A 65,889-nucleotide genomic window follows, 5' to 3' on the forward strand; every position below is an offset into this window, starting at 1 on the left:
GAAACTCATGAAAGAAAAATAGCACAAAACCTTTTTTTGAATTATATTGTTTTAAATGAAAAGTTCACCAGTTTTTGTATTCAATTTTCTTTTTACAGTAATAAGCAAAAATGATGAGCCATAAAACAGAGTAAGAACAGAAAGAAACATGTTACAACCAAAGCTAAACTTGCAGTTGTATCAGAAACATGTCTCTGTGTGTTGGACTGGCGAGCAGACGAACATGAGACAGGTCAGCGCTTGTCCTGTGAAGTGTGTGTGGCCTGCCGTCTGTTGGCCATGCCTCTGTAACCAGGATAATTAGAGACCAACCCCCCGTTAGGAGCCATAAACAGCCCAAAACAACATTACCAACCATATGATATTCACACACACACACACACGTTTTTACTAAGCCATCTAAAACACATTTGGGGAAAATTTGATATGCGTCATACTTAATTTCCAAATATAGCCATTGTTTTGATCCTTTGTGGATCATCACACCATGATGATTCTCATAGACTGTACAGTTTATGGCTATTCTAAATTGACTATGTGGATATTCTGAGCCAGATCTAATGGACCAAAGAGAGGGATGTCAAGCAGGCATGTGAATTTAATTTTTTAGTAGATTAAACACCACAAAGTAGGTGAAAGTCAGACATTGTTTTCACTGGATTGATATAAATACGCTGTCTATTTGTTATATCTATTTATATCTCAATTAAGAAAAACTATTGTGTGATTAATGCAGTTGCAGTGAAACCAAATTGGGTATTTCATCTGGTCTATGACTGAAACACACACACTCCTCTCACAAAAAGGTAAATGCAAGAGGACCACTTATTTCTTACTCATATGTCAAATAGAAATGGCCTAAAACTGTATTATAGTCATAATGAGTCAAAGTCAAAATCCTTTTGTCCACTTGGCCACATCACAAGTGACCACACTGACCAAAGCAAATGGAGGCTTGTGAGCTTGTGGTTGTAACTAGCCCTGTTGTCTGACCAACACTGGGCACACTTCTAAGCACACTCACTCCTCTGTGTGAAGCTCCATCCATCACGAGGCCAAGACAGGACAGAAGACCATGGGAAATGAAGCATGGCTAATTCTATTAGCGTGGGGACACAAACAATCTGTGGGGAATCAAAGAAGAAGGAAACATAATCCCAGTGGACCCACTTCCTGCTGCATGGAGCAGTTCCCCATGATAAGGCAAAAACGGTAAATTCCTGCACACTAGATTTCCAAACACACATCATCTAAGACTATAGATGGTTTCATATATCGAGGTTCAAGTTGTCCATATTTACCATCTATCACATTGGTATCTATCTCTCTCCCTCAGTCATTCTTTTCTTTCTTTCTTTCTTTCTTTCTTTCTTTCTTTCTTTCTTTCTTTCTGTCTTTCTTTCTGTCTGCTTTTCAGCTGTGCTGTGCCCCGGTCTATGGGGAAAGGCCGTGCACAAAGCTCTCTCGCTGAGGGACCCTTATGGGACAAAGCTGGCTTTCTGGGCTTTCTGCATATATGCATGCCATGCAGACAATGAGGCCTTTATTAGAGTAGCCAGCATCTCCGCACTGGAGCGGCAGGGATGAGGGATGAAGTCCGGGAAAGCTGTGACTGACACCGGGTGCTGGTGTGTGTGCGTGTACTTCCCACCTCATGTCCGTGCATGCATGTGTGTCACAGAGGTGTGAAGTGGATGCTCTTACGCTCACTTCTTCAGTCAACTAATCAATCTCTGCCCATCCGAAGCTTTTCCTCAGGGACAGTTTCCTTATACCATATGGTGTCACACAGTAGATACGTGGAAAACATATGAGCTAGTCAGAAACTTCAGCCTCCTGTCGTCATACATCTGCATATAAAACAGGCAAAACAACATGCTGTGGCCTGTAGCTGCAATCAAAAAACTGCTTTAAGCAAGCCCTCAGACAGTGCATCTCTATGCACTTGACTAACTTTACAATACAGAAATCAGGCCTCTAGATTGAGCGCCTGTGTGTGTGTGTGTGTGTGTGTGTGTGTGTGTGTGTGTGTGTGTGTGTGCGTGCGTGCGTGTGTTTGTGCAAGCAAGTGTATGTAGTGTGCATTTGTGTGTGCGTGTGTGTGTGTGTGTTTGTGTTGAGTAGAGAGAGAGGACTCTGTGACTCAATCATGCGTGAAGAGGATTTTCTGTTCAATAGGAGCTGCACACTTGCATACTTGCATTCTAATGACTCCATGTGCATAATCATACAAACAAGTACCGATGCAGCGACGTGTATGTACACACACACACACACACACACACACACACCACTAAGTGCCATTGCACTCATGATGGAAAATAGGGGGAAAGGGGGAGAGAGACACCTAACTTGTAGAAAAATAGAGTGTGTTGTTGTCATATATATTGTGCATCACGTTAGTGTGATGTATGATAAAGGCTTCAGATAGAGTCACAGCTCTAGGGGTGTTTGGATGTGCTATGTTTCTACCGCTGAACCGTGCAACCAGTGCCAGGTTTTTCAAATATGCCTGAAGATGAAGCATGGACAGCATGTTTAGTGCTGCTCTCACAGTTTTTCTTTGCCACTGACATCACAGAGTGTAATACTGTGTTAAAACATTGATGGAGCTTGCATGAAATAAAAAGAAAAAAAGGGATATGAAACGCTGTCTACTTCACTATGTGTTTTGAGTCAGGTTGCAAGGAGAGATGGATGTAGATGAATTCTGCCTTCGTCAATGTAAAACATTCATCTGGGATCATCTCTCTCCCTCTCTCTCTTCTTTCCTTCTTTCTCACTCTCTCTCTCTTCACTCAGTAAAGGCTGGAGTTGTTGTTCTGAGTGGTAAACATGTGCTAAGGGGGGGTGAATGGCTAAGTTTTCTTTTTATCCAATAAAAATGTCTCCTTGCCAGATCGATTGTTGTTGCTAGGAGACTGAAGCATCCTTTGGCAAGGGGCTACAGCTCTCCACGTCTGTTGTTTCCCTCCCCATCTCTCTCTCTCTCTCTCTCTCTCTCTCTCTCTCTCTCTCACTCGCTCACTCTCTCCCACACATGCACGCGCTCACACACACACACACACACACACACACAAACGCACACACGCATACACACGGAGCTGGCGCGCAGAGCAGTGGCGCCCATCCTCTCTCTCAGTGCGACTCCTCCGAGGGATCAGGAGTAAGTCAAACTTCCAACAGCTTAAGATTTGTGCGCAACCTTTGAGGGATCCAAGTCGTCAAGGTAGGTCAAATATAACATATTCCTTTCAGGTGGGTAAATGTGTTGCAGTCTTAGATTCCGGGTTAGGCGACAGAGTGCAGAGAAAAATTGGCAGTCCGGGACCGTTCGAGCGCACGTCAGCCAATCCTACGGTGGGGAACAATTTGCTTTGAACTTTGCGCAGGATTTAAACACCCAGTTGCACTGCATACATGTGGTTCCTATGTATTTTAATCAGATGCGCCAACTGATCGCCGGTTGTGATAAAGAAAAGAAGCCCTGGTAGCTGATCTCTGCAGCAGATGCATGACAAAGATACAGGAGGTGAAACAAAAGAGTATCTGCAGTTGCGTATTTTGCTTGGAGAAGTTATTTGGGTTCAGACAGACCGCACCAAGGCATGTCCCGCGGCTTTAAGCTTCCTGGGGGTGGGGAGGGGGGGGGGGGGGGGTTGAATGGGCGGGTTGTGCGTCCCTGAAAACAGGCATACAGGTGGATCTGAATCTGGTCAGTGTTTATTAGTGACTCTCCGTTCGCGTCTCTACAGCCACTCCACACCTTGCGCCAGAGCAGAGGCGCGTGGAGCAAAATGTCCACATCAGATGTTACGTACAGAGACTTCAGACTCTTACTGATGCAGCAGCAGTTTCATATTTTTCACTGACAGTCGAACTGGAACTTGGACCGAACACATAAGCCACACGTTGTTCCTCCCCAAAATGGTTTTATCTTTATCTCCGACTCCGAATAACGCATTTTAATTCTGAAGACCAGCGAAAAATGAAGGCAGGTGTGTCTTTAACTCAACAGTGAGCTTAGAGTGACCTCAGCTTTTGTACATACTGTAGTGTTCATTTCCTATTATTATAAAAAAAAAAATCAATACATTTAGTCATGCTTATATGTTTAGTATCATGGTACAAATCTCCCCCTGATCACACTGGCATGGATTTCATGCACACTTCAGACGGTGTTAAGACACCATATTTCCTACCAAACACCGCCCATGATGAAGTCTACATTGATGTGCTGAGCAGCCAGTGAATAACTTTGGCTTGGTGTTAATGCACACTGTTTCTGTTTTCCTAAATCAAAAGGTAAAACTTTACTGAAATATCATGCAGCAAGATAAGGTTAACATCACGTTCCCGTTTTATCTGAGTCAAATATTTGCATTGAAAACTATCACTAGGATTATATGTTACCAGATTTTACAAAATCATGGTAATATTTTCCTCTGTGATAATTACTCATTATGTCTATAACTGTAATTGCAGTATCAACATCAGAAGATGGGCTTACTTCAATAAGAGTAGTGAGTGTTTTAAATGAACTCTTATTCTTTATGTGCTCTTTTAGAGAGGAGTGAAAGAACAAACATCTATGGGGGGGGTGAAAGAATTGAGTGACTGCAGAATTTATACATATTCTTTTTCTCTAGGGGTGGGGTCAACATACGTGTTTATGTCTGTGTGCGTGTACAAGCATATGTGCACCTGTGTGCTTAAAATTACTTTCTTTTCATGAAATAATAACTATGTTTAATGTGTTTTACAATGTTGAAATCTCTGTATATTCAGTTGGTTGGTTGACTTTTTGTGTTACTGATAAATGCAGATTTCATGTGATTGTGGCCAAGTGTGAGTGTGTGTGTGTGTGTGTGTGTGTGTGTGTGTGTGTGTGTGACTTGTTGCGCAATTAAGTGTAATTGCATACATGTGTTCATTCACACTTGTACAATATGTACAGTTTGTACATCAGTGAGTGTCTGTCGCAAGTGTAGGTGGGCATTTGGTGGCCTTGTTAAATCTTAAAGACATGTATAGATGTGTGTGTGTGTGTGTGTGTGCATGTGTGTTAGGAGAATGTGCATCCATGTGTGTGTCAGGGGACAATTGCCTGTCAGTGAATGGATTTGGCCTTGAGTTTCAGCATTATTGTGCTGGTAAATGTGCTTACATGAGCTTGTGTTTGTGTATCCTTGTGTGTGTGTGTGTGTGTATATGTGTGTACAAATGGCCTTCCACACAGCACCACTCACTGGTCTGCATGCAGTACAGAACCTCATCGTTAGTGGTGTACTAGCACAGTGCATAGAAAAAGGAAGCTCCTGCAACAGTGATGTCCTCTAGTTTTATTGGATATGTGAATTGGCAGAGGAGTTATGTGTGGATGTAAGTGCGTGATGTGACATGGATTTTGGAGGCGTAAGCACTGCTGATTGTAGAATATCATGGGTTGGTGGTTTTCCGGTTAGGTTCCTGTGATTTTATCTGTTTAGGAACGTGTTTGATAAATCAGACAACTTTAAATGTGAAGCTTTGTCCAAACAGAACCAGGAAATCTGTTTCAGCATCACACAGCAACATCACCCAGTTAGACAAGTTCAGTGATGCCTTATTGACTACGCACAGCCCAAATCTAAATCCTGGGCATAGAGTTAAAGTTAAGGAAGGAAAAAATCAGTCAGTTCTGGTCTATGTCTATGTAATGGCCACATGTTTCTGTGCAATGCAGCTTTCCGGACACAGCAATTAACGTACTAAAATCTCTCTTTTGAGGAGCCCCAGTACCAATACTCAGCCCCTCCTGAGACTGAAAAGTACCTGTAGAAAGTTTGCTGTTTCATCATTCATGGAGCAGAGTGGCAGCTATGGTCAGCTTGAATTTATGTCAGTTGCAGTCAAATCCAATAGTCACCTGTTTTCACATTTGAAAAAACGTATCCGAATATCTGTAGACATTTCTGACAACGCACCTGCAGTGTAATCCACTTCTCTGCTCTCCGTCCACATGCTCTCTGTAAAGCACTCTAACATACTGTATGTAAACACACCGGCTGAGATGGGTGTGTGTTTATTGTTGAAAGTACTGAGCATAGACAGCAAAGAATAAAAGTGGATTATGCTGCAAGAGTGCTTTCTGAAGTTCAAACACCCTTTGACCACAACCACCATGCTCAATGAAGGACAAAACCTTTTACAGAAACCTTTCAAGCTTACAGGGGGTGATTGGTATTTTAAAAAAAGCATTTGCATTTCTCGGATGTGGCCACTGGTAGTGCTTCAGTTTATGCATCTTTATCGCAGAGTTCTGGATCAGCTGGAGTTTCGGGTGATGGTATTTTACCCGAGTCTCTCAGAGCGTACCGTGCCTCTTGTACAGAAGATCTGGCGAGAAGGTGACGTGTTCGCTGTCGGACTGAAGTACAATATCATCCAGATAAAACTATTTAATGGATCAATGGAGATCTGTAAGGACTAACTTAATGCCCCATATCAACTATAATGATGCCAAAGCTGTCTTCTACTGCTGATGGCACAATCACCCATGTGGAAGGATGTGCAAGTTTTTTACATACTGAAAGCATATTTTTAGCATGTGAGGTGTGTGTTCAACAATTTCACTGTATATGTTCAATATATGGTATGTATGTGCTTTCATGTACAAGGATGTACTGTTTTATTTTGGCAGTTCTTAATAAATATGCTGTCGGTGTAGTTTAAAGTGCTTTTATTAAAAGTAGATTAAAATATTTAGCTGCTGTACTTTGGTATACTTATTGAAAGCACGCTACTTTAGAGAATATGTGTATATATAATATATAATATATAATATGTGTTTGAGTCTACGTAGAACTTTCTAATAGTTAATTTCTACCTAGTGTATTCTAATTAATTATCAGTATTATAATGAAATTATGAAATTGTTTGTATTTCACTCAACCTTTGGTACACAATGTCTTGTTGTTTTTGAGGATATTTCAACAATGTTTTAGTATGGTTTTAAGAGTTGCTTTTGCAATTTCACTTATTGTAGTATTATACTGTAGCATATTGAAAAGTCCTAAAAAGTATACTGAAACTTGGACTTACCTGAAAGCCACTAACTGCATCTTTTAAATTGTTCTAATGGCATGAAGTTGAAAATGACACAATCCCAAAAACTGGTGCAGCCTGTGCGTTGCCACCAGTCCAGTCATCACAGTAGTCTGTTTCACATTCTATACATAGTTGCCTCTGTACTTGTGTGTGTCTAAATACGCTGGGCAATATATGAATATTCATAACCCCTTAGTAAACAATGACTTCATGATTAATTAATAATGAATAATATATTTATCTTTTACAATTACTTAATAATTCATTCTTTGTCAGACAATGTATTAAAAAGCTGCTCAGCATTTAAAATCTTTTGCAAGAACATTTTTTAAATATTTACAAATGATTAGTAAAACATTTGTCGCCACAACCGCGACAGAAAAAAGGAAAAAATACAAAAGCAGTTCATTTTTTGTTTACTGTGGACAATGACACTGAATTACCAGTGATAGATCTGTGCATGTCGCATTAACAGTTGTATTCTAAGAGTGTTTCTATGAACACTGTTGAAGCTCTACAGGTGTTTCCAAGAACAGCATGTAAGAGCTTCCTAATGCTGCTGTCCATGGTGCTGAATATATTCTAAAGTAACATGACTGATTTAACTCTTTGAACTCTTTGTTTTTACATTAAAATACAAATAATACATGTAATCAACATGATAAACATTGCATTGTCCTCTTTCAGTCTATTCTTTCTCTTTCTGGTTTCATGTGTTTATCTACGCTGAAGACCAGGGGATGGAAACATGGGATCTAATCTCAGTAGAGTCAAGAGGAGTCTAATACACTAATAAAACAGGTAGGTAACTTCAAATCAATGTCTGTTTTCATGCAAACAACAAATGAACCAAGTATAAGCAAATAAATCAAAGTATGTAATACTAATGTCTTGCACATCCTTTCTTTGATACTATAAGCTTTGCTTTTACATGTGTAAAGGGCTCACTTGCCACCATATGATACAATATTTTGCACAGCATAGTTCTCCAAAATGTAGCATTTTCAGAAATGTATGTTCAAATGTTTCCCGAGCGTACGTAATCAGATGCAAGACAGTAACTGGGAAATTATATAGCGGGACATATTCTTTGTAACGGTGACCTAAGTTGCTTGCTTGTTGTTGCGGAATTGAAGAAAGAGGAGGAAAAGAAGAGTTCAGGTAGAAAACGTCTTGTTGCTGTTGCTGTGCTAACGTGACACGTGTGTGTGTGTGTGTGTGTGTGTGTGTGTGTGTGAGTTGAGAAGAAAGCAACATAAAATTCCATACAAGCTTATTTTCCCGTCCAATGTTGTTCTGTACAATGTCAAATAGGATTGAACTAAGACCTGAGGAACATTGTCATTACCTGAAAGTAATTCCACAAAATAGTTTGTGGTTACAATATTTTTTACCAAAGCACTATTATAAACTATTGATATTGTTACATTCCCGTGAAATTGCCAGCAGGGTCTCTACATTTTCAGCTATAGCAACAGGTCTGTATATGTGGTCTGTTGTAGCCAACCTCCAACAGTTAATGAAGTTAATCACAATTCTGAAATATAACTAATGTTTTCGTTACAAGAGACAGGGTCCTTCATTCTGTTCTTGAAGGCGCCCTGAAGTTCTTGGCTTTTCAAGTTTTTTTATCGCTACTGTTGCTCCGCTCCACATGTTTCTTACACTGTTATGCTCTAGTGAGGAAACAGGGAAGTGTCTGGAAATCACTGCTGTTTCCCACAGCTCACCCCTCATCAACAACAACAGTCACAACACAAACTGAGCTGCACACACACTCACACGCTTACCAATGCACACACGTACACACACGGCATTAGCACTGTCTGTTCGCTGACATCCATCCTTCCCTACATGCACAGACATTCACACACACACACACACACACACACACACACATACATACACTCAGGGGATAAGGCAGTGAAAGGGCAGTGAGATGTACAGCTGTGATGGTGTGTCTCAGAGAGAGATCAGACTCTTTAATAAATGATGAGCTTGAGGAGGGAAGCAATGTGTGTGTGTGTGTGTGTGTGTGTGTGTGTGTGTGTGTGTGTGTGTGTGCGTGTGTGTGTGTGTGTGTGTGTGTGTGCATGTGAGAGAGACAGAGAGAGAGATGGATAGTGAAAGGTGGCTTACTGGTCATGCAGTGGCTACTAGCAATACAAAGTGAAATCCTGAAAGTTGCATAGTGCAGGTAACTCAGCAGCGACATGCCCAGAACCTTTTGATGTCTGTTAAAATGATAAAGTTTTATATAGCCATTTTATATCTGATGACAGCTGCTTGAACTGACTTGGCTCAACAGGTGAGATATCTAATGTTTCAAAATTTTGGGATAAGCTATCAAAAAATAACAATACAAACCAATATGTTTATGAGTGCAAGTGTTATATATCATGTTTGGTAGTGATGGAGCTTTTTACACTTATGTGAATGTATGTGTGATATTACACCAAACAAATGGAGGGTTAGTGTGTTCAATCACAGCCCCCATTTGGTACATTTTTGATCCATTGCTTCAGGCACATCATTAAAACAGTGAATAGTGCACATACCAATAGTGTGGTGGTCTACACTCTTATCCCAAAAATGTTAAAGGTCAGCAATGTCACATATCAAATTGTTTTATCCATTTCAGTTTAAATACTAAATAATTGTTGCATGAATTAATGAAGTAATTTGTTTATTTTTGCGTGATAACCGAAATGGTCCACCACACAAGGGATTACATGACTCAATAATATCCAATACAAATAAAGCCTTCCGGTTCACGTTCTAAAGAAAAACAAATCGTTGCTGCATACCACATGTGTTCTTAATCAAAAGAAGACAAACGTGTGTTACACATAAAAAATAAATATTTACAACAAAATGATGGTTTCGTTCCCACGCATTTCCCATGTAAGCTGACAATGCAAAGCTTTCTGTCACACAGGGTCTTGCAACAATTTAAATAACCTCTCTCTCTGGTTATGAATACATTACAGGCACAATAACCTTGTCAATCTTTCTCCCCTATTGCATCAGGTGTAGTAACTACTCTGGAAATTCACTCCTAATTTGCAGGTCGAACCCTGTCAATCCAACCACACAGCTTTTCCTTGCTCACTGCTGTGTGGGCATCTGCCACACGCCTGGGAACTACATGTCAGCTGTTAATGTCACTGCGAAATAATCAATAAATTGTAATGTATTCAGCATTCTGCAAAAAAAAAAATATTTCTAGTTTGGACTTATTATCTCTCACAGTCAGAGTATCTTGGGCTTTAGCATGGAAAACAATTATCAATCCAATTATCACATGATACTTTTAAATGTATAAAAATGACAAGCATTATTAAAATGTTTGCATTAGTCAATCTTGCTCATTTCCTGAAAAGTTTAGGTTTCTGCAAAGCATAAACACAGAAATAAAGCTGAAGAAGAATATATATATACGAGATATACGTATTGAGTTATGTAAAGCAGATGCATAAAGCTCTTCACTACAACTTGTATGTGTAAACATATGTCCTAAAAACAATGTCCAGACATTAAAGCTGCGTTCGAGTTGAAAATCTATTTTTTTGTGTGTGTTCTTATAACCAACAAAGTGATATGGAGACATATATTAATTAATTTTGTTTTTGAGATACAACGCAAGACAATAGAGAACAAATGACAACTTCTATTCAATTTTATAGAAATTATACCCATATGTCCTTTTTGAAAATGCCTAATAACACAATGAACTTCTAGGGAGCGTGTTTCAGTTCACTAGGTTGAGCCTGTTGCGCTGCGCTGCAGTGGGAACAATTAAAGTCTCCAAATTATGATGATGACAAACCCAGAGCTAATGTGGGAGAACAAATCAAAAAGTTAGTACATCACTTAAACCCTGATAATTACTGAGGAATGACTGCAGTAATTGGTTTTTACACATCACCACCAAACCTGAATCAACCAAAGTAACCAACGTTATTTCTAAGAGTCTCTGTCCAAGCCAATTATATTGAGTCTCCTAACTCTCTGAGGTCTACTGTGGTCAATACTCTCCATTACTCTCTACCTGTCCACTGTAACGCTCCGTACACCTCATGTATCGACCGCGGTGACGACAGACTGGTGGGGTGTGAACGTGAATTAAGTAGGATGCATGGCACCCGTGCCATGAAGAGGTTGAGTGATGCTCCATGATGACTCCCAGGGTCATTACATGACAGTTAAGTTGATAGATGCCATCCACAGAGAGGTAATTCTCCTCCTGACGGGCCTGCCGTCCTCTACAGTGATGAAATGCGGATCTGATGAATGCCGCCATACATTTCCCAACCCTGGTCTGTTTTTAGGCTGAACAGCCATTTTTAATCACGCCATGTCAGACGAGCTGTGGACCACCAAAACACAACGTGAAGACAGAAACAACGGACTGAAACTCAATTGCAATTATTTTTATAATACTGTATATTAATCTTTCAATTATTTTTAAATTGTAGTCTATAAAATGCCAAGGAAACATTAAAAAAATATCCATCACAATTTGCCCTAAGGTGACATTTCGAAATGCTTGTTTTGTGTGACCAACAGTCCAAAATCCAAATACATTCAATTTACAACGATAAAAACAGAAAATCCTCATATTTGAGATGCTGGAACCAGTAGTTGTTTGCCATTTATGCATGATATATAACTTATATGAATGATGAAATTGAAATTGAATCAAAATTATTTATTCATTTTTTGTCACCGTCACGGTTAATTAGCAGTCCTGATGTTCCAAACCTTTGGAAAGATTTGGAGGTCTCACTGTAGTAAAACAGTCCACTATGCTGAGCACTCCCACTGTAGATTTTGTGTGGTGCTCAAAGGTTAAAAGCTCTTTTAGAGAATGGAGAATCCCTTTGGAGTACCCACTGCACATGAGAGCACAGTTTAGTGCAGCGTGTCCCTGAAGTGCATCACTTCTTGTATGGGTTAAATCTAAATTTCATTATAAATGTACTTCTTTATCTATTACTGCGTGCGAATTGCACGCTACCAAGCGTGGAACTGCAGCTTTTTTGTTAAGCAAAGATCAATTTCAGCTGTCTGTGAGGTCCAGGAAATCCATTTCCAACATGATACGGCCTTTAACCTTTGAACCTAATGCAGGTCATGAAATGTACTGATTAATCAATACAGCAAAGGCTGGTTTCTATCTAACTGTGTGAACGGAACATCGATAGTCATCTGAGATCGGAGCACCTGATTATTGGAGTTGTGATTATTGATTTTGATTGGTAATTGGTGATCAAGGCGGTTTAACTCAAGTTGGTCATCGTCACCCTACACAGATACACATGCATTCAGATTTTTTAAAGGCTGTTTTCAGTGAATGGACAGAATCTACACTAGTGCTTTTTTTTTACTCCATGTGGATCGGTGTGCTTTCCTTAAAAGGATCGAGGGATGTGCTGTTCTGACTGTTGTGTTTTGTGATATCTTTCTGTCCTATTTATGGATCATCAGTCTTTCCTGCCTAAAACGCACTTTGTAAATAATTAATGGTCACAGCCCATTGCACCCGTTAGACTGTCAGAAGTCTGGGACACCATGTCTACACACACACAACACAACACAAGTAATTGTTATGTGAGGGTCAAAATTAAAGTAGTACACTTTTCACACGTTTTCAAGAGGACTACACACGTGCTGTCTCCCACAATTCATGTTCCTTCAGTTCACATTCCCTCAGTACTAATGAGCAGCACTGCACTTATTTTGCCTTAATCTCCCAAATAGAGAGGGAAAGATGGAAGGAGAGCGAAACATACAAAGTGACTGGATAAATTAACTGATAAACCTCTGATATCTGATAGTGTTCAGGTCTAATAAGGGGTCTGTTGTTCTGTAATAACAAAGCTTGTGATCCCCCACCTCACACACATGCACATACTGTGCCTCCCCATACTGGGAGATGCGTGTCATTGGTGCAGCTGTGGGTTCTGTGAGGTGCCCTATAGACAGATAAACAAGCACACACATGCACATGTGAACACACACACACACACACACACATACAGAGGAAAGAAAACACAGAAAACACAGAGAGAGGGCTGGGTTGTGGGGCTATCTCTCCTCTCAGTGTACTGCGGTCCATCGACCCTGCATGACTGCTCTCAGCTGGATACGTGTCATCCACAGCAGCCTTGCCTGTTAGGGGGAGAGCGAGGGCTGTGGAGGGTGTAAGGGAGGTGGAAATAAATGGGGAGAGTGGAGCACCAGCAAGGAGGAGAGGAGGAGAGGATGCAGGGGTGATGCCAGGGAGGAAACAGGGGGTGAAAAACGAGAAGCTAAAGAGTGTGGTGATGCGTATGCAGCCTACTCACTGACTTCAGATTTGAACAGGGTCAGAGGTGAAATAAGGTTGTCTGTCAGATGTTACTCTGCATCATAGCTCCCAGGGTCAGAAGGGACAGTAGTCAGCCTCCTCCTTTATCTGATCCTCTCTCCTCTTCTTCGTCAGGCTGTTGTTTACTCACCTCATATATGTCCCCCATCTCTTTTTAATAGGTGTCTGTGGTGATGTTGCCATGTGCCAGCTGCCATCTGCTCTTATCCTTCTTTATTCAGGTAAGACATTTGATGCTGTATGTATATGTAATAAGTGAATATATATGTAAGTGTGTTCTTCACTTCTGAATTTATGGGTAGAGTCTGAAAGTGCACAACTCTTTAAATGAATAGTTTGACTTTTTGCCAAGAGTTAGAGAAGATAAATACCACTCTCATATCTGTCCGTTAAATGTGAGGCTACAGCCAGCATCTGGTTAGCTTAGCTTAGCTTAAAGACTGCAAACAGGGGGGAACAGCTAGCCTGGCTCTGTCTAAAGATAACAAAAGCTGCTTATGGACAGACATGAGAGTGGTATCAATCTACTCATCTAACAATCTGCAAGAAAGCGAAGAATCCTATTTCCCAAAATGTTGAACGATCCCTTTAAAGGAACATAGTGTGTTTGCATGATTTACAAATATGCAATGTGGGTATTTCAGGGGATAGTCTGCCATAGCTGTCAACAGTTGGTTTTAGTTTACATATGAGGCAGATAATACAGCAAATATTTTGTGGTATGAATGAAATTGCTGAAGAACACTGAATATCAAGCAAACACTGGCCACACTGCAACAGGCCAAGAGTATCGTGATAAAAGGTGCCCTCAGATGCAGTACATACAAGCTGTTGACCGCAGGAAGCTCTCACACTTTAGGTTTAAGAGTAAATGAGAGGCTATTCCAATTTCACATCATCCTTTGACACCTAATGGTTGTCGTCTAGGTTTGATTTCCTAACTGCATAGGTTGTGAATGTGATGGTGTTTGTCAATCACAAAAAATACAAGTTTCATACAAGTTTCAAGTCATAAGAGCTGACATGATGTTAACAGTAGTTTACTTGCTTTCTAATAAAGGGGCTCAAACATGCAAAACTCCAATGCCCCTTGAAATATATGTGATATATTCAAAAGTCAAGGGCCTGTCCTGTACTTTATCCTGCTTGGCAATATTGTCTGTAATAAAGAAAGAAGGGACAAAAAGTGAAATATGTTCTGTTTCACAGTGTGTGCTTTGCTTGCACAGTTGCTCTTGAGACAGGAAGCTGGGCTTGGGCACTTTCCAAGAGGTTATAATGAAGCAAACATTCAATTTCAGTGTACGCCATGAGAGCAGTGTAAAAATGCTGGGAGATATTATTTGGCACATTTCTGAGAAATTGACTTCAAGAGCTGCCAATTACATTAAAGCATACCGTCAAAGTAAGGCGTGAAACTGTTGTTCAAGTCGCAGCTCCATAAATATACAATTTTATATGGCACAACACACACACATCCATGTGTATGCACCGCGTACGCAAATGCACACACACTCAAAACAAACACACAGCCACTATCTGCAGCCTTGTTGCAGTGTTGTCCTCAAAACTGAGCTCATTACAAAGTTCCCCTTTGTGTTTCAAAGTGGCCTCTAATAATGATGTAAGTTTGTTTAAAGAGTTTATTTCCAGGAACTCCAGCTATTTCAGTGGAATACTGGAAATCATTCCAAGAGGTTGTACACTTTTTTCCCCAATGCACAAGCATAAACACACACACATAGACACGCACATCTAGCATGTGTGACAGCTTAGAGAATGGATATGAATCTTTCATAGACACCATCAAGGTCCTTCCCCCAAAAAACAGGCATTAAGTTCAATTATATATCCTTCAAATACATGTCAGGTAGTCTCCTGTGGGACCTCTTAAAGTACAGTCATCGGGTACAAGAGTGACTTTAAAAGACCATATCCAGGTGCATCCTACAAATTTGACTTGTGGTTCAAATGGGGTATTAGCACTCCTATCCCTTCTGTAACAATCATTTATCATGTATCCTGATTCTGCGTGTCTCCTGCATGTTTCCTGAACACACTAATTCAGATGTTTGTTGGTTGAGAGAGGAGGAAGCTAAGACATAGAAATAGTCTGCTTTTAGGTCAACCCCTCAGAGAAGCAAAGGTGTGTGTTTGTGCATGTGTGTGAGTGTGTATGTCTGAGTGTGCGTGTGTGGGTGGGTGTTTGTCTGGGTGTGTGTGTGTGTGTTTGTCTGTACGTGTGTGTCATATTACAGAGCAGAGTGGTAAAGGTATGGCAGCCGCCTGCAGAAAAATCTGAGCTGACTGCATCTAAGAGAAGCTTTCATCCTCCTACCTGCCCACCAAAGAGGGGAGACATACTCTCTCTCTCTCTCTCTCTCTCTCTCTCTCTCTCTCTCTCTCTCTCTCTCTCTCTGCTTCACACACACACATAAAGCAGGGTTTAGGCCAGAGATGCCTAAAATCAACAGAAATTTCACTACAAGCTTGCTCCTTGGTCTAGATTGATTTTCATAGTCAAAACGTCAACCTCCAGCTTCTGTCTTATCTCTCTGAGGACTGGAGAGACTGCAAGGGAGACATGAGAGAATTTAAATACCAGTTTAAACTAATTTAAAAGAACAAAGCTATTTCCTACTCAGGGCTTTTCTGACTTTGCATTAGTTAAATAGTTTAAAAGATATAAACACAGAGAGAAAGAGAGAGAGGGACTAGCGTAAGAGCAGGTTATTTATCATACCTTACAGCTGAATCTTGGAATCCTTGGACATCCAGTAATACATTTACATAAAGTTGTGGAACTTGCAAGAAAAGAAAGGTCAGAATCAATGCAGCAGGGCCTGTGATATGCTGACTTTAATACCCCATTTGCACATGCAATATATCTTGATATCTTATGTGAATAAGGAAAAATGCATGTTACTGCAAGGTGTATAAGGCAAGATGCATTGCAATCAGAATGCTATCAGATCAGCCGGACCACATCTGGAGGTGGTATAGCTCGCATTGCAACTTACATTGCATCTTACACATATAAATGCAATCTGTATTTAGTCTCTTCTCTTCTCTTCGACTAAGAATCTACAGCTATGGTGTGAGGCTCCCAAAGACCATGCTAACATGCTGATGTTTAGCAGGTATAATTTTGCTGTCCAAAGTCATTGGAATTTATCCACTAAGGGGTCTTGATTGCCTGTAGAAAACTACATGGAAATCTATTCAACAGTTGTCAAGATATTTAAGTCTGGATGAAAGTGGTGAACCGAAAAACCAACATTGCCATCCCTAGAGTTGAAAGGTCATCTAACTCTATTCCTGCTATCCTCTGCAAGTGAAAAATACATACAGCAGAATCGCTTCCCTTCACCTGGGACACGGCATGGTTTTTGAAAAGTTCACAAGCTCCACCTTCCTCATTTTGACATTGATCACAATAGTGGTATAATCAAGATAGTGAGAAAGCTTATTAACATCAGCTGTAAATGGTCAGTGATCCAGTGTCGTTATCCAGATGTCCAGACACAGATTGCATGTTAATACCATGTGTAAATGGGGTATTGGTCAAGTTCCAATTACCCTGGATCATACACTTCCCTTAATGACCGTCAATGGTATCTTTTGTTAGAACTTCCTTTCTTGGTAAATTCCCACATCTTTCAAAATCTACACCCCCTTTTTTGTAATGTGTGGTTTCTGCTAGAAAGGTGTAGTCTCCGAACCCAAGCTGAGATAACCCTGATGACATCTGTAGGGGACAAAGTTCCCCCCAGAGCTACAGAAGACATGACACAAATGTTAATACAAAGTGCCTTCGTCCATGACTAGTTAATTGACAGATCTGTGAGACATTCATTCAAAAATAAGATAAAATATTATACATTGTCTATTAAAATAGTTCAGGCTTTATCTTAGGAAAGTGGACGTGGAGAATTTTGTTGAACAAGACAGTCAAAACACAGACAGTGATAGCTTTAATTGAGTTGTAAACTATGATAAGTAGCATCAGCTGTTGTTGGCCTCATTGTTGTCAGTTAGCTTGTTTCATGGTAAAATGCATTCAGTCCTCACACTATAATTATGCAAGGGAGAGGGGGAGCAATAAATCTGATAATACACACACACACACACACAAAACACACACATATACTTAGGGGTATAAACTCATGGACGAGCGGAGAATTGTTGGAACAGAGATCAGATTAAAGGAGCTTTTCTGATCTGTGACATGAGAAGGCTGGGCTCATGTATCAACCCATCTAAGCTGGCTTATCCTGATACAACCAGGGGCAAACACACGCGCACACACTTACAAGAAGAAAGTTTACTGGGTGATGTAAGGGAGGGGAGGGGTTGGAGAACAGTGGGGGTACAATATCCAAACAATTCCATATCCCTTTTAGTCATGGCCTGGCTGTGAAGCGGAAACAACTTTGAGCCCTTGTTAACACTGTCCCCAAACTCCACTAAAGGTCTACTTTGCTGTCTTTATACTTTATAGTAACACAACATCGTGCAGCTCCTGACAGCTTTCTGATTTGTCCTATGGTACGTGGATTGACTTGAGTTATATCTCTTCTCCTCTCCTCTGCTCTTCCTCTTCTTCTCTAAGCAGGACTGATGTCCAGATGGTGTGCCCCTCCATGTGTGGTCCAATTCAGCTCTCCCTGACCGTTTCATGGGCCACAAACCGACCCAAGCACCTACGACCACTGCTTGACTCGACCCCACCGCGCACTGTACACCTCACCCTCAACCCCTCACCCCTAACCTTCACCTTCAGCCCCCCACCTCCCTCTGCATCACTCTCTGTCAAGCCTCTCCTCACATTTTGACAATCCTAGCCCCCCCCCTCAGCCCAACATGGTCCGCATTCCTGCTCTAGTCTTGGTCATGATGTGTCGGGGTGTCTTGCTCTCTGTCGGAGACCCGCCCACAACCCGCCGGGAGATCCGCATCGAGGGAGATCTGGTGCTTGGCGGCCTGTTCCCGGTGCACGAGAAAGGTGCTGGGATGGAGGAGTGTGGGCGTGTGAACGAGGACAGAGGGATCCAGAGGCTGGAGGCCATGCTGTTTGCCATAGACAGAATCAATATGGACAACACTTTGCTGCCTGGGGTCTCCCTTGGGGTCCACATCCTGGACACCTGCTCCAGAGACACCTATGCACTAGAGCAGGTGGGTGAGCACGGTCACAGTACATAAACTATGCATGTTTCTCAATGGGAGATGGTTCCAGACAGTATTTAAATACAGTTTTTTGCACAAGATGCTGTTTCTTTGACACTAAAATATGGCTTTTGCAAACATACGTGCCCAAGACATATCATTGGTAAGTTACCAAATTACAAGAAACCACTTTGATAGTTAGTTTTGTGTTCTTTGAACAGTATTTTTAGCTGTTCTTGTATTTGTTTGACTACTTGCAATAAAATAATTATTAACTATTATGTGCTACATTTCTGTCTATGTATATGACAGTGATGAAAGTGATCAAATTCTCAACAAAAGTAAGACTAGAAGTACATCACTGTAATAATACCCAAGTTAGAGCATTTGCTCTCCAAGACAGTCTGTGGAGTGTTCAGTTATATCTGCATTGAACTGTGAATGCTGATACAACTTTTCAGATACAGCACAGTTCAGTTCAGTTTGTTTAATTAGCTGTTTGTTCTCTTGTGCTGCCGGGCGACTTGAACTTTTGCTACATTTCATGTTTAAAAAGTTGCTCTCAAAGTAAGTGGTGTCAGAAGTAAAAGATAAAAGTGCGGTGTTTCCATTTTAAATCAAGTAAAACTATATTTCCTCATTAAAAGGTAATATTCAGGTAAAGTAAATGTACCTCGAAATTCTATTTTATCCACCACGGCTAAGGGATCTTGCCTCAAATGATAACAGCAAATGCTTGATGAAAAATAGAGATTGAAGCTATTTGAGATGAGGGAAATGAGCCGGATATATAAAAAAAAAAGACAGCACTTTCCCTCAGGGATTGTTATCTTCAAAAAATATATTGTATTTTATTGCTGAGCTATTTAGGGATGATGCATCTAGTGATCTTATACAATAGGCTCTTTGACTGATTGTATAAACCCTGGATTCTTGACGTTTGGTTTCCCTAAATGGGTTGCAGGTTCATTGGCTGTTTGTCCAATAGAACAGCAATATGTTATAATGTGCTTCGGTCTCAGAGGAGTTCATTTGTAATTTGTACCCTGTACAGAAAGCATTTAAGAGCCCCTAGTTTAAACCAATGGATTTTTATAGTCCCTTCAAAAAGATTTTGCATTATAAGAAACTGTCAATCAGTCTTTATTTATGTTGCATAATTCTTATACCACAATTGAAAGTGTTTCAAAGGCTGATTAAGAATAAATAGATAATATATACCATATGGTACCCACTATGTTGCGCAGCATTTGATACAAAACATCTATGTGGGCGTGTTACCTAGGCTCTGGAGTTCGTAAGAGCCTCCCTCACCAAGGTGGACGACACAGAGTTCATCTGTCCAGACGGATCTTACGCTCTGCAGGACGACAGCCCACTCGCAATCGCCGGAGTCATAGGTGGATCCTTCAGCAGCGTCTCCATACAGGTAACACACCGCACGCAGGTGTAGGAGTATTTATACTAACACATTTCTTCATCATCAGCTAACTTTAACGTCCTTGGTGGCTTCTTCTCATCATCTGTCGCTCGTCCTTGCACAAGTACCATGACCAAATGTGCAAAAAGCTGACTTCCAGTGACATGCCAGTGCAAGTGTGTCCATGTCTGTGCCACTGCATGTGTGTGTGTGTGTGTACTTTTTTCTTAGAATCAAGTCTTCCATTGGTGTGTTCTTGTGTGTCTCCCCAGCTCTTGTAGCTCTTGTCACAGAGCTGGGTAATTTGCATAGTTTAGCATAAAACCTCCTTCTCCTTTACTCCTCTGTGACTGCACAAAAGCATCCTCCTATCAGTCCTTAAATCCCTAATCTCTGCAACTGTCTCTCTGTCTTCTCTTTCTCACCCTCTCTTTTTCTCTCTCTCTCTCTCCCATTTTATGTATTTCTCTTTTTTTTCTGTCCCTTAAATCTCTCTTCCCTCTCATCACTGCCTACTTCTCTTTTTTTTCTCTTCTTCTTTATATGCATTCAGAGGCACCCCTCGCGGCTATTTGGGGAGAGCTCTGTGTATGCTGACCTCAGCCCCCTTCTTCTCCTCCTCCTCCTCCTCCTTCCTGGGGCAGCCATTGTTAACACATCTGCTCTGTCTCTTGTCCTTCATCACACATAATTACCCCTTGTTTTCTTGCAGCTCATTCTTGTTGCCCTTTGTTGCCGTTGCTGTTGTTTTTACCTGTCTTTTCCGAGGGCAGCACTGTTTACGAGACCCGAAACTGTGCTCAGCTTTCTGATCTCGTGCCAGTGAAGCTAATCCCGCTATTTCTTCATGCCTCTCTACTTGGCCAGTCTGTCTGTTGCTTCCAAAAGTAATAGGGAATTATTTAATGTTTAACCATGCACAACTAAACTCCAATGTTTTGAAGGCATTTACATAGCAGGCATCATTCCTCCCCACCGTCCGCACATGTGTGTGTATGTGACTCTGTGTGTCTGTGTGCGTGTGTGTGACTTGCATTCCAAGCAGAAAACACACAGCAGCCCTCCACTGCACCAATTTTTTCCTCCTTCCCTTTCATTTTTTTTTCTACTCGTCTCTCATATTCAACCCATTCCTACAGTACATCTCCCTTCCCCTCTCTCTCACAGGAAGGCAGCAGCTTTCACTAACAGAGTAAACTCTCCGTGTCCCTACAGACAGGCCTCTTAGCTGGCTGTAGTCATTGTTCAGTGGCAGGTAATGGAGCAATGCGGTTACATTTTGCAGCGTGACCTTCCCTGACATTTAAGTCAACTGCCATCTTAAAACCATAAAACCTGCCTGAAGTACTACAAGCAGCAATCCATGCGTGTGTGTGTGTGTGTGTGTGCACGCGCGTGTGCGTCAGGTGTTTGTGTATGTGTCGATATGTCCTTGCGCACACATCAGTATATGTATATATGTGTGTGTTTTCTAATCTTCTACATTATTAGTCTAATGAGATTCTGACATGTTGTCAAAACAGCTCATCAACTGAGCTATGAATGAAATATAGAAAAGCCCAGAGTGATGCGCTCTAAAAGGATTAAACTGAGGCGCCAACAGAATGGCTGTGTAGTTTGTGTTTATTTGCATGTGTGTGCATGTTTGATTGTATATGTTTACATGTCTTAGTGCGCACGAGAATGTGTAGCAATTATATTTCCACTGTGTTGGCATCTGTGACTAAAATTGTAATGAAGAGAACATGACCGAACCCCAATCAACAGTAAAAGGGAATATTATATGGACATCAGTAGACCCCAGATGATGTCCATCACTAATGCATGAGTCAGTGATTTATTGAACCTCTGTGTGTGTGTGTGTGTGTGTGTGTGTGTGTGTGTGTGTGTGTGTGTGTGTGCTATTTTGTGTCTCTCCCTGTGTATATATGCCTGCACTTGCTGCATTGTCTTTTATCTTCAAATAATCACGTTATGCATGAAGCAATTCCTATCAGTAGCAACCCTCTAAATATGTTCTAATTTTTCCTTTGATGAAAAAATACATTTAGGATCATTCCAATTATTTTTTGTGGGTCTTATTTCCAAGTTTTTGTCAACGTGCCAATCATTTTTGATCAAACCTTCAATACTTGAAGAGGTTGACACACATGGAGATCTGCTCTCCAATACAGACCATTTTAAGAAACCCTCTTACACAACAACACTTCCTCTGCATGTCTTGAAATAGCTGTGGTTTATTGCAGTTAATAATATTGTATTTGATATGTTTTGGCAATAACTACACACATGATTTTCTCTGCTGGCTGACAGTCCTTAGGCAGACATCTTTACTTGCCAGATACCAAGAATCATCTTTTAAAAAGACACTGATGTTTTTTTTCCAGTGAGTGTTGCATATTGTTTTAAGTTTGACTTTTTTAGTCTCCCTTTGCCCCTTTGGACCATATTAGAGGCAGGTGGCTTCTACAAACTAAACCACTATTTAATTCACTTTCTAATGTGTGGAATACCCAGTATACCCAGCAGATATGAACTGAATCTGTCAGAAACCAAAATCCAAGGGGTGGACACATCATTGATAGCGGATACCAGAGAAAGGGTTAATTCTAGCTAACACCCTGTAGCTCACCTGGTAGAGAGGGTGTCCCATATACGAAAGGCATTTACTGCATGTCATCCCCCTTCTCTCCCACCTTTCCTGTCACTATCGGTTGAAGTCAAAAAGCCCAAGAAATGCTCGTAATTCCAGTGTGGCTCTTAGTGAAATCCACATTTTTCACTGAGAGGTTTTTCATCCAGTGTAATACACACAAAAATTGTCTGTTTTTGTTTTTGAGACACTTCACCACTTCTTCGGCGTATCCTCCAGTTTCCCACTCTCTCTCTGTGCACTTGTATGCTTCTTTCAAGTGTCCTATTAAATTAATTGTACAGTAATTGGCACTGTTGCTGCCACCACTCAAAACATTTGCATTGTAAACACTACAAGTAGCTTGATGCTTGACTGCATTCAGTCTTGAGTTTAATGTAGTTCCACACCGCAGGCCTAACTGATGCCATGTGCTTTCAAACTGCGTACCCTCGCTGCTGTAACTTTTGGCTGGAACTCCTACTTTATATAAAATACTTTTTATATATGTTTACGTAAATAAATCAGAGGTTAATGGGACAGAATACAATAAGACTCAGTAAAATCAAACACAAGCAACATGAAATCAAAAGGACTCTTTCAGAATAAAATTATTATCCTTTAAGGTCATGTACAGAGAATGTTGTTAGTCTCTCTACCTAAAATGTATGTGTCTCTCTATAAATCTAAATTACAGTGATTATTCTGAAACAAAACCTTTAGCAAAATATTACCTTATCATTTCATATCTCCATGTGCTGGATAATCCTGAAAAAAATGTTAACAATCAATGTTAAGTTCCTGCAATTCATTAAAAAGTTGTCATAGTTTAATTTTACAAGAGTAGGTTTGGAATTATTTCACCTGATTTATGTCTCATTTTACTGTCTCTCTCTCCTCAGGTTGCCAATCTTCTCAGACTCTTCCAGATTCCTCAGATAAGCTATGCTTCGACTAGTGCCAAGCTCAGTGATAAGACCCGCTATGATTACTTCGCCCGCACAGTGCCCCCTGACTTTTACCAGGCCAAAGCCATGGCCGAGATCCTCCGGTTCTTCAACTGGACGTACGTGTCCACTGTGGCATCGGAGGGTGATTACGGTGAAACCGGTATAGAGGCCTTTGAACAAGAGGCGCGCATGAGGAACATCTGTATCGCCACTTCAGAGAAGGTAAGGCATGGAATAGAAAACAATAGAATATGAGTTAATTTCTGGATATAAGCAGCCATTGCTCAAAGCCAGATACCAAAAAACCCAAACTTTAATCAGCAGTGTCACACTGATGTATGGCCTGAAGCTGCACCAGTAACAATGAGTGGGGCACTACATTTGTGAGCTTATAAAAGTTTGTTTCCATGTCTTATCTTGTCTTACACACAAATGGGGTTTATATTACACTGGTGTTATCAGTTGTGAGCCAGAAAATGAAAGCTTATCTCCAAGAACTCATCCTGGGTACTTTCACAGTCACATTTTTCATCTCATTTGCTACGGGGATGCATGATGGTGCGAGATGGAAGTATAGAAGCTGTTTTTTTTGCTTTTATTCCTATGAATGATGGTGATAAATAATCACAAATATGGGCCGCAAAGCTATTTGGGAGTAGAAGGAGCATTTACAGTACATTTGTCATTACATTCATGACCCTTTTCTGTCCAGGTGGGGCGTTCTAATGCTAAGAAGTCCTATGAAGCTGTGATCCGTCAGCTCCTCCAAAAGCCCAATGCCCGCGTGGCCGTCCTCTTCCTGCGGAGCGACGATGCCAGAGAGCTGCTGGCAGCTGCCGCCAGGCTTAACACCTCCTTCATATGGGTGGCCAGCGATGGCTGGGGTGCACAGGAAAGCATTGTCAAGGGAAATGAGGTCACAGCTGAAGGAGCCATTACACTTGAGCTGGCAGCCAATCCCGTGCCAGAATTCAACCGCTACTTCCTCAGCCTGAACCCGGTCAAAAACCACCGTAATCCCTGGTACAGGGAATTCTGGGAGCAGCGATTCCAGTGCTCCTTGGCTGGCGGAGGAACAGGAGGAGGTGTTGGATTGGGAGAGACGCCTCTCCCACCGTGTGACAAGGACTTGTCAATGGACAAGAATAACTTTGAACCAGAGTCCAAGATCATGTTCGTGGTGAACGCAGTGTACGCCATGGCTTATGCCCTCCATAATATGCAACGGAGCCTGTGCTTCAACACCACCAAACTGTGCGATAGCATGAAGGCATTGGATGGGCGCAGACTCTACAGGGATTACATCCTTAATGTCAGCTTCACAGGTAAGAAAGCTGGAGCAAGAGTCCCAGATAAGGTGTTCAAGGTGGAAGAAGAGTGACGAGAAGTGAATGTTTGAGAGGAAGTTGGGGAGGAAAGGAGAATGAAAGCAAGGAACAGACAAGAATGTGAGTGGTGTGTCTCGTTAACAGTCCTCTCATGAACAACACAGGGATGTTGTCCTTCTCCTCAGCCAAAGCAGCCAAACCACAGAACATAAAAAGTACTGAGACAAATCTGCTTAATTGCTATGTATTGTCAGAGCCAGCCTGCCATTGACACCTATTACCCATGCGTAATTGATACGACACTACAAAGTTGCTTTGAGGAATGAGGGCTGCAGTTAATCCGTCAGCCATATTCTTCTCTCTTGCACTAATGAGATTGTGTGTGTTATAATAGCTCCTATAGCGGGCTGCCGGTCTGTCTGTCAGTCTCCGTAGAGTTGGGAGAGAAGAGACAGAGGATCGGCTTGACTGACAGATGGCGTACAAAGGAAGCGTTATAAATAAACTGCTGTGTCTCGGGGACTGACACAGGTTTAGAGGTGCTTATTCCTCCACCAACCGTGACCAGGAGCAGACATCAAAACAGCCAAACAAACAGCACTAACACGGCAGCTTTGCCACGGGACGCTGGGGAGAGAGCAGGAGGGATGGATGGAGGACGAAAGAACGGCATCACATATGGAGGGAGGGGGACGGAAGCTTACAGATAAGACTGACAAGCAGACTAAAATGAGCAAAGAGAGTTTGGGGTAAGGTAAAAAGGGAGTAAGAGAGGAAAATAGATAGGGAGGGATGGAGGGAAGGAACAAGGGAGCAATGAGGCAATGCCGGAGTGGGACAGCGTGCGTCAGCAGAAGAAGAGGATTCTCTTTGAAATTCCCCATCTTCATTTCTGCTACAAATCAAAGGACTTGGAGCATTTCTGCCTGAGAGGAGGGAGACAGAAAGAAGGGAAGAGAGAGGAAGAGTATGAGTAAGATAGAGAGGGAAGGAGAGAGAGAGAGGAAATAGTCAAGGCGATTGCAGTCGCAGCCTCCGGTTGGCAGGGATGATAACCACTCCCTTATAGGATGCATACAGTGAGGGATGGAAAAGATATGCAGATTCACACATAGAAAGTTTAAAAACGCTGTGGAGTAAGTTGGAGAGGAGAGGAGGTGTTAATCCCACTGTGACTTCCCTACATGTCTATGTCTGATCATCTTTCTCTCTTACATTCTCCTCTCCCACTCCCCCCCCCACCCTGCCACAGTTCTTTCCACTACTGATGTATGTCCATGAGGCACAGGTCTTTACTCTGCAGCAGGGAAAGAGTAACAGCATGTACAAGGATCTTGCGTTCTTTACAGCTCAGTGTCAGTGACAGTGGTGACAGCATGACAAACAACTGTATCGGTAAAAGAAATGCATTCAAAGAATCTGTGAAGACGTTGAGGGTGTTGAAGGTGGCGGCACAGTTAAACTGGGAACTGTGGCAGTGTTTGTTTTTGAGTTGTTGGTTTAACCCCCGGATGACGCACTCACACTGCTGTACATATACATCTCTTTCCATCTACAGTATATAAGGAAGGAGCTGAGGTGAGTTGAGGTTGAATGTGGGGTATAAATACTGCAGCATCACCATCCGCAGTGCTCTCAGTCTGAACTGTAGCAGACGGAAAACCAACACTGTTCAGCACTCTCTATCTTTCTCCCCCATCTCTTTCTCTTACACACACACATGCATGTTCATTATTCACCCTTTACATTGCATCAAAGTTTGATCTCACGTATATCTTCATACTTTCGAACACACTGAATTACTATCACCTGTCCTTAACTTTACCTTCACAACACAGCGGGCTGTGTCTTTAACTGTGGCTGATTTTGTTGTGTGTTACTGACAGCGTATGTGCAGCACTGAGGCAGTATGTTGTGTGGTTAGGAGTGTGTTTTCATATGCCGCTCTCTTCATCTAGTCTCATCGCGCTAGTTGCTATGGTAATGAAGCCGACACTATTGCCAATTGTTGAAGTGATCTGGTAGATCATGGGAACTGCTCCCTACCATCTAGTAATAGACACAGGGGCACATTTGTGCATTTTTATGAGGCCTCGCTACATACTTCGAACACAAAAGGCACACGTACGTTTGCACAAGAGACACATACACAAACACGTGCAAAACAGTCAGCTTTTTTACAAAGAGGCAGCTTGAAATGCTTGTTTTTTTTTTACAGCATGAAATTGCAGACACCCCCAACCCACACACTTCTCAAAGCCATCATTCAACTCCCACCCACCCACCTCCCCGATCTGCAGCAAACATATCAGTATATACACACATGCACGCAGTCTTCTGTTCAAATAGTGGTGATAGATGTGATATTCCCCCTTCTCTGCGCTTTTGTGTGTGTGTGTGTGCGTGTGCGTGTGTGTGTGTGTGTGTGTGTGTGTGCGTGTGTGTGTGTGTGTGCGTGAATGTGTGTGTGTGTGTGATATGTCTGTGTTAGCAGAGGCGGTGTGCCTTCAGGGCCATATTGAGCAGAGAGCTTACTGCAACGTTTAGATGCTAGAGAACAACCTTCACTCCTTCTCTCCCTCATTTTCTCTTCGCACAGTTCCTCTGTCTTTCTGTCTCTGTCTCTCTCTGTGTCTCTCTGTGTCTCTCTGTCTTTTTTCGTCTGTCTTTCTCTCACTCTTCGTCACTCCATCTCTCTCTGTCTCCATTCTCTTTCTCACCCAGAAAGTGTCCTACTCTCTCTCTACATTCAAAAACAGCACATCCCACTCAGACTTCACAAGGTTGCTCTCCTGCCTCCACCGCCTCTCTGTGCCGGTCTGTTCCTCCACTCCTTCACTTTGCTCATCCCTCCATCCATCCTTCACCTTTTCTCTATTGATTTCTCCGTCTAAAGGCTTTCCTTCATCCACCTATATCTCTGCGGCCGTCACATCAGTTTCTTGCTTTTCTCTTTTGCTATCTCCTCTCTTTTTTTCTCGTATTCTTCTCCCTCTTCTCCCTTGTCACTTCCCTCCTTTCTTTGCCCTTATCTTGTCTCTTGGCTCATCCTCCCTCCCAGCACCTCCTGCTTTCGGCCTGCCGTTTCTCTCTTTTGTCTCCTCTATCTCACCACCTTTCTTTCAGTCAAGCCTCAGCTCTCTGCTGCTGCACCTTTACTCTTATACATTTCTCTCCCTTGTTCTAGACTTCCTTCTCTCCACCCTATCTGTCCACTGTTCCCCTGTGGCCTGTTGGTCCGTAGCCCAGGCAGCGCCTCTGTCCCCGGGGACCGAATCCGCAGGGAGAACAAATATAGCTAATGTGATCTGTCTGTGTGTGCGTTTGTGACATGTGAGTGCATATCTGTATATGCTCAGGGATGTGTGTGCATGTGTGTGTGTGTGTGTGTGTGTGTGTGTGTCTGTATGAGTGTGTGTGTGAGTCTCTGTGGGGCACAGATGTGTAAGGTCATCAACCCTCTGAAGGAAGGAAAAGAGGGACAAGAGAGCTTGGCCACACCATTAGCATGCACAGCCGTTGCATCTTTATATTTTACCTGGAACAGATGTGCATTTGTGCATGGACCTATATGCAGGGTTTTCTTTTCTCAAGCTTAAATCCGGGATTCAGGTGAATTGATGCTTGGAAATACAATTCTCAATTCCCTAGCCAGCAACTAATCAACAGCCAGCTTTTGAATTTTGCGTCACACGCTCACACAAAGAAAATATTCACCCTCTCTTGTCTTTATACCTCTCTCTCTCTCCACTTTCAGATTACTTATTCCTACTTATTCCTCCCAAGCCCCTTTGACTCTTCTCTCTCTCCCTGCCTTTAATACCCACAATCCCCCTTGGGCTTCGCTTTAGCCCGACATGGCCGAGAACATAATTAATTTCACAGCTTCTGAATGAAAAGCCTGTTTTCACCATGCTTCTAATTAAGCTAGAATAATAAGGTGTTTCTCGAGTTAGCGGGAATGCTAAAGTATCTCACAAAAATTAAGGATCTGGTTAGGCTGCTTTACAACGGGAGTCTCACCTAACTTTATTAGCTTTTTTCTACTGTTATTTGTTTTCTTAATGTGTTATGTTATATATATTATATTCTTTGGCCCTAGCTGGTTGAAGATGAACGAAGATGAAGAGCAGATTTTGGTTGACAGTGCAATGAAGTATATTCACAGTTGCTCTTTGTTTTGAGGAGTCTAAACATGTAAATTTATCAATTGGGGAGAATGTACTTGAGAAGACATGGTCCACCGTTGGATGCTGGCGACACCTCACATGCAAGGAAAGTCACTCACAGCTGCAAGTAGTGCTGAGGGCTTAGCCTTCTGTGGGTCTCAGCTGGACTGGACTGGGCCAGCGGGAAGTGGATGTATGGATGAGGTCACACAGAATCATCAATCATCACTCTTTTAGGGCTTAAGCTTTGTCATAGTATGTGTTAAGACACAGCACGTGCAGTCCCCAAATTCAGTTATTTGAATTATTTAATTGGTTCGGTTCATGTTTCATCAAAATCACACAGAAACATGCTGGATGGCAATGTCACTCTGTCTGTCCGTCGGTCGGTCGGCCCACCAGTCCAGACTGAAATATCTCAACACCTATTGGATGGATTGTCGTGACATTTTGTTCAGACATTCGTGGTTTGTGTGGAGAGTGAATCCTCCTGACTTTTCCTCTAACCAACTACTGGATGAATTGCCATTAAATTTGGCACAGACATTCATGTTCTGCTCAGGTTGAATTGCAATAACTTTCGTGATCCCTTAACTATTAACTTCATCTAGCACAATCAATATTTTACATTTTTAAATTCGCCCTATACTCACTTTGGTTTATGACCAAATACCTGCAAAACTGTTGACATTCCCATTAGCTGTACTTTGTGTTCAGTGCTAATTAGCAAGTGTTACTACGCTAACAAGCTAAACTGAGATGGTGAACATAGTAAACTTGCCACTGGAACTTTGAGCTCACCAGACTTTTAAATTCAGCCCAGGACAGTGTTCAGGGGAGAGAGTGGCATCCATCAGTCAAGGGCTGCGTGTCTCAGCTCTCTGCAGTCACCAAAGGAGTCTTGGTGGCCTTCGCCAGCTCTAACTTGCACCCTCATACAATTTCCTGATAAGCCGCTCTGTCACGTCAGCAAGGTCGCTGATGTTGGTTATAGGGAGGAATCACCAGTCCTCTGAGTCTATTTTTCTCTGACTGTGATCTGTTAGAGGAAAGTCAAGGACAATACAGCGTCCTCAAATGGGTCTGTAGGCTAATGCCGTTATCTCCTCAGTCTGTATTACACGTAATTACCACATACAGCTAATTAGGCTTCAGCACACATCTAAGGTCCTAATAAGGTGCAGTTATGATAATTAGCTAGTGGCAAAGTGTTTCTGTGAGTGTGTATGGGTGTCTAAGAGGAGGAGGCCCGGCTTGTCTTATTGCTCAGTGTTATTAGCAGACTTTATTATCTGCCAACTTGCAGTATAATGGATTCATATCTCTTCTCCGTCTGAAGATATTATCAGAGCCTTCTTATTGAAATCATTTTCATTTAGCTGTCACCTAAACATTTAGCCCCAAAATCCAAAGAAGACTTGACACTTGGAATTTCCTGTGACAGAGAGAGAGGAGAAAGATAGAAGGTTGTGCTGTCTCTGTGATTTATGGATTTCATAAACCCTAACCCCCTCTGCTGCCATCTGACACGCCATTCTTCTCTGAACACACTGTGCTTTCACAACAATAGCACAGCTTTAGCCCTTGTCAGTGTTGCAAGCACATACACACACACACACATTCACACACACACACGCGCCACTAACAGCAGGGTCAGAGCTTTGGTTCAGTCAGCACAGCCTCCCACAGCGCTCAGAGCAATACCTTAACCATCACACTGTAAAGTGAAACCTAATGGAGCTTCCACAGGCGTGTGTGCACGCACATCCTCACACAGACATACACACTTTTCAGCCATATGTGTTTAGATTAATTCCACTGATCCTAAACTGTACGTTTGGAGAAAGAATTAGTCCGGTGATTTCTTACCCAATGACACAGAGATATGAGGAAGGCAGCGCAGTATCATCAATGCTGCTGTGCACTGAAGACCAAGAGCCTTGTTATACATTGAAGAGTGATGCTTTATAAACCCAGCGTACGCTGAACTATCCCCAGCCACATCATCATTTGACAGGGGAGGCAGCAGCGTATAACACTCAGCCCTGTACAGTGTGTCAGCAGCACAGAGTTGATTGCTCTGCTGTACGGACAGAAGTGGCAGTGTAGGAGTGACATGCACTTTGTCTGTGTCAAAACGACCAAGTGTCAGCACTGCCAGGTCCAACACTTCCTGTAACGCATCAAGAAGTTACTCCCAGTCCATGGCTGCTTCTTTCCATCGGTATTTTTTTAAAAATGGTTTCAGCATCCTGCCAATTTTACAATCTCTTCTATTCCCACATCCTCAGGGTAGATGGTAATCCTTTCATAACAACTTGTGTACAAACCAATTTGGCAGTTTCAGCAGTGTACCTCCCTCACATAAGAGACCCAGAGGCTAATTCTATCAATGTGTGGGTAGCTATAGCACTGCCCAGAGATGCAGTCCTCTGCTTTCATGCCTATATGACTTTATGGGCAGTTTGTTAATGATGCATTTGGTAATAAACTTTGTCAGATCGGAATTTAGAGCAGCATTTCTGTCCCTATGTGACCTTAGGGAAGGATGGGAGGCCATTGATACACACAGACATCACCAAGCATACCAGGCATTTATAGCCTCTTAGCAAATACTTTTGTAACTGGCTGGCTTTCAGTAATGAAAACACTATTGTAATGCCCTTCACTGTCTGTTCTGGACTCCTAAGGCTTAACTGACCATGGCGTATTGTCTCTGTCCCCACTGCTGCTTTTAAGAGGCATCAATGAGACATCAATGAGATGCTTGTTTGTGATTGTTTAGCTTTAATCTCCTTTTTCCACTCGTCTTATCACTTTATTTTCCTCTCTTTGTCTCCTCTCACCCCCTCCAGCCCCAGGCAGTGAGACAGCAGTGAAGTTTGATTCCCAGGGGGACGGCGTGGGCCGATACAACATCTTCAGCTACCAGCGTTCTGCCGATCGTTACGGTTACGTGCCAGTAGGTGAATGGGCAGAGATTCTGAGTCTGAGCAGCGATCTGATTCACTGGCCCAGAGAGGTGGTGCCCACCTCGCAGTGCAGCGACCCCTGTGAACGCAATGAGATGAAGAAAATGCAGGCAGGTAGGAGACTGAATTTCAACAATGCTCTTTTTTGTCATAGCGACATACCATACCAAGCAGCAGTGCCTTTTGAAAAATCTCAGACTGTCACTCTGCTGTTTATATTCCTGTTTCCCAGGTGAGTACTGCTGCTGGATCTGCACAGCCTGTGAGCCTCATGAATACCTGGCTGATGAGTTCACCTGCTCGCCCTGTGCTCCTGGCCAGTGGCCCACTGATGACCTGACGTCCTGTTACGACCTTCCTGAAGACTATATTATGTGGGAAGATGCCTGGGCCATTGGTCCAATTACCATCGCCTGTGTAGGGTGAGATTTGCTGGTTATTGTCATATATTTTGTTAAATATATAGCTCCGACCTACTTGTGTAATAGCATATAAGCACGTATCAAAACGATGACTTCATGAAAGTTCTTGTCTGTTTGGCTGCATAACTTCTCCCCTGTGCACAGGTTCATGTGCACCGGTCTGGTGTTCTGGGTGTTTATCAGACACAACCACACACCGCTGGTGAAAGCTTCAGGCAGAGAGTTATGTTACATCCTCCTCTCGGGAGTCTTCATGTCCTACGCCATGACTTTCCTCTTCTTGGCCAAACCTTCTCCTGCCATCTGTGCGCTGCGGCGCCTCGGCCTGGGCACGTCATTTGCTGTCTGCTACTCCGCCCTCCTTACCAAAACCAACAGAATCGCCAGGATTTTCAATGGCGTGAAAGATGGAGCGGGTGCAGTGAGGCCACGCTTCATTAGCCCGTCCTCTCAGGTGAGTGATTGCAGCATCATGTCCATCCATCTGCATCAGTCAGATGGCTGGATGGACAGACAGACAGTGGGTCTCGATGACCTTACCTACCTCTCCTCCCTTCTTTTTCAGGTGTTCATCTGTCTGAGTTTAATCTCCGTCCAGTTAGTGATGGTGTCAGTGTGGCTGCTGCTGGAGGTTCCCGGGACACGGCGCTTCACGTTGCCAGAGCGACGTCAGACTGTCATTCTCAAGTGTAACGTACGCGACTCCAGCATGCTGCTGTCACTGGGATATGACGTGCTCCTGGTCATCCTGTGTACTGTGTAAGTGTGTCATAAAGCATTTTGATTTGTCATGATGAGTACATAAAAGGTTCCATCTAAAGTGCTTTATGTTCCCCATCCTGGGCACTTTGTTTGCTGTGTTTTGGTGGCATGTTTTCATGCACACCTGGAAAAAACCTTGTTACATTTTGCTGTGCAACAATTGTGATGGGCTCTTTCAATTTAAGAAGTTTTGTTTTCATATCATCAATAATTTCAGTAAAGTAGGTGTCAGTTTTTTTCCAGATGGTGTCTGTCTGATCAGAAATATGATTGTCTTCTTCTAGGTATGCCTTCAAGACCAGGAAGTGCCCCGAGAACTTCAACGAGGCCAAGTTTATTGGATTCACCATGTACACCACCTGTATAATTTGGCTGGCCTTTCTTCCCATCTTCTACGTTACATCCAGTGACTACAGGGTATCTTCTTGAACACACACATACACACAAATTCTTGTCTCTTTTAGACATTGCATTGACCTACCTTCATTTCTTGTTGAGTAACCCTGATGCTATCCATAACTGCTACATGACCAGTCCCAACCCAACCAAATGTAACCACAATCTTGACGGAGAAGTTCAACATTTCGGCTTTATCTTTCTTGCCAAGAGTTAGATTAGAGCATCGATACCACTTTCATGTCTGTACGCTAAATATGAAGCTACCGCCAGCAGCTGGCTAACATAGCTTAGCATAAAGACTGTAAACGGGGAAACAGGAGTAAACTGCTGATAAAATCTGCCTGCCTGCAGAAGTGTTTATGGGGGTTATGTGCCAAACGTTTTCTTGTCCTGTTTATGCCATGTCAGTTGGCTGCTGGCTGTAGCTTCATATTTACTTCATCTAGCTCTCAGCAAGAAAACGTATCCCCCGAAATGTTGGATTATTCCTTTAGCCCCAAAATTTAATGATTTACCTTCTGGGGACCAGTTTTTTTATCCTCAAATAGGAGGGGGGTGTCTAAAATGTAACTGCATCAGCAGTTTTGTGTTACTTAATACAAGCACACTCGTAACAAAACAGTGACTACACAGGTGTAGTGGCAACTTAAACAATTTCTAATCCTTGTAGCAAATGTCCCAGCTCTGCAGTATTGGGGTGGCCAACAGACAGGCTCCGTCAAACTGCTGACAAACGTCCAGATTTAACAGAAAGGGGAGTGAGTGTTCACCTGATCCATACAAATCTTAAGCATACACACACCTTAAGCACACACTTCCCCACACACACACACACACACACACACACACACAGTGCACTGTATCAAAGGGCATAAGAGAGGAGTGCTGATGCCAGGGCTGCTCATTTGATCCCTGTAGAAAACAGCTCACTTTCTCACTACCCTCTCTCTCTCTATCTCTCCCTGGAAATAAGCATTTCTTCGGCCTTGTAATCTGACTTTAAGATTAGTCCAGTAGAGGCATAACATCACCAAAATGCACAACCACCCACTCACACACACAAAAGTATGTACACACACACTGTGGAGATGTTGAAGGGTTGATTACTGATGTGCTTCTCTGTACAGTACTGTGATTGTACTGTGAGTTGCTGTTATTCAACCCTGTAACCCTCTCTAACACTTTTCAGCCACACAAAGTTAGACACCGCAGTGATATGGCAACCTGAAAGGCACATACAGCATACACCTCTCCAGACCTACAGTATACCTAAGATTGTATTTAGCATTGATTTTTTGCAATAAATCGCAGAGAATGAAGCCAAAGCTACCACTGACATACCGTTAAGTTTGGCCTCTGTGGTCTCTGTTTATTAAGTCTTTTATTGATCCATCCTGTAATTGTTAACCTCTGGACTGTTGCAAGGTAACAAAGTCTGCCAATAAAGAGTTATATTCTTTTTACAGGCCTCATTGGCTCTGTGTACATACAGAGATTGGTTAATTACTTTAGGCATTTTTATGCTCTAAATATATCTACTGTTTATCGAATTGACTTTCATTTATTATTGTTTTATTTTCTGTTAAGCACTTTGTAATACACGTCCAAAAAGTGCCTTTGAAAAATGTTCATTATTACAGATTATTATCATCAAATTAGCGCTTAACGGCAATTACTTCCAACCACATTAGCATAAGATTTATCCATCAAAGTCTGGCTACTAATTACTGTCTCGTCCTTTTTTCCTTTTCTTTTTTTCTCTGCAGGTTCAGACCACTACCATGTGTATCTCAGTCAGTCTGAGTGGCTTTGTGGTCCTGGGCTGTATGTTCGCTCCCAAGGTCCACATCATCATGTTCCAGCCCCAGAAGAATGTGACCAGCCACCGGCTCAACCTCAATCGCTTCAGTGTCAGTGGGGCTGCCACCACTTACGCATCTCACGGTAGGTTACATGCAGTTACCTCATTTTTAAAGAGACAGGGTTTGAAGCAGCACTCTCTTGGTGTTTTTTTAATGCCTCTGTCAAATGGGCGTTTTCAGCATTCAGTATTCAGCAGAACAGTCACTTTTGCAATAGGGGATAAAAAATCTTGAATTTTAAAGTATCTAGGTGTTTGTTTTCTGTATTTGTATATATTTGGTTCCTATAGAGCTACAGAACTCTTAAGAAGTCTCCAAATATGGACCACTATTAATCCAAAGGTGTTACCTTCACAGTAATGTATGATTGACAGGTTCAATCATGAGCTAGTTAGACTGTAAAGAATGGCATCCTGTTGACAGAGCTGCAGTATTGAACGGTAAAACGAGATGAGAAGCATGCCCCCAAGAAGTGACTGGAATTTTTAACTAACTGACAACTAAAAATATGTATATATTAACCATATATGTAGCACACATGGCACCCAAGAATACATTCAAAACCACATTGCTTAATTGGACTCAAAAAAAAGATCATCAAAGGGCTGGGTGCAATTCCAGGCAGGTTTTTACAAATGACTTGTAAAGTCATGGCAGTGATACTATATTTATTACTATTAAGTTAGGTTTGCATTTACATCACCACTCATATTTTAGTGTTAGCTTTAGCTTAGACATTAAATGGCTTGTTTGTATTGTTAGATTGTTGTTAGATACATCAGAAACACAAATACACTGCGAAATACAGACTTAGTTATGCCGTTCATTGTTGTTGGATTGTTGCGTTGAACCTACATTGTGCTTGTATCATAAAGAAAAATGCTGCTCTACTTCAAATTACATTTGCTCTTTGCTTGTTTCAGTACTAACTTCAGGCTGTTGTGGTTTTCCGCTGCTCTGACTCAAATATCAACAAGAGGCCGTGCAGTTTGTTTGTTACCTGCACAGGTGTGCACCATGGCTAAACAGCCAGTGTCATCTAGCAACCATATCTTGATGCCTTGATGACGTCTTAATGACATTTGAGTCATTTATGTCACACTCTTCAAGCTTTCTATACTGTAGCTAATCATCACCTGAGGAAGGCTTTTATGAGCGGTTATCTAACGTCTAAGAATGCTTGATTTCTGTCTTTCTATCTAATTATCTTCTTCTCTCTTGTTCTATCTCTTTTTCTAGCTTCTGTCAGCACCCACCACGTCCCAACCGTGTGCAACGGGAGAGAAATCGTTGACTCCACTACGTCCTCTCTGTGACCACCCAGTCCACTCTCTAAATCTGCCCCTGCGACTGTTAGCCAATCCATGAACATTATCCTCCTCAAACATCATTCCCCACCTCATACACACACTGTATACACTCACACACAGACATATACATATGTATACATACACACAAATACGCGCACAAACAAACAAACAAACAAACAAACAAACAAACAGACAACCTTCCTTGTGGACTAGAACTGTATTGTTTCATAAATGTAGAAAGTGTGTAACTATAATTAAATTATTTTCTAGGGATGTACATACATGGAATCGACATTGTTGTAAGTAGAGAAACAAAAGAACAAAAAAAGTTTTTAGGAGGAATTTTTGGAGCCTTTGTTTTTGATAGCTTTGTTATGATGCGGTGTAAATAGACATGCGCTTGATCATGGTAGGAGGGTGTGTGTCCCTCAGTCTGGATGCACATTTGTGGCTCTGCTTGCCTCACCTGCAATACCCCACAGACTTTTTATTCTCATGCTTTTTTGTAGGTCTCATTGTAATAACCAATTATGTATGCATTTCTATTGTGTATCTGTACATTTGTATATTATACTACTGATGGTTCAAACAGCACAATGTTGACAGTCTTGTAACCCTAGAATGAATGTGGGCAAAAAGGATAAACCAGATAGTATAAGCTGGCTGGAACGGACATGTACAAAAAAAAACATCAAACTCATCGACTTGCAGTTACACTGTGCCAGAACACAGCTTCCAATTTGAGAATTGATCTACTCACATCTTGATAGATTCGCTTTGCATCCTAGATCCGTATGAAGATCCCATTGTGGCTGTATTTTGCAGGAAAATATGTTTTGCTTTTGATACAAATGTTAATTTTTCTATTTCTAATCATGGAATCCCTTTATCTAAATGGCCATAGTTCCAGACATGTGTTCACCAAAGCAACAGTATGTCCACTCCCACTCTCAAACTGCCGTGTCTTGAGAGGACTGCTGTAATGGACTAATAATAATAACTAATAGCAGGGCTGAAAAGATTTAGTACAACACATGCATTTCAAAACTGTCAATGCAGACAGTGCTGCAATAGTTCTGTCAGCAAAAACAAACTGGCGTCTTACCCAGTAATTATGAATTTGTGCTCAAACACAAATGACTTAAACACTAATGGAGGGAAACTGTGTGCCTTGCTGAGCACATGTTGAATTTTTCCAACTACAGGGGAGTGGTAGCTTTTGGTTTTGTGCCCCATAGATACAGTATGTGGTGATGTTTTAAATATGGCTATGTGCCTTAATGTATGTTTGATAGTGCTCCACGTAGAGGTTGTAAGATATCAGTTTTACATTACCAGCTGCAGATCCTTGTTTGGTAAATGTAAAAGTGACCCCAGTATAGAGTACACATTTCAGGGCAACACTATGCCAGTTAGTTTTATTCCCTACCAAGCCTTCTGCCATTGATTGTTTACCTGAAGTGTTGAAACAGCGAATCTGAGGAATCCTTAGGTTGAAATGACTTTCTCTACCCCCCCTTCTTTCTCCAGTCTGTGATTAAAAAAACATGAAATGGATATTTCTTATAAACACCCATCACACTGATTTTACGTTATATTTTTTACAGCTTAGCGGCTCCGCTGAAAGAAGGAAGGGGAAGAGAAGCTCACATACCATTAAGATGAAGTCGTTGACTCGTCGACTTATTGAAGTGTGCAGTTTACATGTCTGTGTTAAATGTGTTGACGTTGAGAGGCACAGTGGAGCAGCTGGCTTCGGCAGTCCCAGAGAGGCTCACGAGAGGAAGCAGAGCACACAATGTCAGCTGCTGGCAGATCCCATCTAACAAAAAAGGATGTTAGAGCAGATCTCATATACATAACATACGTAACATTTATCAAAACACCCATACCCATCGAGCTCTCTGTTTGTGGCTGGAAATATGACGGCCTCTCTGCTGAGTGACAGCTATGAGTTGGGGGATTCAATGAAAAAAAACATATGAATAAAGTTTTTATAATAAAATCTACATCGCCTAAATTAGTGGACTAAATTAGCAGTACAGCATATTTCATTTTAAAGAGTGGCTTCTCATGCAAGAATTTATTGCATTTAGGACGGTAGTAAATTATTAATAAACTGATAAATGGTTACGTACTATAATATGCTGTCTAAAATAAAGTGTGACTGTTATATTTCTAACAAAAGATGTGATCAGTATCACTTATTCGCTTCCCCAGACAAGCATTTGAAATCTACTTTCTTCATGTTAAAATTCATACAGCAGGTACAGGCAGAACTGTTGAACATTCAGCTCTTGACCGGCGTACACCTTTAGACAGCCGGTCTCCAACAGCACCCTGTGATTATCACACTGAATGATAGATTGAAAGAATTTTAGAGGAATGCGCAAAGACGAGCCGACCTAGATTGGGGCGTGTTTGTGTGTTAGGTGCAGAGAGCAGGAGGAGAGAGCGATGTGGCAGAGCAGAGGGGAGCTGCTGCTGGATTATGTAAAGCACTCCCACAGCCCAGAAGTCACAGCGCTTCTGTGGAAGCTCAAAGCATCTCAGAGATTCACAAGTCTTTGTTAGCAGAAGGCTTAGCCATTCACTCAGTGGTCCTGCTCCCACAAGATACACCCCGCATGGCAGGTTGCTATGGACAACCACCGCCACATCCGCTGCCGGAATGTCTATTTGTCTGCATGGAGAGGAGGGTGGGAGGAGGGGTGAGGGAGGACGAAAGAAGTGGAATAGAAAGAGGAAAAACGGGTTGCTGGTGCTGATTCAAATTGGCAGTGACTGATGAGATTTGGCTCAGCAAGGCCCAGTACTCTACTCCCAGCTTTTAATGGCCGCACAAATAGAGCACTTAACCCTGATTCTCCTCTCATTTAGTCCAGGGACTAGTCTCGGACAACGGTCTCACACTCTTCCTCTGACCCCCTCTCTCTCAATCCGCCTCACCCTCTTCAACCTTTCCCCCAGCCCCCATTGTCCGCCTCATCTCCTACACTATGTGTGAAACTTGCTGCTGAGTTGGTCTCAGCCAAGACCATCTAAGCCAGACCAACAGATTGGTAGCCCACACTTAAACTGAAGCACTCAGATCTGGGAGCCCACTGAAGCACATGCCAACGAGGGGGCCTTGAGGAGGTTGGAAAAGGGATAAGGGGAAGGTAGATAAAGGAGGTGGAAAATGAAAATGGGACTCGGATATAAAGAAAATGTATCACTTTGAAATACATCACCTTTCTCACTACACTACACTCAGCGTGTCATCTCATGTACCCACTAACTCTCACTGTGGCTTTCTTAATTGCCTTTACTCATGAATATCCCTTTCAAACAGCAAGCCATCCACTACCGACATTTTTCCCCTATTCAGCCTCTGCCAACTGCCATGTGCTCTACAAAGGTCTCTGTGCTGTAGCCCCCCGCTTTACAACAGAATGTGTCCTTGGCCTCTAGGCTTTGAAACAAGACAGGATCTCTGCAGCAACATGAAGCTGAGGTCAAGCTGGACTCTGGAACTGGCCAATCGCAAAGCAATAGTTCCATGTTTATGATACGTGCAATAAAAAGGCTGTGATGACATCATAATAAATAACAACAAGCAAACAGCTGGTGTCCGCTCGTCCTTCTATGTCTCGTCTGTCCTGCTCAGAAAAAGCAGTTCAGTGTGTCTGTGCGCAGAGATCTATAGATCTCAACTGAAATCTAAATGTCGGATGCAAGTGTAGATAGAGTCGTCTCTTCAGCAGCATTAACAGCCCCTCACCACCACTTTCACACACACGGGCTCTATTCATAGCGTGTGTTGGCAAATGTTGAAAGATGTCTCTAACACTCCTGCCTAATCTGTTCCCTAAGTGATGGCACTCCAATTAAACCATCTACTGGAGTGCTCCCTGCCTCAGGACAATGCACTCCAGTGTGTAGGTTCACCTTCCTCAAAAAAAGAAAGACTGAAAGACAAAATGAACAAAAATTAAAAATAAGTTCTTAAAAAAGAAAGAAAGAAACTGTTAGGGCAGCGTCTGTCTATAGTTTTCTGTCTTAACACTGCCTGTCAGAACTGTAAGGGACACGTCAGGTTGTTGATTCAGTTAATGAAAATATTAGATATTGCAGGTACTAAATGTTTGCAGCTCATTCCTGCTCCTGTCTCTTATTTTCAGCTACATCATGCTGCCTACAGTTCCTACTTTTGCAGAACTAGATGTTCACTCTTTTCTTGGAGCCAGACAATGACCGCCCTCTGGTGGTAGGATTAGGTTATTACACCAAGAACCTTTTTACGTACTGAACTCTCCAGCCAATTTCCATCCCCATTAAACTGTTAAGCAGACTGCATGTTTAATTGACTTTTAGTGGTGGAAGAAGTGCTCAGAGTCTTCACTTAACTAAAAGTACCAATACGACAATGTAAAAATGTTTTGAATGCAGAACTTGTATAGGTGGGGTACAAGTCCTGCATTCAAAATCCTACTTAAGTAAAAGTACATAAGTACTGTCAGCAAAATGTATCTATGCCTGATATATTATTATATATAACATTATTACATTGTTAATACTGATGAGCAATATATAAGTATAATTTTACTGTTGTGGAGTTGGGGCAACAAATTGACAAAATACATTTACGTACAAATTTGTTTTCATTTTTGGGACTTTTCTCTAATATTTGCATTTTTGTGAAATATTGTACTTTTACCTCTTTGGACCTCACAAAGGTATTTAAATGAATGTAACAGGTCGCAAGCAAAGACAGCTGTGAATCCCTTTGCTGTTTAATCGTTAACAAGGCATTGCATTTTATAAGATTATCATGTGTTTTTTAAGTAAAATCTGAAAAGTAACTAGTAACCATAGTTGTCAGTTAAATGTAGTGGAATAAAAAGTAAAGTACCTTTTTTTAATTACTGTTATTTCAACCACTGTTGGCTGGTAGCAGTTTAGTTAACACTTGGATTCCTAATTTCTGCTTGTAGGGAAGCAAAAATCTGATCTAATGCATAATACAATGTAAGAAGACATTGAGATTAAAGAATGTAAGACATTTTCTCTAAACATCTCCACTGCCCTCTATAGGTGAGCCCACTGAAGGCCAGTAAAGAGCTGAGCTGGTCTTGGAGCCATACTTTCATTGTAATATTAGAAAAATCCCCAAAACAAGAGAACCCCAATATCTTTTGTCATTTCATGTCAAGATTTAAGATACGCTGAGGAAATCATTTCAGAGGCCAGCTCATTTTAGGCCACTGACATATCACAGCTGTTATATAAAGGCAGGCCAAAGCACGGTACTTTGATAAAAAAAAAAAATGGTTTAGTAAGCAAAGTGAGGCTTCTGAAGCATTGAATAAGTTTGGGCCACACATACACAAATCTTTGGATTGATGTAAAAACTTCAAACGTATACTGTTACTCCCACAGTCGTAAATATATTTAACACTGTAACGGGAGTTAAATCATTTTTCGTCAACAAAATGACAAATCATGAGCTCAGAATGACAAGCGTCATTCAGGCCTCAGGAAAGCTCAGACGAGTTGAGCTTTTCGACGTTCACCAAGTTAAAGGGAGGTGTACAGTAAATATTCCACTGAATGAAATGCTGCAGCATCACTGGATAGCTTTACAAACGGGGACAATGGTAACTACATGAGTTAAAATTCTGACATTGTATTCTACATGTCTGACATGTCATGACAAGTTTTGCAGTGTTCGGAATGGATTTAATTAATGTCTTCAATTTGTTAATCACACCAAGGTGAGCTGTGATTGAAGAGAGCTCCATTAAAAACGTTAATCATAAGATGTTATGATGATAGGGAAACATTATCTCTGTCACTGTAAGTCAACATTTGTCATTACAAGAAAGAATCTTGTAATTATAAGAAATTATCTTACTAAAGGAAAACCTTATAAATGTAATATGCGGTACAATATTCATATTTGATAAGAATTTGACTTTACAGCCCAATCCTAAGAGTCAGAAAAGGGGAAGTCACCTTCATTTCAGGACTGATTAATGGACTTTTAGTTTCATTAACTATTATTCAACAATTAAATTGAATTCCTTGAAATCTATTTTTCACCCACAATGCCAGCTAGACCCCTCTATCTCCAAGCCCTTCAGTGGAGTTCTCAAAAGAATCAGTTGACAAGGGGATCAATCAAACTGGGTCCACTTATACATAAATACATCATAATTTATTTGACATACAAGGACAGTCAACACCACAACCTCATCCGCATAATATGACATCTTCATTTTCAATTGGTCAGCAGAGCATTTCCCCTCTTTACAATAATTTCAACTAAGCAAAAGAACAAACAGATGAGAAGACAGAGGCTTCATATGGCCAGAAGATACCAGTCTATGTAAACGTCTGTGGGAGATGGACACACACTCTCACCATGGTGATCCTGATGGCAAATCACACCAGACTGAAATGAATATAAACAGAACATCAATGAAATAGGTCCTTGTCTTACCCTGAGGTCTTCTAACAGCCTTTCTAACATCAGTTTGAATCAGAATGTTACCAGGAAGTGTCTATCACACACACCTGCTTCACAGTACTAGGCTCTGCCGTACTAAGCTTTAAGGCCACCATGTTCATGTGACTTCTCTGAACCTGGCTCTAGGTGCATGATGTGTGTGCATTTGTGTGTGTGTGTGTGTGTGTGTGTGTGTGTGTGTGTGCGTGTGTGCGTGTGTGCGTGTGTGCGTGTGTGCGTGTGTGCGTGTATGCACACACACAGTTGGTATTCCAGGTACCACAGCTCATACTTGGGGTGGTTGGTTAAAGGGGTTGTGCAGTGGAAAGTCTCTTGAGGGTCCGATCTCTCCCCTCACTCCCACTTACTTTACCACCGCCTCTAGCTCCATACCAATGCTTTCGAATGAGACGAGTTTAGCTGCACGTGTTCGTACTTCTCTCCATTTCCCTAAAATCAACAACAAACAGAGTTCAAAATATTTTTACGATGCGATTTTCTTACTGTAAAAGTAAAATGATGCTGTGACTCTCACCTTGGATGCTATGGCTTTGAGTTTGCCGAGTAGAGAAGGTTTTGTGTACACAATTTCATCCTCCATGTCTCCCTCGTTCTCTCCCTCCATCACGGCACAGCTGTCAGCTCCTGGCATCTCACACTCCTTATTGGCAGACATCACCAACCGGGAGTACTTGTATTCCAACCTAGCAAAGAGACAAGCAATAGAATCAATACTGTAGGGGGAAAAAAACAAAAGGGGAATAATGTTGTCCTCATGAATATTGACAAATCCTGTGAAGTGACAAGGAAGGAATGGCAGGAGGGATGGGATCAAACAATGTAGTAGGAGAGAAAGAAAAAGGCCGGGAAAGTTAGGAAAGAGGAAAAAAAAGGTGGGAGACAAAAGGATGGACGGTGAGGAGGCGTGGATAAGGGGTAAGGAGGGAATACAGGAAGAAAGTAGAGGAGCAGGAAAAGAAAGGAAACAAGGAAGGAGATAGAGAGAAAGGAAAGTGTGCAGGAAGAAAAGAGGGAATCATACCTTTTGTTCTTCTTCCAGAAGTAGCAGGTGAGGGAGACGAGCAGCACTGCAGTGAAAGCTCCCAGGCCTGCACCCAGCCGTACCCAGAACTCCATACCCTCACATGGCAGCGTTTTCTTTTCGGGCAAGGTCACACCTCCCATGCACAGCTTCGGCTCAGTCCACACATACAGCAGGTCCTGAGGATGAATACACATAAACAGGAATAAATAAGAATGTGACAGAGCCAGAACATGCACTGGAATTTGTAAACACACTCTTTCACACATACAGTGCAGTCTGTAAGTATTTGGACAGTGTTTTTAATTGTTTTGGCTTTCCCCTAGCACACTGCTTTTGAAACAAAGACTGTTAAAGAGTTGACTTTCAGCTTTAAGGGTGTTTGCATCTATATTGGGTGAGCAGTGTTGGAATCCTAATCCTTTTTACACTCGGGGGGACTATAATTTCTACACAGTCCATGGGATGTGTGCGTAAACACCCTTAAATTAAAGCTGAAAGCACATTATTTCATTTCAAATCCAATGTGCTGTACTCAAGAACCAAAACAAAACTGTCCCAGTACTTATGGAATGAGTTTATGTCCACACACACCTGGTGTCCTCCCTTGCAAGCTCCCTCTATCTGATGGTAGTCCCTCTCTGTGCATGTAGGACAAGCTCCTGAGCTCTCCCATAAGAAATGAAAGGTGCAGCCGTCGCATGTCCCTGCAGGGCACTGACTGTAATGGCCAAGTACAAGGTTCAACACCACTTCACAGCATAGATAAAAGATCACGTGTGATACTAGACAGGCAACCAGAGAAACCGTGACAGAGATGTAGTACCTGGGAACTGAGCGCTCTCCTTTAGTGCTCTTCTCTGGGTTACAGCGAAGTGTCACCACTGCGCTCCGACCTGAGTCACAGGAAGAGGTCACCTCCAAGGACCTTATCAACGAATACACAGAGAGCCAGACTGATCCTTAGCGCACTACAGTTTTTTTGACGTAAAAAAACTATATATCTGAAATAATGAGGTACCTGTAGTAGAAGTTGACATCAGGGACCTTCTTGGAGGTCTGAGGGTACAGCTCCGGTCTCGCCCTTATTCCATCAAGTGTACTATCTACCGTCGCTCCTGTTAATAATGTACAAAGAAAGATTGATTTAATATATGCTTGATTTTCTCTCTTCTGAAACATGAATTTAACAGTACAAGACCAACATGACCAGACCTTTTCTTGTCCTTATATCATTTCTTTTTATCTTTTAAAGCAACAACACTAGTATAAAAACATACTAAATGCATTTCTCCACGCTACCACTGTCTGCATCTTATGTTCACTCACCAAGGAATGTGTCAGCCAGGTTAATGGACTGCGAGGAGAGCGCTGTGTGGAAGCCTCGCCCGCTAGCTGGGATTATTGTTGACTGACAGATAAAGGTCTTGACAGCGTTGCCTCCTTCGCCTTTCTCTCTCTGGGAGTCGGTGATGGATAGGTCTGTTACGTTGTCTGTGCATACTGCCAAGTGACGCTTAAATAAAGAAAAGGAGCAAATAGCAAAAGGCACTGCTTTCGTACACACAAACTTTTAAAAAGGACAGTATTTTCTGAATGTGTGTGCATTTTCTTCTCTTCACACCTGCCCTCCGCACAGGCTGATATTGAACTGGTGGAAGTACTTGGTTCCTTTGGAGGTAAAGCTTGGACCGTTCATCAGCGATCCCACAGACCCGAGGAGGCTGAAGTCATAAGTCAGAGTGACGTTGCCCTCTGCGTGGGTAAAGTGACAGTCGCTGTAACATAAACTGTGGTCCTGTAGAAAAACACAAATACAGGCATATGGTTGTGTGTCATACAAAATAATCAAAAAGCATCACAAAAACAAATAAGAACAGCTTGATTGTTTTCCCAACACCAACAAACCTTGTCGCTCTTGCTGGCTGGACCACAGGGTTTGCAGGCGTCTGGGCCCGGTGTGGCGTGAGAGACAAGGTATGTGTTACGCGGACACTCTGTGCACTGGCTGGTGTGCGTGTCTATGTAATGTCCAGGTGGGCACGGCACACACGTAGAGCTGGAGGGTTGGGTGCTGAGGGCACAGGCCCGGCACCCGGAGGACCCCCCATCAACAGCGTTACTCACTAAGATGGAGTAGATTCGCGCCGCGTCGTTGACATTCCTACGTACCTGAGAGAGTACCGCAGAGAGACAAACAGGCTTTATATTTAAACAAACCAATTTTTCCCAGAGGCTCTGACACCAACCCCTACACGAGTGGATCACAACATACGGGATTGGTGCTTTATACAAAATGTAGTTTTGCCCTCACTTGAAATGCCTACATTCCTGCAAAACAGGTGAATTAAAAAGAGCAAATTAAGGATTCGGGCATCGCCTCTACTTCTGCCGATGAAGTTGGAGGCATCTGGACTGGATGGTCCACCCCAAAAAAAAACACCATGCATTGCACAAGGTAAGTGAGCACAGTGATAGTCGTCATGTTTGATTTGTGGTTTGCTTTAAACACTAACACCACCTAAGAAGTTATCGTTAATACCTAACAGAAGGGAGTGTTAGGTGTACCAAGTGTGGAGCGGATTTACAAGAATATAGGCTGTCGGAGCTTTCTTGTTTCTGGACGTAAGACAATGAATAGGAAGGTTCAACCACAAGATGGCAGGCCAGGTTTCCTGATTTTTGAAGACCCAAGTGGCTAAATCCTGGGTCAGAGGCCTGACCTCCACAGCTCAGCACTGAGGTTCATTGTGGATATACAACAAGTTTGAAACTACAGTGATATAGGCTTGTCTTCCTTCTGCTGGTCATGGTTTCCTACTGCAATTTAAGCATTTGGTAATAATGAGAATATTGTCACTTATACAGCGACAAATTTGACATTGTGAGATTTTCATTGTCACTGTAAATGTAACATCTTACAGTTTCGCTCCTCAGCGTTCCCATCATGACCATGGATTTCAACTGTTAATGGTCCCCAAAAAAGCCCCAAGCTCTCTAAGAAGGCAAGGTAAAGTAGATTTATTCTACTGCATTTATTCTTCTTAGTTTATATAATGTCTGTAGACAGGTGGTGAGGTATCTGGCAGCTGCCACATTTGGAGGATACATAAGCGGAAATGTTTTTAAAACACAGTATGTTTAGAGTATTTTGTACCTGTTTCTATGTATGATAAAGAATGCTATTAAACATGTGAACTTAGGCTGGGTGATATTCTTTAAGAAATCATTTCAGGGGGGAAAATGAAAGTAGTCAACTCATACTCACATCTGAAGGTTGGTTAGTCCTCTGGAAAGCCCATGTGTAGGATACTGAGGCATTCTTCGTCATGACGTGTGTGTAGGACTGTCTTGTTTTCGTTCTCTCCCATGACTCCACCACCGTAGTGCTCTTCCTGTTTACATCCTAAAAAAAAAAAACATGTTAAACTTAATTCACCTCGCCTGTATAATAATGTGTATGTGGCAGCAAACATTTGTCAGGGGCTATTCTCACCATCATGAAATAGAGCTCGCAGTCAGCTGTGCACAATGTTTCAAATTCAAATGTGATGCGACCAAACTCGTTCCCAGAATGGCTTGACATAGACGTAGGGAGCCTGATGGCAGATGCACAACATGTCACAACAAGAAGAAAGAGACAGCTCAGTGTAGAGAGCGATGGGAGACTGAAAAACACAACATGACTGTTCTCACTTGAAGCCAGGAACATGGATGTTGAGGATGAGGTAATCATTATCCGAGCTTCCTGCTCCACTCTGGATATGATCACCTGCCACCTCCCAGCCTAAAGGACACAACAAATCCTAATTACTCAGCTATTTCAAGAAATATATAAACATTCAGGTAACATTGACTGGATGAACTCTGGTCAATCGACGTTAAAGGAATAGTTCGACATTTTGGGAAATATGCTTATTCCCTTTCTTACCGAGTTCGATGAGAAGATTGATACAACCTACACATATGAGAGTGGTATCGATCTTCTCATCTTACTTTCGGCAAGAAAGCGAATACCACAATGCTGACACATTCCTTTCAGAGAGACCAAGACGAAGAGAGAGCGCGCTACTAGACTAAACACCCACCATTCATACTGTCACATTTGGAGTTGCCCACATTGAAACAGGAGGTCTTCATGTTTGCAGGAAGAACATTCCACCATTTATACTCGTAACCCAAGGTGGGCTCAGTGCCTGCCGGACACTGCTGACACGCTTGAGGATGAACACAATGAAAAACACAATTAGGAAACCACACAGAGCAAGAACAAAAGTGACAATAATAATAAATATAAATCAAGAGAGTTCTCAGTACATTTCATCCCATCAGAATAGGTCCCGGGTGGGCATGGTGAGCAGGTGGCCGTGTCATTGTTATAGAAACCAGGGTTACAGGGGGGGCAGGGCTCTCGTTCTCCACTTGGAGGCAACGACTCAGCTCCAGTCAAACCCTCCAGACAGATCTTAGGTTCCATCCACTTATATATGACCTGTGTCTGAAATTACACAGCAATGGAGGGTGAAGGAATAGAACAGAAACTGTGATTACAGAATGGGACTGTGTAATCTGGAGGTGGCCTCTTTTCTCTCACCTTGCCTTCGTGGTCACAGGCTGTGTGGATCTGGAAATAGTCCTTCCTGGAACATGGAGGTCTGTCCTTACACACAGCGGATCCCTCAGCTTGGGAAAGAAAAGTGGTGATAAGGCAAAAGAAAATTAAGTAACCATCATTTAAAAGACAGAAGAATAAACGTTATCCCACAAATCCTGTCGTACTTTAATAAATGATAACCTCTCAAAGACACAGCAAAGCCTTGCACATAAAAGACATCAAACTAAATCATTAAAACAATCCAAAAAAAAAATCAAAATGAAATACAGAACCATTCAGCTTAAATACAGTACAGTAAATGGGCACAAATGGACCAAAACTGTCATGTCAGTCAGCCAGATTGCTGTTATTATAACTAAGAACATCAACAAGCTTCTATTTATTTGGAACAGCTGGCTTTGCCTCTCAAACAGGGTCTAGTACAATGACTGCTTTACATGTGGAAATGTATTCAAGTGAATCCTTGCTGAGAAATGTAGTCAAATAGATCAGGGGGATATTACTTTTATCCTCAGAAATAGCATATTAGAAAATAATTTGTAAAAAGGTCAAATGTAATATTGAAAAATTATGAAAAATACAAGACCACACACGCTACACATCAGCCGCCAAAACCACACTCCTCCAACACTGAACTAACAAGCATGTTTCTTCTTCTAAAGATTGACTAATGTAGCTGAAAATAGGACAAGCTCTCTTTCAATCCGTTGGCTGTGTTTTGTGCTTCTGTGAGCAGCACTGATAACAATTAGGTTACAAGGAAAACTGCACTGCAGTTTCAGAGCGTTGTTCACCATACTGTAGATTTTAAATGCTGAATATGTGAATATATTTTTCTGCATGTCAGAGTGCATGCCTACCTACCTGCATACTGAGTGGTAGTGTTACAGGATGTGCAGGAGCTGGCACCGTGGCCAGAGTAGGTGTCCCGAGGACAGGGATCACATGTGGAGGAGCCCGGGACACGGCTGAACGTCCCTGGCTTACATGGGAAACATTCTGATGTGTAGGCGACTCCTGGTAGATAGAGAATGAAAAGGAAAATAAATATTTAATTAGTATATTGATTTGTCCTTGATTACAGCGAGAAGAGGGGAAAAGGGAGGTGGATTTGTTACCGACCTTCTATTTGAACATTCTTCAGCAAAACAGGCTTCACCACTTTGGTCCCCATGAGGACCCCACCTGTCCTCCAGTAAAGGATGTTGGTGCCAGATTTCAAGTTCACCTAGAACACACATGATTTCATGTGTTATCAATGAATGAGATATGCCATCTTAAAGTGACTTTAAGAGATCTGCTTAAAGGCTAGAGCTGAGCCTTCACTGCATATGGTAATTTCATTTAAATGGAGATAAAGCTTAAAGCTGCACAATGAATATTCTGAAAATAAAATCTAAAAACAGTCAGCAGCACATATTCAACAATATCTTCATGCATGCAAGGTGTTTTAATGCATAGGAGAAAAATCTTATGTAATTGAATTAATATGTTCTACTTCAAATAGTTTAATTCATTAATTCCAGGTGCATCATTGATGTAATGGTGTAATCAAACTTCAGAGAACACTGTGATCAAACCTAATTTGATTGGTGTATAAAAGCATGTAAATTAAACTGACAAAGTATGCTGCTATATAACTACGTAGACTGAATTGCTGAACTTCCTTTGATTAATCTTATATTGTTGAAACATTTTCTAGGACCCATCAAGTTCAATCTAGCTGGCTGCAACCAGCTAAAAAAAAAAAAGAAAAAAAAAATAGTACCACAGTTTAGCCCACATAAATCCATAAAAACACTATTATTTGCTCCACAGATCCACATAAGGTATTAACACTCCTCCCAACATTACAACTAATTGCCATTTTTTAATCAAAATGCAGGAACTGAACTGACTGGAAAAATATTGGCAACAACAACAAGTGATGCCAGCCACTCTCTGTGAACTAACAGGCTTCCTGCTTGTATCCACCCATTTCTTGCTGCTCAGCCTGAGTTCAACACGTTTATTTTGGGAGACCAAGGCGGGTTGCCAAAGATCTGTCCTCCGCGGCTATTGTTCATCTTACAATATGAAAACACTTACCGTGTGGGTCGCCCATTCGCCGTGATTGGTAAGCTTGAGCCACTTCGCATCAGCAGACTGATCCATCTCCTGACACTGGTCATTCTGGATCTAAAACACACACAAATCATCAGCTGAAACTCTCACCTCTTTTAAAGGTAGCAATTTCAGTAAACAATAAACAATACATCTGGAAAATGAATGTAAACAAAATAAAATATGTAGGGGAGACCGGGTATGGTTGTAACACTTTTTGTTTAAGCACCTTCAACTCACTGAATTTTTGAGTTAGAGTTCTCAAACTTTAATACAAGGTACCCACATTTGTTTACTACAAATGCCACCAATTCAAACCTCTGCAAGAATATCACAGACCTCATGAGGCGATGTCAAATACATGTCAAATACATGGTGATCCTCTTGTAACACATGCTGGGGTAAGTTGTAACAATTAGACAAAAAAAGCAAAAACAGAGACCACACCATGTGATATGCTTCAAAAAGAGGTTTACTGAAAAAAAAAAAATCCACTTTGTTTGACTCAGGAGGGGGTGTGTGTGTGTGTGTATATATATATATATATATATATATATATATATATATATTCTTTTTTAATCAGAGTCACAATGCTGACAAATGAATGTTTGTAACCCTGGAGTGCAGGCTTGGTGGGCCCAGAGACTGCATAGGGCACATTTTACCCATACTTCCTTTGGCTTCGACCTTCCAAATGGCTCCATACAGACAACACAAAAGGTTTCCTCATCTGAGGCCTCAGAATCCTCAGCGTTGGCTTTCAACATTTTCTTGGTGGGCTGTCTCCCCTTTTTCTTTTGCTTGCCTTTATTCTTTCCTAAGATAGGCCTACTCTTTCCTACATTTTTGCTTCTTCTCTGTTCTTCTTCCATCAATGCTTGCTTCACTGGTGTATCAGTGAGTATTTATACTTGGGAGGGTGCATAGTCACACTCCTCAAAAATGTCAGGATTGAAGGGACAAATACCTGTGGATTGGAAACCGGCTTGAATGTTTCTGGGTGTTGCAGCTGCGGGCAGAGCAGTCTTCACAATAGTTGGAATGTCATATATCGTCATCGTCTTGGCAGGATTCATCTTCATCCAGGCATCACTTGCAGTGTTCACCATTTTCTTAAATGGGCCGTAGACACTGCGATCCAACGGCTGAAGTTTATGGCTGCAGTGGGGGGGGGGTAAGTAGTACAACCCCATTTTTTTTGCAGAAGTCGATTGCTTTCACAGATATATGTGAACAGTGGTTATCCAGCAAAAGCAAAACCATCTTCTCTGAGCTGACCTTTGTGTGTTTTGCAAAGTGAGCAAGGAATAAGAGGAAGTCTTCCTCTTGCATCCATCCTGAGCCGTTACCGCTTCCAGCACTCCCTGTTGGCCCACTCTGAATAAAGTATTCCTTGTAACGTTTACGGGGGAATACAAAGAAGGGAGGAATTGCATTTCCCAGCGCTTGCACGGCGCATGCTACGAGCACACCTCTCTCACCCGATGTCATTGCACCCACCTGCTTGACTCCACGACGTGCAACAACACGGTCTGGTGACTGGACTGTTGTTACACCAGTTTCGTCTACATTCCATATATCACTCCCGTCGAAGTTGTATCTCTCAATGACCTGTCCAAGGCTGTTGAAGAAACGTTCCACATTTGTACGGTTAAAACTTGTGGCCCGCGTAAGGCTGGTTGCCTCTGGACTCCTTATTGACAGGCAGGGGTGCCGCGTCATAAAGGATGTGAACCAGTCAGGCCCTGTCATCTGTTTCTCATCCCATGTCTGTGGGTGTTTGATGTTATGTATTACTGCCAGTTGATATGCAAACTTTCTGACCTAAAAGAAAGTGAAATAGAAAACCTGAGTACATAGTCTGGCACCTACACTAGCATTCAATTCTACTCTGGTCTCCAGTGACTAACCTGTCATATGCTTACCTCACGTGGAGTCAGTCCATAATACAGGTCTGCTGCCTGAGTCAAATAATCAGCTAACATTTCCTCCTGCACCTCAGAGAAAACTTTGTTGCTGCTCCAGTACTAAACAAAATATAGTCTTGGTCAAATAATTTACTTTCTTACCTCAAAATCATTTTTTTCTCGATAGAATCTGCATGCACCCGTTTCCAACCTTGACAATCAGCACGTGTGATCGGGGAGGAAGTGGGTAAATACTGAAATGATCATATGACTCCTATCTTATCCCTGATTGGTGGCATTGGTGATGTTACAACTCTCCCCATGTTACAACCATACCCGGTCTCCCCTACTCAGTTTACTATAGATAAAAATTATCTTCCAGCACACCTGCCTTCAATTAGCCACTAATTAAGAGACTCATCATTTGACTTGCCATAGCAGCAAAAGCACAGGTGCAACTAATAACGTTAATTATCGCTCTGTTCTATGCAAGTGTCCCAGCAGTAAGCCATGTCAGTGAGCCAGCTCGCACAATACTCTGGAAGGGCCAAGGAACTGGTACACCTAAATGGAATGCAGCCATTGATAATGTTATTGCCCAGTATGCCTGTGGTGAAAAATGTCTGATTCTTAAATTCAAATATTTAGGTCTTTCTTGGGACACTTTTAAATAACCAACAGTCGTCATGTGAGGCAAATGTCAGCGAGATAGATATATATCATCAGCTGTAAGACAAAAAATATAGTATACTGTCTGACTTGTGCACCTAAGTAGAATGATCACAATCTGGGGCTATTTCCAATTAGATTGAGCATTTTTACCATTAGCATTAGCATTGTGCCCATTATATTTTTAGGGCATCTATGATGAGTGACTTGCTTGAGCTTTAACAAAAGAAATACTGAAGTACTCTACAGGGTGTCCAAAATCATTATACACAAGCACACTATGTACACACAATCACTCATCCACTTAAACAGGTAGATCGATAGACAAACACATAGATCAGATAGACTTAATTTTCCCAGTAGTAAAAAGATAAAAGCTAATGCATGTTTGAAACTCACAAAGAACTCAAACAGCAGGTTGTTGTCTGGATACTGGTACTCAAAGCTGACAGAGCCCTGTTTCTTCAGATGGACAGCATAGATGAGAGAGACTGTGCATTCATCCCTGTTGGACTCCAGATAGTTTCCTTGAGGCAACCAGGAAGAACTGCAAGGAAAGAGATGTAAAATGAATCTTACACTTACAATTTCAGTTTTTCGTGCTTCCCACTCACACACCTGTTGCAGGTGAGCTTGTCATCTCCGCGGGGACTGTTTTCCAGGGATGTTGCCAGGCTACTGAATCCAACCGGCATGGAATCCCACTGGTCAAAGCGGATACCGCTGCCAAGGGAGTAGCTTCCCGCTGCACACTGGGTACACTCCTGAGCCGACATCTCCAGGAACTCCCCAGCCTTGCATGAGAAGGCTGGAGGACACAGAGAGAGGAGTTACAGCGGGATGGGAGGAAGAAGAAGATTACTTTTGGATAAGTCATTTCCCAACCTTATTTGCATTCTGCTGTAAAAAAGATTATACACACAATATAAAAATCACACAGACTGAAGATGATAGGTAAAGGTCATGCAAATCACTGCTGCATTCAGTATAATGTAGCCCCAGTGATCAGGGAGCTTAATCCTTACATCCTGTTACACACTGTGTCTGTCGCTGCATTTTGTCCCACCGAGCCATCCTGTCTTCTGCACCTGCCAAAGTTCTGACAGTGTCAGCTTTTCCTCATTCCTGATCTGGTCAAATGCCATTGTGATGCGTCTCTATGCTTCAAAGCAACCAATGCAAGAAATAAAACGTGTGTGGGTATGTGATTTGTGTAGTACACCCTGTCTGAGGATGAGTAGTGTGAGTTAATGTGCGCACCAGGAAGTGCTTGTAGGCGTGATTTGATTTAAGGACAGTTTGCTGTGGCACTCATTTTCATGGTGACATAATTAATCAGTAACAGTTTGACTTGATTAAGTGGGCCTCTTGCATTGTATTATGGTGCACTGGATAGCATCAATATATCCTACGTAAGATACTTTGTCTAATTGCTATGTGGAAACAAGTGTCTGCTGTTCTTCCAGTGAAAATTGTGGGAGTCTGAACAGGAAGAAGGAAATAGAAAAATATCACAATAACAAAAATGTGTTAAGAGTTTTACTTAAGTATGCAACATGAAGATGCAACTTGTTGTCTAATAATAAAGCTAAATTAACATTCCTCAGGACAAGCTATTTCACCTAATAATGACCCATTACTATGGTGAGAATACAGTTTATACATGTGCAAAAATATGTATGTTAGAAAACACTAGCTGGCCATTAACATACACCCTATTCTGTGAGTGACACCAGTGACCATCTCAATTCATCTATTCATGACACAGTGTTGCAACAGAGCAGGATAAACCTGTTCTACGACAGACAACAAACAAAGAACAAACTTGTGTGACGACCTTGTAGAACATTAGTGTGCTTTTCTCTGTCATCCTGTCTCCATCATGATAAGGTATGATAAGATCTGTGAATGCCCCCCTCCCAACAAACAAAGAAAATAATTCAATACTCCCTATGACTCACCTTTTACTTAGCAGATCTGTTTCCATGGCAAAACATTAGCACTGATAAATACTGTACTAATTACCTACATGGGCCTCTGAATAACTGTGTCCATTCAAAAGCAACAACTCTACACATTTACTGTCTTTTTATTCTAATAGTTTATAACTAAGAAACTCTATTTGGACAGATTTCCTCAGTTACTGCACCTCATATTAGACACATATAATTATTGCGAGCAACAACATGGCCCATTAATGATGTGGCTTGTGAAGTAAGCCAGCAGCAGGGCAATAATGCGACAATGTTTTTCTCTGAGATTATTCGCCCGTAGCTTTGCTCTGTGGTTGGTTGGAGGATATCCAAACAGGGTCAGTCAGGTTGTAGTGGTGGAAATTCCTGGCTACTGATAAGAAGTGTGCAAGATACACACATCAGGGCCCACTCTCTTACACACACACACACATACTTACTGCACTCTGTGCCGCGTACTGGCTCTGGTAGTCCAGTGCAGGCCCCAGAGCTCTGCGGGATGGCCACTCTCCACCGAAATCCCATGCTGTCACACTCTGTGTACTCATAGTAGTAGTCCGTCTGCCAATTACACACACGCAAAACATCTGCATAAGCAATCAGTCGCCACGACAGTCTTGGACCCAAACAATGAGCAAATGTAGACCAGAGGCAGGTCAGTAAACATCACACCACAAGAGGCCTCCACCCACATCAGAGCCCTGAGTCATCTCATTCTGGGTGAGAATGTTTTGCATATCAGAGCAGACTAAATGGATGGTGCAAGTGCATTGATAACCAACACTGAAATTAAGTTCCATTTCCAGCTGCTCAGGCTTACAAAACATGACCGCCTGCTACGGCGTTATCTCTCAAGCCACAGCCACTCTTCTGCCCTGGATACACAACATACCATCTCCACGGCGATGGGAACAGGGGTGGTGGCAGCAGTGGGCTACTGGTAAAACAGGCGGAGGCGTTTTACCAGCAGCTTCTGGTAAATCTGTGGTCCGGAGTGAAAACCATTAGCTTGATGTTTTTTCGCCTCCACAGAGCTTCTCACCATCTTTCTGTCTACAGAGGAGGGTGGCCTAATTTCTGACAGTTTACATAATGTTGCTCCTTGAGCCAAAGCAGATTTTGACACCGCAGCGCATGCAGGCTGTTGTGTGTGGAATGACTTCCACTGGTGTGTTGAGATGGAGCTCAGTCACTCTGATGATAAAAGGACAAGAGGAAAGATGTTAGCTGCAGGGATTCAAGGCACGAGAAATCGACTAAGAATAGGATTGTATTCTGAACTCTGTTGCACTAAACCCTCATTATGTCTTGTGACTCCTACAAGAGCTGTGGTCAATCACTGATATGGCAGACTTTCAACACTCATCTCGCACCATTATTCAGCATGAGAGCCTCTACTCCTGAATGCATTTCATGAGATTTAAACCAGGATATCAGCTCTGATGTCGGATATTGTCATCTATCTTAACTGGGGAGCTGCAGTAATATCTGTGCCAGTGTGAAAACGGAGATTGTGCCAATAACTTAGAGGAATGTTTCTCCTCGAACTTGGGACTGTGTGTGACTGTGCTGCCACTCTAGACTGAGGAGGTGTTGAGCTGAGCCAGACCAGAGGGAAGGAAAGGCCAGTACATGCAGGAAACTGATAAGAGCCTGAACAGCACTGAGTGCTGAAGTGCAACATATACCAGACCTCATCAGAGATTCATGCTCCTCCATGATGTTCAAAGTTGTTCTCTTTACAAAGAGAGCAATGGTTAAGGTGCATTTTATGTCTTCCTCGCCTGCTGCAAATGATGATTTTAAACATCATACCATAAATCAAACCGGAAATGTGTCATCAATTTTTAATCGTATTTGATATGGTCACTGGATTACCAACTAACTGTCACGCGTGTGCAGCCACAGCAGCCCAATCAGTGCGTTTTTCTTATTTCCATCCCCGGTATAGAAAGCTCTAACGATAAAAGCGGAGGCAGTGAAACACGATGAACACTTATTGATCGACTGTGGCATCTCTCACCTCACTACACTGCCGCTGTCCTTTAGCCCCGTCAATCAGCGTGCAGAGGATGAGAGCGCAATTGGCGACGAACCAAGCCGAGGACCGCATTGTGGATCATCAAGCGAGGGGGGGCAGGAGAAAAAACCTCGATCCAGGAGAGATACTTGGATCATAAACCTGAGCCAGATTAATGCTTGGGCGTGTACAAATCGACACTTGCTCCTGTCGCCTCTTGTCGGCAGATTGTAACCCTTACCACCTGCGATTACCCTCAGACTGTGCGCTCCAGGGCTGCCTCATCCCAATGAAGCTGGGCATAACAACAGAGTACTTCCGGATATGTTTTTCAAAGTAAAACTCGCGACTCATGTATGAGTGAATGTTCGACCATCAAGTTATTTTTTCGTGCCAGTTTATTGTAATAACTGCGGTGTGATTTTGTTAATGTGCAAACTAATGTTAATTTTGTGCACCAGTTTTTTTCTCAATTGGAGCCATTTGTCAGTTTAATTTGAAGGCACAATAGTAATGCCTTCTGCCTCTATCTGCTAACTTGACGGAGCTGTGTGTGTGTGTGTGTGTGTGTGTGTGTGTGTGTGTGTGTGTGTGTGTGTGCGCGCGCGCGCGCGCGCGCGGGCCTTTAACCACCGGTTCTGACGCTCCTGTGACGTCGCTCAGGAAAGAAATGGTATTTTGTTGTCTTGTAGCTATCGTGACAAAACAATTAAATAACGGTGCGCAATATGATTTGTAAGCGACATGTATTTAGGTTACATGAAATATTGTAAAATGAAGCGCTATAGGCAAGCTAACAGTATCTATAGAGTTTATTGTTGCAGATTTGTTTAGGCTAATGTCGCTGTGAGAATAGACATTTTGAAAGGACCAGGCTGTATTCTGTGCTTATCTTGAAAACAGCTTCGGTTAGATGCAGTATATTGTTCCCAAAGCCTAACCACTGCAGTCCATATCACTGACCGCCAGAGGGAAGCCAAGCTCTGCAGTGGTTCATCATTACTACAAGGTGGATCACACAGGCTGCTTTGTGTTATTTATCTGCCTATAATGACAGCCTTCAGTTTGGATTTTGTACTTTCGTGTCTAAATGGAGTGATTACTGGAAACTATGAAGGTCTGACTTAGTGAGCAGAATTTACTCGGCTGTAAAGTCCAGGTCCTGGTGCTGTGGCCTTTTTATGGAGAGAACTCTAAGAGAGGTCAGTTTTATGCCTCAAGCTAGTGTGTGAATAGTTGGTTAAAATTAACCCAATAACAGCTGTGCCAATAAGGCTTAATGCATTAAGTATCATAGAGAGGTAGAGTGAAATAAGGCGACACATGAATTGTGTTATTGTAAAAGGCTGTGAATCTCCAGAATATAAGGCCCTCTCCATAAAGACTTCCTTAGTACAATCGCAATGATTTCAAACAAGCTTGCTGCACCAATGTATTGTTTACATCGAGTGGAAGTGAATACAGTATGGGTCTAAAGTGTGTATTAGTATTCAGGGGTCTCCCCAGAATTCCTGTTTATGATAGTTATCAATTTCTAAGAGGTGTATTCCAACATCTTACACCCTGTTTAGTGTTGTGCCATGCTGGTTCTTCAGCAGTGTAATGATGGTGGGGCACCATTGCTCTATTTCTTAAAGGAAATCCAATTAACTCCTGTTCAGGTCTGTAAAAATGTGTTACTGTCTTTACGAGATCTGCAGTTCCTCTAGAATACGACCATTAGCTGCCCTTTTAGGCTGCTGTCACTGTCAAGGAAAATATTTCTCAGCTGTCTCTTTCCATGGTTCTACTCTCATGCTGTAAATTACCTTGCAGTATTCTGTCTATCAGAATTAACATGTTGAAGAAAATGTATAGCATCACAGAAAGTTATCACATGCCTTTTATCGAATACTCTCACAACTATATGGTCCCTCTAAGTGTCTAAATTTTGAGTGCAAATGATATCTCTGTTTACGTCCTGGGACAAAAGAGCTCATGCATGTTTCATAGTCACACCCTGGTTCAATTTGTCAGGGTGTGTTACATTCCCGACACAAAGCTGCCAAAATAAGATAGTATGTTGGAGAGATGGACTGAGAGACAGAGAGCTCTGTGTGTTCATAACAGATTTGAGACAGAGAGGAAAAGCACACATTGTGACTTTGTTTAAATGAGGGCTTAATGAGATTGAGATTATGAATGAGCTCTATTACTTAAGTAATGTTCAGTCTTATGTTTTATTAATATCCAATGGACTGCAGGTAGGTCTGCCAGCATATCAATTAACTGCATTTCTTAATGCATACAAACATGAATCTTTCTTTGCTCCACATGAGTAACATCAGCCCATCTATTGTGATTGTGTTTGTATCTGGTGTGTCTCATACCGGCACGTCCACAACTACGAGACTGAGTGCTGCGACTATCAGGCCTTGAAAGAGTGTACCAGGAACAGATCACTGTTCAGCACAAGATGCTTTGTGTGCACAGTTGTCACATCACCATTGTAAAACACAAGAACAAAACTGCCCACTCTAATCTATAACCAGTTTAATTTGAAGGCACAATAGTAATACCTTCTGCCTCTATCTGCTAACTTGACGGAGCTGTGTGTGTGTGTGTGTGTGTGTGTGTGTGTGTGTGTGTGCGCAGTATGAACAAAATGTATACTGTGACAATTCAATAGCTTATGATGTTTACTACAGTATTCAAAATCACAAGTTAATTCCATTTTGGCCATGTGAGACATTTTACACCAGTTGCCATTTTATTAGGTACACCTTGCTAAAACTCAGTCCTGCAATAAATCCCACCTTTATGAAGGTTATAATGTTCAGTTTTACTTGAAACTGTTTTCATTTGAATTTGTGGTGCTTTTGGACAATTTATGACATTCTGCAGTAAAGTGTATCAAAACCGCTGTCCACTGTGCTAATCCTGGGACTACCAGGGTTGCAGAAGCCGTCCACGTGACTTCCCTTTTGTTGACAGGGCAATAGGCAGGATTCTTTAAAAGTGACGGGATGCAGTTTAAACTTCCCTGAGAGAATTTGCCCTTTCAGACCCTGATTTTATTGTAGGAAACTTGGCTGTAAAAAAAAAAACAATAGTATTTACTTTAATCTTGGTCATCTCTGTGCAGTCACCAAAATGTTATTTGACTTGCCACCTTATGTATTAATTAGACCAAAAGTGCACCTGTAATTCATCTGTAAGTACAATTGCACATGGTGTTAAATTTTCCCGGAACACTTTTATTTTGTTGAAATGCAGGGCTTTCATAAATATGCCCCCTGCTAACCCATCCTCCGTGAGTTTAATGGTAGGCTATTTAAGCCCTGATGAACGGGTGTTTGCAAAGGAGATTAATGTGTTTTTCATAGGTTATTTTAAGCAACCTGCCACGACATAGACAGTGTGCTTTATTGGTATATATAATTGTGTTTTCAATCATTTTAGCCTATAAAGGTTGAGGCTGCATTGAAACAATGTCGTCTGTACTGGTTAAATGACCAATCCAAATCCTGAGAACCAATCCAAAACTGCCCACACAACCTAACGACCAATAAGATGCTCTGCATTTTTGTCATAATGTTTGATGTTGTCTTGTGAAAAATACATATTCACCAGTAGACCAGGTTGGATAAACTATTGATGCAAGTCTGCTTTATGTGATTGTATGAATATTTAAGTAGCCGTCACCCAAGGGCAGCTGGGTTTCTCCTGTCTCGCTCATTCTGTGAGAAGGGACGCCAGGTCTCTCTCTTTCTCTCTCTGTCTGTCTCTCTCTCCCCCCTCCTTTCTCTTTCTCATCTGAGGCCTATCACTTACGGTGTTTGCCTGTAACCTGAACTCTCATATTCAACCCTCTGTAACACTCCAATAACCTTTACACTCTAGGCCACTGCTCTGTGATCAGATGAGTTCATTAATTAATAGTGGTGAAGTGTAGGGCAAGTGTATTAGTAACTGACCCTGAATCAGATGGTAACCAGAGTCCCTGTGGCCCAACTCCAGCCTCCAAACTCACAACAGACCAGGGACTACCTGGTCAAGTAATGAGATACCCAGCACTGACACGCTGCAACACACACACACACACAAACCCTGAGACTCTCATACACACACATGTTGTCAGGGAGGCAGTCAAGGGACTATCATGGGATGGAGAAAGAGTGACCCTCGTCTGTAAAGAGAGGTTGAAGCCACTTTGGTTGGGAATCTATTTTCTGTGAGAGAAAGAGAGAACAATGTGACGACAGATCGACCTACTGACCAAGAGACGGCCAACACAGTCTGGACTTTTAAGGTCAAGTCTGGGATAAACTGATGATACAGCTGCTGCTGGAGCAGTGGACAACTAATGCTGCTATGACATAACAAGAAGACATGCTGAAATGGAGGACAGCTATTGAGGATATTTGTTGGCATGGATCAAACTGACTGTCTTCCCTGGATAAAGGGATGTTTTTATTTCACACATTGCTTCGCTGCTGTGGAAACAGTTGGCTCGTTCTTATGTAGTGCATTTGCCTTTATCCCCAGATGCACCAAATGTCAGTTCAATTAGGATTTATTTTACTGTCTCTTTTGGTCATTCCTGAATCCCCCAGCATGCACGGACTACCTTGTTCCTCTCTGGGCCACTGTTTTGGTAATCCATCTGATGTTAACACTGATCCAGCACCAGCTCAGGAGCCAAACAGCCCCAGACAAAGTGGAAATAATCATGGACTTCCGGCAGCAGACCCAGTCATATCCCAGCCAGAAGCCCTACCAGGCAGCCCACAGGAGCAGCTGCACAAACAGCCTCAGAGGACTGTCAGCTGTATCTCCACCCACTCCATCAGAACCAGAAAACTAAATGGTACCAACTCAAACTCTGTCTGCCACCTGCAGGACACAGATGACGACCCATGCTTTGAGTCACCTCCACCCTGCCGTAGCCTCTCCCAGAGCTCTGAGGATGGTGAGCTGGCGCTGGACTGTAGTCCGGAGCTGGAGCTGAAATATCCTCAAATCCCCAGACCCTCCATTATTATCAGACAGCCTAAGGTAAGAAGGCTGGAGTCACTACGTTCTGTTTTCAACAGTGGTGGAAAGTAACTGAATACATTTACTCAAGTACTGCATTTACAATAAGCACAAATTTGAGGTATTTCTCCTTTACTTGGGTATTTCTGTTTTATGATACTTTATACTTATTTCATAAAACATATGATCAGCTTATAACATATAATGTATTATTACAGTTTAAACTACCCAGAAGTATATGCAGTAATTGAAATTAGCTCCACCTTGACCAATTCAACATTAAAGTACCCCCCTTACATAATAATACATCTATAATAATTATGCGATGATATAATAATATAAAACTGACGGGGATCATTCTGCATAAGGAATACATTTACTTATGGTTCTTTGAGTACATTTGTTGCTAATACTTCTCTACTTTTGCTTAAGTAACATTTTTGAATGCAGGACTTTTACTTGTAGTATTTTTATAGTGTGGTATTGCTACTTTTACTAAAGTAGATATGGTAAAATGACAGGACACAAATTGCAGCATAAAATCATTTATTTTTAAATCATTAAATTTGATGTTTTACAGATTGTGTGCTGTGCACAGCTTCTGCAGTTTCATATTTAACGTAATACATTATATCACCACAAGGGGGGTATAAAACCCAAATGAAGTTATTCATACATTGAGTAGGGGGTGTAAGTAGACACTGATATCCCTCTTTCGGGATTGAATTCATTCATTTCTCATCAGAATACCACAAAATCTTCTTATCAATGAGATGTAAAGCTCTGAAACTCAAAACACACATACACACTCACACACCAACTGCGGTCAGAGTGCTCAATGACTGCAGATAGGATGTCAGTGAAATGTGTCCTGAGCTCCTGTTCAACATGATCTTTGTCTCCTGATCTCTCTAAACACACACACGGGTGCCTTTGCTGTGCATGTGTGTTCTTGTACATTCCTTTTTGTGTGAGTATTGTTGCTATTTAGTCCTGACTAAAACTGGCCAAAGATTTTCCTCCTTATTCCAAGAGGAGGACGACACATTATGTAAGCAGTGGCTCCTCAGGGTCTGATCAATAATGTTGATCAGCAGTGGAAACTGCAGAAGAATGAGAGGGAGGAGGGGCAGGTTTTAATAGGAATCCTGGAATTTACACTGTTGATTACTTCCAAAGAGAGACATCTCATCAGCAGATGTTTAGACATCTGTTGGGTTGGTCGTTTTAGGCCAGAGGATTGTCAATTTTGATAAGTTAAGAAGAAATGTGGTGTGAAATTATTAAACACATGGTTGATTTATTGTGGCAGTCGGTGAGAAGCTTGGTAAATTCGTTGACCGATTAAAACATTGAGCCAACTGTAACCATTACTCAATGATTTATGTAAAACAGCCCTTTAACTACCTTGTTGCAGCCTCCCAATAAAACTGCAGCAAAGCCGCTCATTGGCCAACAGCACAACACATGTTTGTAGCGGACAGCTCCCAGGGTGACAAGGCTGAGAATGTATGCAACCATGCCCTCCCCCAACATAGCCATTATTGTGCTGTGTCAGAATGAGTTACAAAACGCTGTTTTTAAGCATATGCTTCTCACTTTCTGTGGAAACAGGAAAGATGTTTCACAATGTTTACTTTAGCAGAGCAAATATTAATCATGTGTCAACACCCAGGGTTGCTTCCTCATTGAACTGTGATCTTGACAGCAGGTGATTGCCTGGCTGATTGACCACTGGAGCACAGGCATGATCGGAGCATGTGCATTAACCCTTGTAGCGCTCCTCCTCCTTATCAGCTGACCTCTCACAAATCACAGCCAGCGGCATTAGTGATTCCTGCCCTCAAGGCGCAAATTAATGCCCCTTCTGTTGTGGAGCTCAAGGGAACTGAATGTGAAAATACTGGCAATTAATGACAGGCACAATGTGAAAAGACTGTACAGTATGTCCAGTAAGAGAAATGAGTAGGAGTATGTGAGCATGACTAAAAGAAGGTGATTTTTTGAGTTATTATGTGTCAGTCCAGCGTGTCAATCCACAGTGTGTAATTCTTCTCACTTACTCATTAGTGTCTTTGTTGTTAAGATATCCAGCACGGCAGATGTAGCTTTGATCTCCCTTGATCGCCCTAAGGCTTTATCTTTGTGTGTGTGTGTGTGTGTGTGTCCATATCAGTGTGTGATAATACGGTGGTTGCTCTCTGATCCCTCCCTTAAAGGCCGGATGTGTTTATGGGACACTTCCAGAGCAGGACACACTGTCATGTCTGAGCATTCGGCACAATACCCACACACACACACACACACTAATAATGATTATATGGTCCATAAAAGAATGTTCAGCTATAACCAATCAAAACAAATTCTTCAGTATCACTCACACACATACAGAGCCACACACAGAAGTAAAAGATTACTGATCATTGTTATTAAACAAATGGAGGGGTTGGTCTGAACAAGACAACAGAGGGCAAAGAACATGAACGTTCCCCCACAGAACAATCACTGCCTTCAAACTGTTATCATTCTGTAGCACTGAGCTGTACTAATACATGTACTAATATATGACAGTGATTTCTTGTTGTGTTGCATACAGACATTTAGCAGTCAATAAAAGAGTGATAAGCCCTGAATTCCAGTCCCTTAGTGTCCTTGACCATCTATGGCAATGTTAAGACTAAGAAGATTTGCATGTAAAATTACCTTCTCTTGGCATGATTCATTGCAATAATGTGTGACATCATGTTTGACGTCATTTTGTTTCTATATTGGGTTGTGAAAGTAGGTTTCAATATATCACAGATGAGAAACAACCTAAGCTGAGGGTGTAACCCCACATGCTATAGACCTGTGAATGAATCTAAATCACAATGTTAACATGCCCCCAAAATGAGATTTTATTGTGTTTTTGTTTTTTTTGTTTTTTTTGTGGCTTCACCTTTTTATTGCCCCATAATCATACCTCGCTTTATTCAGCCTCATGCAGGCATGTACTCATTGGTGTGTGACTGGTCATGCCTATTAGATAAATGTGTTTGTTATTCAGGGTAAGTGGCCTTTCAGTGACTGACAGTGTTCCTTTGTGTTCCCTTCCTACACACTCCCCGTCAGGAGTCAGAATTCCAGGAAACTGCGTCTGACAGGTCAGACGGTAGGGAAACCGAGGATGGAGGGTTATCAGGTACGGAAAACAACAG

General features: G+C 42.0%; 2 protein-coding genes across 4 annotated transcripts; one reads left to right on the forward strand and one right to left on the reverse strand.

Moving 5' to 3' along the window:
• The first annotated feature begins 18,325 nt into the window (after positions 1-18,325).
• Positions 18,326-36,863, forward strand: grm3 (glutamate receptor, metabotropic 3). 3 transcript variants are annotated; one of them, XM_070908005.1, is made up of 12 exons: positions 18,407-18,640; positions 19,917-20,060; positions 23,586-23,855; positions 24,346-24,720; positions 24,760-24,958; positions 31,986-32,216; positions 32,335-32,524; positions 32,669-32,978; positions 33,090-33,283; positions 33,571-33,703; positions 35,452-35,629; positions 36,787-36,863. In XM_070908005.1, the coding sequence occupies exons 1-12, from the start codon at positions 18,476-18,478 to the stop codon at positions 36,861-36,863; spliced, it is 2,466 nt and encodes an 821-aa protein (XP_070764106.1). In that variant the 5' UTR covers positions 18,407-18,475. The 3 variants fall into 3 exon arrangements, with proteins under 3 accessions (XP_070764105.1, XP_070764104.1, XP_070764106.1); XM_070908004.1 differs by having other exon boundaries at positions 18,326-18,640; positions 24,346-24,958; positions 35,452-35,633; positions 36,797-36,863; XM_070908003.1 differs by having other exon boundaries at positions 18,326-18,640; positions 24,346-24,958.
• Positions 36,864-43,077: 6,214 nt separating this feature from the next.
• elapor2a (endosome-lysosome associated apoptosis and autophagy regulator family member 2a) lies at positions 43,078-54,474 on the reverse strand. The gene is made up of 21 exons (XM_070907071.1): positions 54,302-54,474; positions 54,083-54,230; positions 51,093-51,182; positions 50,127-50,232; positions 49,869-50,021; positions 48,984-49,072; positions 48,707-48,887; positions 48,478-48,606; positions 48,086-48,176; positions 47,886-47,988; positions 47,658-47,795; positions 46,298-46,561; positions 46,014-46,187; positions 45,719-45,905; positions 45,411-45,507; positions 45,216-45,317; positions 44,984-45,110; positions 44,390-44,568; positions 43,883-44,051; positions 43,716-43,797; positions 43,078-43,293 (listed from the first exon to the last, which is right to left on the reverse strand). Exons 1-20 carry the CDS (start codon positions 54,457-54,459, stop codon positions 43,729-43,731), a joined length of 2,754 nt encoding a protein of 917 aa, XP_070763172.1. The 5' UTR covers positions 54,460-54,474; the 3' UTR covers positions 43,078-43,293; positions 43,716-43,728.
• Positions 54,475-65,889: the final 11,415 nt, after the last annotated feature.

This window comes from Enoplosus armatus, chromosome 6 (genome assembly GCF_043641665.1).
Source record: "Enoplosus armatus isolate fEnoArm2 chromosome 6, fEnoArm2.hap1, whole genome shotgun sequence".
NCBI classification, from domain to species: domain Eukaryota; kingdom Metazoa; phylum Chordata; class Actinopteri; order Centrarchiformes; family Enoplosidae; genus Enoplosus; species Enoplosus armatus.

Bases quoted from the DNA above. Each gene is read 5' to 3' on its own strand.
- grm3 (XM_070908003.1), top strand. From the start codon at position 18,326: ATGGTCCGCATTCCTGCTCTAGTCTTGGTCATGATGTGTCGGGGTGTC. The intron at 23,856-24,345 runs GTAAGGCATGGA...TTTTCTGTCCAG, and splicing joins GTATCGCCACTTCAGAGAAG to GTGGGGCGTTCTAATGCTAA. The intron at 24,959-31,985 runs GTAAGAAAGCTG...CACCCCCTCCAG, and splicing joins CCTTAATGTCAGCTTCACAG to CCCCAGGCAGTGAGACAGCA.
- elapor2a (XM_070907071.1), bottom strand. From the start codon at position 54,459: ATGTCGGCTCAGGAGTGTACCCAGTGTGCAGCGGGAAGCTACTCCCTT. The intron at 50,233-51,092 runs GTAAGTGTTTTC...TGTGTGTTCTAG, and splicing joins GCGAATGGGCGACCCACACG to GTGAACTTGAAATCTGGCAC. The intron at 44,052-44,389 runs GTATGATTCCCT...TCTCTTTGCTAG, and splicing joins TTCTGGAAGAAGAACAAAAG to GTTGGAATACAAGTACTCCC.